General features: G+C 45.8%; 1 protein-coding gene and 1 pseudogene across 1 annotated transcript; one reads left to right on the top strand and one right to left on the bottom strand.

Annotated features, from left to right (window-relative positions):
* Positions 1-215: 215 nt before the first annotated feature.
* IER3 (immediate early response 3) lies at positions 216-1,513 on the bottom strand. The gene is made up of 2 exons (XM_046640356.1): positions 1,253-1,513; positions 216-1,165 (listed from the first exon to the last, which is right to left on the bottom strand). Exons 1-2 carry the CDS (start codon positions 1,460-1,462, stop codon positions 908-910), a joined length of 468 nt encoding a protein of 155 aa, XP_046496312.1. The 5' UTR covers positions 1,463-1,513; the 3' UTR covers positions 216-907.
* A 27,001-nt stretch (positions 1,514-28,514) lies between these two features.
* LOC124227058 (NADH dehydrogenase [ubiquinone] 1 beta subcomplex subunit 9-like) lies at positions 28,515-29,146 on the top strand (annotated as a pseudogene).
* Positions 29,147-71,492: the final 42,346 nt, after the last annotated feature.

Raw genomic sequence — 71,492 nt, 5'->3', positions numbered from 1 at the left:
GCCCCTCGCTAATTGGGAAAGTCACACACTGGGCAGCTAACGACTGCATCCGGTCACCGGATGCTGGGTTCCGAGGCTCCGGGAAGAGTGGCTTCGGGGCCTGGAGAGGAGCGCCTGCTGGGGACGTGGCCTCGGCTCCCCGCGCCGGTCCCTGGCTCCCGAAGGCGGGAGGAGTGGGGAGTCGCCGCTTGCAAAGACACACTCAAATGACTGCGGACAGTAAGTCGAGTTTATTTGTGTTCACAGAACATACCGGACGACCCCACCTCCGCCCCCTGACAGCTCACCGCCTCCCGACCCCGCAGCCACCCCTTGGGGGCAACTTCGAAGAGATCGAAGGCCAAGGACCGTATTCCCAACGGTCCGCCGAAGCCTCACACAGTAGACAAGCGGCGTTGAGATGCTGGAGGACGGAGAGGGTCAACGGCTAAACCTACGACCCACCACCGGCCTTGACCCCCAGCCCGGGCGCCCTCCTGGACCCAGGTCTTCTCCATTCCCTCTCGCTGTCTCCCTCATTTCTAGGCGCCCTGCCTCCACCAATCCCATAAAGCTCAATAAATACCAAGAGATCTGCATTTGCAGCAAGGGAGCACATCTCGCACCCGTGCATAAGTTAAAATAAATATTACACACAGCCCTCCATCACCTAGGGGGGACATACATAAATATATATAAATATTAATTAGGAACACTGAGAAATAAATTAACGACGCTCTCCTGCACCCGGCCCAGCCCCGGGGTGTCGCGCTTGTCTCCTCCCAGGCGCGGGCGGGCGTCTCCGCTGTAGTGTTCTGAGTCTGAGTTGCCTCGGAGTCCCACTTTGGGATACGCTCTTGCGCACCAGGTACACCTGGTGTTTCTTTAATTTTTTCAGGTTCTTTTTTGGGAGTATGGGGAGTCACGGTTAAAAGGCAGCCGGGTGTTGCTGGAGAAACGTGCTGAGTTCTAGAGCGTAGTCCGAGGGCTCCGAGGTCAGATTAAAGGGCTCGAGGACCGGGGCAGGGGTAGGCGCGGGGGACGCGGCGCTGGGGGCATCCTCCGGGGCCAGGGGTGCCGGCACAACCTCTTCAGCCATCAGGATCTGGCAGAAGATGATGGTGAGCAGAAGAAAGAGGAACTTTTTGGCTGGGTTCGGATCCTCGACTGGCAGTTGGCGCCGGACCTAAGGGGAGGCAACAAAGGGAACAGGTCAGCTCAGGGCCCCGGCGTCCAGCTGTTCCCCCCCGCTGTCCACTTCGGCGACACTCACCACTCGTGGGTAGAGGACCCTACGGCTGCGCTTTCGGTGCCCGCGGGAGACACTGGGGCGCGCTGCGGGGGCCACGGCGGGCTCCGGGAGAGGGTCGAAGGTGAAGATCTCGGGACCGGAGCCCCTCCTGGGTCCCGGGCTGGTGGAGGGGCCGGGTGTCGGGGCCCGCAGGACGGTCATGGTGGGGAGGGAGCTCCGAGAGTGACACATTTTGCGCCGAGCGAAGCAGCAGACCGAGTGCGGCCCGGCGGTCGCGCGGAGCTAGTTATATTGGCTGAGACGTGGGCGGGCCGGTCTAGACTCCACCCCCGGCCCGGAGCCGTGGAAATTCCGAGGATGAAGCAAAGGCAGGGGGTGGAGAGCTGGCCTGTGCAACCCCAAGTGTATATTGTGAGCGTGTGAGTCGTGAGTGGGGATGGGCGAGATGCCGGGCTGCAGGCACATGTTGGGACGTGAGGCAGCTGGAGAGGGTCCCACAAACAGTTTAGGAGATGGTTCAGCCACAGGCAGCATCTCTGGGGAGGCGGGAGGGCTTACATAAGATGTCTGACCGTCCTGCTACAATACGGACCCAGCAAACTCAAGGAACCACAGTTACACACGCACATTCACACACTTGTAGATACACATAGACAACACACGCCCCACCCCACGAGGGAGGTCATTACAGAAACAGCCAAGAAGAGAAAGAGAAATAAACACATTAGCACACACAGACGCAACCCTGACTGCCTTAGCGTGTGCATACACACACTCACACACACCCCACATTGTTGAGGTGGAAACATTTTTCCTTCTTCCTTCTAGGTTCTTTGGCTGGTCTAATAATTAAATTGACATAAGAGAGACTAACAGGAGAAAAACAAATTTGCCTACTTACGGGAGCCCACTGAGACAGGAGACTCACAGGCAGTCAGGCAATTGAGGCTTATATGCCGTCCTCAGCTAAGGAATGGGATAGGGGCCCGGGGCTTCCAAGGGGAGGAGGGCAGTTCACAGGGAGATAGAAGAGCAGGGGTTTGGCCATCAGATGCTGGCCCTGCCATGCAGGTAAGCCTTTCAGATAAAAAAGTTAATAATAGCTAATTATTAAAGTTAATAATAATAGCTAATAATAGCTCTCTTTCTAGGCCCGGTCCCCTATCTAAATTCCTTTAGGCAGTTAAGGGAGAGATAAAAGCTTTTCCTGAATCTGCTGGTCTTGACTGCCTTCAGCTCAAAATAATCCACATGCTGAAGTGGGACATTTTGGGGTGGCATGTTCTGCTCCCCTTCAACATACACGTAGCGCGTGTACGCACACACACCCACACACACAGGCCAAGGGTGCAGAGACTGCACAGGGAAAGCCCAGCAAAGCTACCCACTTAGAGGTGTGCAGAAATGTTCACACGAAGCTGGGGCAGGGGACCACAAAACACAAAGGCAAGAGGTTAGCAGCCACCCAGATTTGCCCCTTGTTGTATGGATCAAATGACAAAATGTGCGTGAAGGACATTTTAAACTGTGAGACATTATGCAGATGTTGTGGTAACGGTAACCCAGCTTAAGACAGAATGGACACATTTTCATAACTGCCTTGGAGATGGCTGCTCATAGATACAGGATTTAACATCTTTTGAGCATTTCCACAGGCCAGGCACCCTGTTAAATGTGCTGTTTAGGGGCCGGCCCAGTGGCGCAGCAGTTAAGTGCGCATGTTCCGCTTCGGCGGCCCAGGGTTCACCGGTTCAGATCCCGGGTGTGGACATGGCACCGCTTGGCAAAAGCCATGCTGTGGTAGGCATCCCACATATAAAGTAGAGGAAGATAGGCATGGATGTTAGCTCAGGGCCAGTCTTCCTCAGCAAAAAGAGGGGGGTTAGCAGCAGATGTTAGCTCAGAGCGAATCTTCCTCAAAAAAAAAAAAAAAAAAGGTACTGTTGAGAGTACTGAGGTTGGTTTCAGTGTGTGTTGCTGCCCAGTGGGGCAAGCCAGAGACAGTGGGCACCTCAGCCTTGTGGGCCTTAGCCTCTGGCATGGGGAGGGGACCCTGACCAGGAGAACTCCCTGGAGGGTCCTGAGAAAGTGGAAGAGAAAGTGCAAGGGGGACCCAAAAGAGCTAGTGTTCTAATCAATCAGACAAGGCTTCATGGAAGAGAGACATTTGAGATGACCTTGCACAGTGGGTGGCAGCCAAAGAGTCAGATGTGGAAGATGACTGTGAGAAAGAATGGAATCAGCAAAGGCCTTGAGCTGGAAAAGTACAGGATGTGTTGCAGGGGAATCACAAGAAAAACAATCCCAGAGTGAGTTTCCTGTAAAGGAGAAGTGGAAGTAATGATGGATGGGCAGAGTGGGGAGAGCTTTGCTGTCAGGCCAGGAGACTGGGTTTGACTCTAGACTATGAAGCGTGTGGGTCACAGCATGACATAAAAGGAAGGCAATTCAAGGTGGGAAGTGAGTGGGATGAGGAGTAGGCTCTGGATGGAGAGACCCTGAGGCAGGGACAGGAGGCTGTCGGAGAGGTTCAGGTGGAAAGAAACAAGGGTGTGAAAAGGGCCATGGCAGAGGGAACCAAGAGGAAGGGTGGCTATAAGAGACAGTCCTAACATAAGATCACCGGAATTTAGCAATAAGATGGGTATCTATGGAGTCAGGGAGATGGAGTGTGGGGGCGCCAACAGCAAGATGATGAAGGGGTCACAGCTGACTCCCAGGATTTGAAATACATCTGGCTCAGATCTTTACACCAGATCACATCGTGCCTGGTGCACATGGCGAGCACATGTATGACCTTTTCCATTAGAGGCTGTGTCACACATATCTTTGTGTCCTCCACAGGATCCCGCATGGTACCTTGCATGTACTAGTTGTTCAGTAATCTTGGCGTATGAAAGGTGAAAATGCAGAACTATAAATGCACATATAGTAGTCACACACTGGCTGGGTCACCTCAAGCTTTTGAGATGTGGATGCACTCCTTCAAACTCCACATACAAATTTACAACCTCTTGAGAAAAGCTAGGACAATTTTTACACAGACAGAGAACAAGGAATGCTTCAGGGCCTTTCTCAACGAAGGATGTGTGAGGATGCAAAGGGGACAGCCCCACAATGGGAGATACTTTATTGCTGTATATACAATTGCTTCCTGGGCGTATGTGTCACTTTATTTTACACCCACTACTCCTGTTTAAACATGCAAGGCCCCTTCAGCATTACACACTTCTTCCTGACAGGCATAACACACACCTCCTCTGCAAACAAAGACACATCCCTTTCCCATGCCTACCGTCATCTTTACATTTACACTCAAGCACGGGGAGCCCGCACACCCACCTACACCCTTATTCTAAGGCAAGTGGCACACTACACAACGATCAACATAAATACATGACTACTTATAAGTGTGGACAGGTCCACATGCTCACACAGACATAAAGTGGGGGTAAGGGGAGCTGGCGATGATAGAAGAAAATTGCCTGGTGGGAGAGAGGGGGAGGCACCCAAGGTCAGGAATGCATAACTTGTTTATGATGGAAAATTTCTCCAGGGCATTAGACGGGGGAGGGGAAATGAAGGGGGAGATGTCAGGATCTTTGTTTCCCTCTCCCTCCCACATCTGGAATCCAGACCTCCAGCTGGGCCTAGTTATCCTCACCGTCCTCCTGGCACAGAGAGACCTTTCTTTATGGCAAGACCAAAAGGGGGCAAAGAGAAGAAGCAGAGAACCCAGATGGCTGGCTGGCCATTTCTTCTCAACCAATCCCATGCCCATTCCTGCTACCTTCAAAGAGCCAGGGCTCTGCTCCATACCCTCCGGTGGCCCAGGAAGCTGGGGAAAGGTTGAAAGTGAATCATTAAGCCAAGAGGGGATGTGGGGGTGAGGGTTGGCGGAAGATTTAAGACCAGAAAGGGCCAGGGGCTGAGACTAGCAGCTGGACCGGTTCTCACTGCCCTCATCCTAGGCAAACAGGCCCTTAGCCTCTTCCATTTCCAGCCGTACTCATTTCCTCCCCATCTTCCCAAAATCACCATATGCCTTCCTTCCCCTCGTTTCTTAACCTCCCATAACCTTTCTTAGCCCCTTGTTTGTTTTCTTCATAACACTCACCACAGCAGGGAATCATTTTATGGATTTGTTTACTTTTTGTTGTTGTCCATCTCTCCCACGGGAATATAATCTCCTTGTGGACACAGGACCACATCCGCCCTCCCCTCGTGATAGCTCTGTGGGATCTCCAGGACTTGGCCTTTCACCTAGTAGGGGCTTAATCAATACTCTTAAACCCTTCTCCTCTGAGGTGTCTGTCTGGAAGGCTGTGTCCTCTCGGAGGCCCCCACACTTTGACTTCAGAGAGGAGTTTGGGGGATGTTCCCCTAAGGCTCAGGGTGACCTGCCATTAGATCAGGAATAACTGTGCAGGTGACACATGGCAAAGCCCTGGCCCTCACCCTTCATAAGTCCCTGACATAGGAGTGAGTCATGCCTGCTGCCCCACCTGGAGGACTGCTGCATTGCTGACCACGGGCGAGGCAGGGGCACAAAGGTGATGAGAAGGAGGCAGAATGGGAAGGGAAGAAGGAGACAGACATTTGGAAGTGGGGGCTTCTGAGAGAGGGAAGCAGGGGTAGAGGAACAGAGCCAGAGGACTCAGGGAATGAAATCTGAACACTCAGAGCTGCACCCGAGGGTTAGCAGATGTGGAATAACTATTTGTTGACTTGAGATGGGTTTGAGACAGAAAGGAAACATAGGGTAGCAAAAAGAGCATATTATAATCTAGTGGTGTTAGTGGAAACTGGATTTAAATTCCAGCTCAGCTACTTATTAACTATGTGATATTGGGCCAACTCCTTAACTTCTCTGAACATGTTTCCTCAATTGAAAAGTGGACACGTTGGCCATCAGGTTATCATGGGGACTAAGGAGATGACTACATTGCTCCTAAGCACGTAGTAGGTGCTTCTGCCGTGGGGGCCATTATTATGACAATGGAAAGAGGGCTACTTTGAAGCAGTTGTAGGTGGCAGTGAGCTAACCCAAGAGTAGGAGACCAGCATGAGCAGATAGCCTCCAAGTGCTAAGATCATCAAGAGATACGATTTCTCTTTCTCTTTTCATCCCCCCTTCCGTCCCTCTCCATCTCAGGCAGGTTTTGTGGCTTTTTCTTTTCTCCGGAGATGCAAAGTCTTCTGCATTCCTAGTTCTTGTTCAGCCAATGCGAGTGATTTTAAACACCCTTCCCCTGACCCCCGTGCACACACATTCTAGCTGGAACAAATCTCGCCGGAGGGGTGGAAATACGGTGGGGCGGTGTGTTCTTGTCAGCAAGTTAATAAATGACTCCCAAAGACTTTCATTTGGGCCTTAGGAGGGTCAAGATCAGGCCTTAGCAGTTTTCCCTGACGCAAAAGGATGGCAAGAGTGCCCAGAGTACCAAGGCAAGGTCACAAAAGAATGTGGTGTCTCCTGCCCTGGGCTGCAGCTCAACCCAGCCCAGCCCGGCCCAGCCCAGCTCAGTCCAACTCAGCCAAACTTCCCCGGAGGCTGCTGGGAGTGGGGACCTAGGAAAAGGACCCAGCATCCCTGCTCTGGTACGAACAGTGGCTTCCCAGGACCCCAGTGTTGTGGCTTCTTCCTCTGGCCTCGGTTTCCTTCCCACCAGATTAAAGCTCCACGAGAGCAGGACTTTATCCATCTTGCTCACTGCTCTATTTCCAGAGCCTAGAACCATGCCTCTCAACCCATACAGGCTGCCTGAAAAGGCTAGACATGTAGGGCTCTTTAAGTCATTAGTGTCACAGAGTTGTTCATGTGGGAAGCAGCCTGCATCTCTCTCTAGATTGCTCCAATGTCAGCAGTGGAGAATGTGTTCGAGGTTTAACTCGAAGCATAATCATGGGTTGGGGGAGAGGGGTAGGTGCAACAACAAATAAAGTATTTCCCCTTTTGTCCCACTTTTTCAGACACCTTGTATTTACCCAATGAGTTGATCTGCAAAGTCAAGGGCTTAGATTAGAAGGCTCTCTGATGTCTCTCCCTCCTCTGTAACCCATGATTCAGCAGCGTCTCCCATGTGTGGTCAAAAGTTAGACGTGCTTCCCTCCTACTTCCAAAGCGGCTGCCCTTGGCCCTTTTCTTTGAAGGTTGGGAGAGGCCCAGGCCCCACCCGAGAAAGGCCTCCGGGGCTGGGGCGGGTGCTCTGGGCTGGCCTGCCTCTGGCTCCCGCTGCCTAGTGGGGATCGCGTGTTAGGACGGGTTTGACTGGCTGCCAGGGGGTGAGCCTTGCGGCGTTTTTCTGGGAAGGGTAGATGCCCTGTGTGACTCAGAACCAAGTTAGGGAAAAAACAAGCTCTCTCAATTGCTGGCACTCTCCCACTTGGCCTGGCTTTGAGCATGAGCTCATGAAAGAGGAAGCTGGGCCGGCGGACAGTAGCCCTGCTTTCCCTCAGGTTTCCTCTCCATCGCCTCACAGATTCCCTACAGTGTCTAGGCCTCAGGCTGCCGTCATCCTAACTCTGGGTGGCCCTGGCACTTTTATGACACTCTCCCTTCCCAGACGATTGGTCAGTGGTTTCCCCAGGTTGGAAATCCCACCCAGCGCAGAAGGGGATTGCTCACAAGGGGAGGCTGAAAATACCATTGTGTCCCTTGGCTCTGGTGATCTTCTCCACCATGGACCCTGACCACTTGGGTTTGCTCCTAGAAGCATTGCATCTTGGAAACAGACCCAGTGGTGCCAACACTGGGAGCCTGAATTAAGAGGTTGCTTAGGAGCTTGAACTGCTTTTCCAGTTCAAGAAAGAAACAGGTGGTCACAACTAACTGGGCATCTGAGCTACCCTTAGGGCTGCTGTGTCCTAGTTGAGACCTACTTACCTAACACTTTTGGTATTCAGAACAGTCCACTACCAGAAAGGCACATTCTGTTTCAACAAAAATGATGACAAGGATGGGCCACGAAGAACCTTCCTAATTCTTCTCCCTCCAGTCCATCTTCTGTGTCTTCCCCAGAGCTTTCTGGTTAAAAGATGGACCTGACCAAGTCAGTGCCTATGTTAGTAACTTCAGTGCCTCCAGACTCTCTAGAGGGGCCTACACTGGCCTCCCATCCTGAATCCAGGCAACTTCACAGGCTCTCTCTCAACGCCCCCATTGCTTTCCCCGTGTCCTCACATAGGGCCTGTGTCTAATTCTGTGCTTTTTCTCACACATGCCAAACTCTTACCCATTGGACCCTTCACACATTCTGTTTCCTCTCCATCCTCCTGGGAAGACACCACCCCTGACTCCCCCATGCAGAATTAATCCATCTACTTTGTACAGCAACCTCTTGAAAGCATAAAACACAGTATATTATAGTATTTGCCTATTGATCTTTCTGACTGCCTGGAAATGCACAAGACATTGTGATGCAGCCATTTTGGTGTTTTGACAAGGCCAAAAAAGTTATTAAATTGTCAGTATTTAAAGAAAATCAGGGGGCCTGCCTGGTGGCCTAGCAGTTAATTTCCCACCCTCCGCTTTGGCGGCCCGGGGTTTGCTTGTTCGGATCCTGGGGGTGGACCTGTGCACTGCTTATCAAGCCACACTGTGGCAGGCATCCCACATATAAAATAGAGGAAGATGGGCATGAATGTTAGCTCAGGGCCAATCTTCCTAAGGAAAAAAATTAAAAAAGACAATGCTTCCTAAAGAAAATCACTAAGAAATGTATAAACCAGATATTCTCAACCCATCCCTGGGGGTTGTGCTCATCCTATCTCTAACTCCCACCCTTTCACATAGAATTTGTAGTGCTTGGTGAGATTACATTTTTTTTTAAAGCCAGGTGTGTTGAAGTATAGCTTATGTAGAGTAAAGTCCATCCTTTTTAGGAGTACAGCTTGATGAGTTTTGACAAACTCATATAGTTGTGTAAATACTGCCACCATTGTGATGTAGAATACTTTCATTGCCCCAGAAAGTTCCTCATGCCCCTTTGTAGTCAATGCCCTCTCTCCACCCCAGCCTCTTGCAACCACTGATCTGAGTTCTGTTCCTGTAGTTTTGCCTGTTCTAGAATGTCATATAAATAAAACTATAGTAGGCACTCATTTGTGTCTGGATTCCTTTGCTCAGTATAATATTTCTGTGATTCATCCACATTCTTGCATGAATCAGTAGTTCTTTCCTTTTGATTTCTGAATAGTATTCCATTGTATAAATATACTACAGGTAGCTTATTCATTCACCATGGATGGACATTTGTGTTTTGGGCTGTTATGAATAAAGCTCCTATGAACATTTATGTCCAACATTTTTTGTGGACATGTGTTCTTATTTCTCTTGAGTTAATATCTAAGAGTTGTATAAGTAGGTATATATTTTACTTTATAAGAAATTGTCCTGCTGTTTTCCAAAGTGATTTACCATTTTACACTCTGACGGGACTATTTTAAGGAGGTTGCATTAAAACGTCCATGTTGTAAATTCCTGCTCCAAGTCTGCCAAGTCAGAATGCTTTCCTCGTCAGAGAATGGGTTCTTACTCAGGTTACCTCAGGGGACAGGGATGGGCTGGAATGTAGCCATCTCTGTGGCCAGCAGTCTGTCCCCAAATAACTGGCGTGTCCTCAGGATGCCACAGCAGTTGAAGGGCCCAGCGGCAGCTCCAGGAGCACACCCTGCCTCCCCAGCCAGACCACCTGGTGGCTCAGCACCTCTGTCTGCTGCTCTCCCACTGTTTCCGCTGCATGGCTCTGCACACGTCCTCTGGCGGGGTGTAAAGTAACGCGAGCCCACACTACCTGGACACATACAGTGCCTTGTAGGCCCTGTTCTGAGTGCTATACAGGAATCAATTCATTAAGCCTTCATGAAACTCTACTATTATTATCTAGATCCTCATTTGACAGATGCGGAAGATGAGAGGTTTGATGAGGCAGCTCACATTCCTGAGATTGCAGAACCATAAAATAGTGGGAGTTAGATTGGAACCCTCGTGTACCTCATTCCAGTACTCCAGCAGTGTGGCGTAGTGGTCAGAGAGTGGATGCCAGAGCCAGTCCACTTGGGTTCAATCCCATGTTCCAATTCATCTCATTTTCACGGTAAGCCTCTGAGAAGAGGACCATTATAACATTCATTTTACAAGTGGGGAGACAACACAGAGGCTTTACACGGCAGGGGCTTAGCATCTGGGAAGTTTGGCTCCAGAGACAGAGCAACCGACCTCTCTGTTTTCCCGCCTCTCAACAATCCTCGTTAACGCTATTATTCTGCTCACTGCCCTAGCTCTTTGTCTCTTTAGGGTTTCACACTGCTCTGACGTTGGCATCCTTGCTTGCATTTGCATCACTTTCAAACTCTGAATGGGCTATGCACACACTTCCCAGGATAGAATAGCTTTCTTGGGCAGCCCTATTGGGCATGCTCACCTCTGGCCATGTCGTTGGCCTCTTGCCAGCCCTTGGGAACTGCCTTTAGCTCACACAAGGATCCTAATCCAGCAAGTGAAGTTGGAGCTAAGATCATCTACAGAGTGACCCAGACCTAAGAAATCTCCAGCTACTTTTCTCAAGAGGATGTGGTGTAGCCAGAAGAACTTAAGGTCTTGAGGTCATCTAAACAGATCATTTGTTTCCCCCCCAAAATTATGAGCTCTTTCAGATGAAAGACTAGTCATTGAACCCACTGTCAGGGCTTAGTATTGCGCATGACAAATATTAGGTACTCAGATTTTGGTTAAATGATGAATGAATGAATGAATCAAGAGACAGAGATTCTCTAAATTTAACTCTGTGCTGTCCTATATGATAGCATGTGGCCTTTTAAATTTTAATTAAACAAAATTTAAAATTCCATTCCTCATTGGCATCAGCCACATTTCAAGTACACGATAACCACATGTGGCTAACGGTTACCATTTTGGACAGTGCAGATATGGTACACTTCCATCATCTCAGAAAGTTCTATTGGACAGCACTGGGCTGGATGATGGATGGGGTGAGAGAAGGAGAGGCATTGGGAAATGTTTATTGTAGTCTGATGGCTTTAATTTGCTTTCAACACTAACAGTCACGATCAGTGCTCTTTCATTGGCTTATGTCACATACTGCCTGATCAGAGGTTTAGAAACCACTTCTTCAGAAATCTACTATTGGAAAAAGGAAACATTTCTGATTATATTCGTGACCAAAAAATTCTACGAAAAAGAAGACAGGAGGTTGAAGGGGAAACTAAAGCCACCGAGTTCCTCCTGTCATAAGCCACAGGAAACTGACCAATCCAGGGTGCTTTGCAACCATTATCTCATCCAGTCCTCACAGCAGCCCTGTAGGACACAGGAGGGCAGTGAAGATAAGTGCCTGAAGGTCATAGTCTTATGAATGGTGGAGGCTAGCTCCCACACTCAAAACCTCAGGAGACTGACTGTCAAACGTCTTCCAACTAAGAGCAGTGGAAGGCAGAAAGATGGATAAAATATGGGCCTCAAGAAGTTTATAACCTAGTGAAGGGAAAATAAGAGACAAACCATAGTAACTGTAAAACTATACCTGTACATATATATACACACACACGCACATATATATACATATAGGAATTTTGTGAGCCAATTGAGATAACACTGGTAGCTTGAAGTTGACCTTGATGGGATTATTTACATCTTGAGAATTAGAAGTGCTACAAATCAGGACTCCCCTGGGCCCAGGCAGATGTTAAACATAAACTGCGTCCATTCCTTTCTTTCCTTCACAAGACGTGAGCAGAACCATGAAGGATTGTGTGTCAGTCAGGATTAGATTCAGCTGTGAATCAAATCTAATACACATAATCACATAATAGCTAACATTTGTTTGGTACATTAGAGCTTAACAAGTACTTTTCCTCGTATCAAGACCCAACAAATCTCTGTGGTGGATGTTAGATGAATGGAATGTTGAGACAGAAAGCAAGCATTCTAGCAATCCAGAGCGGGGTGAGATCACTGTGGGATGGGTGATAGGGGAAAGTTTTGGTTGAGGCACAGAACTAGCAGGAATGCCAGGCAGTCACACAAACCCGAATACAACTCCTGGCTTCACTGCTAGAAACCTGGCAAACTCTCCATCGCTCATGGTTTTTAATGAGATAATTGTAAATTTGTTTTGCTTTCTGGATGATAAAATGCTGACTAAGAGTACTTAGTGGTCCTCCACCCAAATGATCAACGAATTAAAAAAAAACCTCCCATGCATTTTATAGTGATTCTAGAAACACAGAGTAACTTAGATACTCTAGATGTAAAATCGTTTGCGTTGCCTTTATAATAACCCTGTGATGAACATCCAATGGTATAGCTCAGACAGCTTACTTAACACTCAGGGTTATACAACCTCAGCTCTACCCATAATTCCTGCAGCACAGAATGCATACTAATCCAGCCCTGCATTCTGACTGGGCTTGCCTAGGTTCTTCCTACGTAACTGTAGCCACTTCCCCACCAGTAGTGATTTAGAAATGAAAGCTCTGTGCGCTTTGCCTCAACTTCCTTTAATTTTTCTAAAGCTTCTACCCTTCTTCCTTAGCATTTGGATTTCTTGCGTTTCAAGCCACAGAAACTAATTGTGGCTCATTTAAACACAAAAGTTGAGTATTGAGAGGAAATTGGATAGCTCACAAAATCAGAGGAAGGCTAGAAAGCCAGGCTCAGGAAACATAAGAGCCAGCGGGCATTCGGTAGTAGGAGTCAAGTCTTGTCCTTGCTACCTGCTGAAATGAATGAGCAACAGCTAGTTTTTTCCATTCCTCCCATTCATATTCATCATTCAAAGCCAGCAGAAAGAGTCTGGTTAGTCTGGTTTAGGTAGGGGCTAGGGGAAGAAAGGACACCTTAGCTAACAGCTCATTAGGACAGCATACAGGTAATTCCCCAAAGAAACCCATGGCTGCTGTCAGAGGAGGGAGAGTGGATGGTCAAACCTGAGAAAATATCCACTATACCCCATTTTCTCTTCCTAACCTCCATTTCCTACTTGTTCTAATTATCCCTAATAGAAATGACCAACGTATCTTCCGCGGTTGTGGAAAAAATATATAAAAATAAATCCACCCGTATTGGGATTTTCCCCAATTGTTGGGGAAGCTTGGCTTTACTCCTCAGCATGGAGTAAAAGAATTAAAGAAGACAACGTGTGCAAAATGCCTACTGCAGTGCCTGGCATGTAGCAAGGTTCGTTAAATGTCATTGCCGTTCCAGCCCTTCCCCGTGACGTGCTGGAGCCAGTTCATACCAGCTCAGTAGCTCACGAGAGCTAATCATATTTTCAAGAATTTTGTGAGCCAATTGACCTAACATTGGCACCTTGAAGTTGACCTTTATGGGATTATTTACAGCATGGAAACTGGAAATGCTGCAAATCAGGACTTCCCTGCCCAGGCAGTTGTTAAACGTAAACTACTGCCTCCACTCCATTCTTCCCTTCTCAAGATGTGAGCAGAACCATGGAGGATCGTGTGTCAGGATTAGATTCAGCAGTGAGTTACCCCCCACCCCCCAAAAAATAGAACAGCTGTTTACTAGTAAAAATTCTTTCTTTCTTCCTTCTTTCCTTCTTTCCTTCTATCCTTGTTTCTTTCTTTCTCTCTCTCTCTTTCTTTCTTTCTTTCTTTTTTGAGGAAGACTGGCCCTGAGCTAACATCCGTGCCCATCTTCCTCCACTTTTTTACATGTGGGACGCCTGCCACAGCATGGCTTGACAAGCGGTATGTAGGTCTGCACTGGCGAACCCCAGGCCGCTGAAGTGGAACATGTGAACTTAACCACTGCACCACCAGGCTGGCCCGAAGTTTGTTTTTTAGATCAAGGTGGAGAGTTCAGGGCGTGGCTAGTAGCTCTACTTTGTTGCCTCACCATCCTCAAAACATGGCTTTTACTTCATGATCTAAGATGGCTGCTCAAGCTTCACGTTCCAGCCAGCGGGAAAGACAAGGACAAAGAAACACACACCCCTCCTATTAAGGCCATTGACAGAAGTAACACACATTTCTATTTATATGAAGTAGGTTGAAGTGAAGTCACTTAGCCATATCTAGATGCAAAGGTGGCTTGGACATGTGTTATTTACCCCAGGCAGCTGTGTGCCCAGCTGGAAACTGAGAAGAAGGAGCAAGTGGATATCGGGAGACAGCTGTCAGTCCCTCCCACTAATGCGCAGGAGTTAGGAAAGTGGAGAGAGGGGAAAGTGGTGCTGGTGTGATGGCATGAATGTGGTTTGTGAAACTCTGAAGGAGTTGGCTGGAATATAAAATTAAAATACTGAAAAGCAAGGTTAAATAAAAAAGGTAGAAGCCAGATTGCAGTGAGGGTCCAGGAAAGCACACAAAAGAATCTTTCTCTAGTACCGTTAGAAACAGAAGACATTGCACTTTTGAGTAGGTGAGCTGGGTCCAGCCCAGAGGCCAAGTGGTTCAAGTTCCGTGTGCTCCCCTTCAGCGGCCTGGGTTCGCAGGTTCGGATCCTGGGCACGGATCCACTTACCAGCCACTCTGAGGAGGTGTCCCACATACAAAAAACTAGAGGAAGACTGGCACAGGTGTTAGCTCAGGGCAAATCTTCCTTAGCTTAAAAAAAAAAAATGAGTAAGTGAGCTCTATAATCAGAGGCATTTAAGAAATTTAAATGTGGCACTTACGTGCTTGACACGTTGGAGGGAGGAAAAACAGGAAGCAGCAGGGAGGTCAGAAAGAATTTCACAATACAGGTGTGAGGTGATTACGTGGGGGCAATGGGAATGAGGAGGAAGAAATAAATCTGAGAGGCGTTTGCTAGAAAATGTGTTTGCATTGATGGTTGGCCTGATAGGGAGTTTCAGGCTGGGGTGGTGGAGAGACAGGAGTCACAGAGACAGGGAGCAAGCCTGTCTGGTAGGTATTTTAGATTGGGTCACCTAGAAGCACAGTCTGGCACAGGACTTTTGTGATCTTTGTCCAAGGGATTGATTCAGGGAGAAGGGATTGATTCGGGGAGGAGAAGGAGAGTGAGGGAAACAGGATGGCAAAGGGGAAGAAGCTAAGCAAGGGTGTGAGCTGAACAGCTGTGCAAGCCCACAGGGAGGCTGTCCACACAAATTGCACCAGAGTTGGTTCTACCTTGAGGCAAGAGCACTGGTGTCTTGTAGCCCTTCATCAGGCAGTCACTGGCCAAGGTCAATCCAAAGTGTGTATAGGGAGGGATGGCTTGGCTCCCATTTGGTCCAGGGCAATTCTCTAGAAAAGAGGACAGCTGTGTGTGGTTATTGGACAACATGCCTGGCAACTGGGAGTTGAGTTGGCCAGCTGGTAAAGAGGAGCTGGATGAGGCCCAGGCAGCATCTATTATAGTGCGTCCATTTTGAGTGTGTTGGATTTGAAGTGGCGAGGAAATAAGGTATTGACACATGACTAGTGGGAAAGTGGAGATACAAGATAGGAGTTCATGTGGAAGAAGAGCTGAGCTATGTAGACATTAGAGTGGGAGACTCTGGCCACACAGGTGACAGCTTCAACAAGAAGCTCTTTGAGGGCCGTGGATGGAAAGAGGGGAGCAAGCCTTTGGAGAGTAAGTTGGATACCCCTTAGTGGCAAGGTGGGTGGAAGAGGAGCAACTAATGAATAAAGCAATGCAGAGACCAGTAGAGAAGCGTGTTTGTGTGGTAATTGACCTTACATTTTGACTGGAAGTCAAGGGAAGAAAAAGTTGAAGGGGAATAAGTATGGAGAAAAGGTTGAAGTTTATTTTTCATCAGTTGGGAGGTGGTTGATGGCCTTTCAGGGAGCAATGTCACGATAGGACAGGGTTAGAAACCACATGGCGAGGGTCAGTAATGCTTTCCACATTTAATGCCATGCCATTCTGACTAATTCTCAAGTCCTTTCGGGCACTTCTGCTTCAATTTATATGCTGCTCATTCTTGCTTGTCCTGAAGTTACTCTATATTCTGGTTATCTAATGTTGCCTAAGAAATTACCCCAAGACTTAGGGGAATGAGACCCCCTTTGTTATGTTCCTGGGTTCTGTGGGTCAGGAATTTGGACAGAGCAAAGTGGGGATGGCTTGTCTCTCCTCCACGATGTCTGGGGTCACACCTGGAAGGCTCGAAAGCTAGGAACTGGAATTGTTTGCATGATCCTTCACTCCCATGTCTGGCAGTGGATGCTGGCTATTGGCTGGGGGCCTCAGTTCCTCTCCTTGGGGTCTATATTGGACCCTCTTGCATGATGGCTGGGTAACTGAGAGAGAACCAGGCATGAACTATATTCTTTTTATGACCTCACCTTTTGATGATCTACACTGCTTTCCTCATACCCCATTGGTCACAGCAGTCACAGCCCCACTCAGATTCAAGGGGAGGGAACATAACTCCACCCTGGAGTCTGTCACGTGACAAGAAGAGCATGGGGTGGGGTGGGGGGCTGCTATCTTTGGAAATACAATCTTCCATAATCTGACAAAGCTCTCCATTTGCTTCTTGTGAGTGGCCCCGTTTATTCAACTATCCTCAATAATAACAGCCACTGGAGGAACTTCCTGAGGGTAGGAGTCTGGCCTGTTACTCGTATCTTTAGATCCTAAGCATTTGCACAGTAAAAGGCCCCCAATAGATACCTGTGGAAGGAAGAACTCTTTTTAAAGCTTATCATCTCTTTTTCACATGCACTGCATTGTTTGATCCAAAACCAGCCATCAGGACCACTTGCAGCTGAAGAAATTGAGGCTTAGAGGGCTCCGTGGGCTACCCCAGGTGACTCAGCGAGCAGGAGCTCAGCTGTGACATGAACCCAGGTCTTCTGCGTTGATGCTACTTTTATTAAGAACTTGATGCCTCCAAACAGCAAATAAAATTCCTAGGGGCTTCAGGGCCCCTGCCTCCTTCATCCTCATAGCAGCACAGGGCCAACTACGGGGCCATGGACAGAGATCCCTCAGCTGCTTACTGACCAGTCCTGCATTTGATACACCAATTTAACATGATGATTTAATATGATTTTGCATCTCTTTTCTCTTGGGAGCAGTCAAGGGCTAGGACACGGACCCTCATGCCACATGCAGCTTCAGGCTGGGTAGAAGGCCAGGATGAAGTTGTTTCTCCTCTCTCTGTGCTGGCAATGAGCAGGCAGCACCCACGTCAGAAGCGTGAGGTGAGTGGGAGATGCCAAGGAGAGCACAGGTGGGGCAATCAGACGGTGATCTGAGCTAACTGAATAGGAAGGCCACATAAGGAAAGCCTAGAAGGGAAGGATCTGAGGCAGTTCCTGTAGGTCCAGCTCAGAGGGGAGAGGGGAGTGGGGAGCCAATTTCCACCGCCTCCCCAACTCACATCCCAGCCCCGAAAATGCTTCGCCGCCTCAGGGGGAAATTCTGGGGAAGAAATGCAGTGTAGGTGGCAGGGGTGCTTATCGAGATCAGGAGTAGGTGGGAGCAGATCTTAGAACTTACATTAGGCCTCAATCTTCCAAATCCTGCCTGTGCCCTGTCACCGCCCCCACAAACCGATCTTTGACTTTATCTCTGTAGAAATGTCCACGGGCCAGCCGTTTCTTTCACAGAGATTGCAGATCAGGAAGGACCTTTGGAAACCACAGTTTCCGCTTCCGCCATAGGGGCAGAAGGGATGGGGCAGCCTAACCCCTTGAGCCTGGGAAGTAACAAAGAGGACCGAAGCTAGGTCTGTATGGTAGGACTACCGCCCTTCCCAGGTCCCCGCTTTCCCTCACCAATCCTGTGGGGACATCTTTGGGGTCTTTTGTTTCTGGTTTCTCGCCATCCTGCTCCCCTCTGCTAAAACGTATATTCCCCCTGCTCAGGCCCTCTGAAAGCAGCTCACTCTGACTTCTCCTATCACCTCCAACTCCTCCGCCTCACCTTCATGAACCTTGGTGGACCAGCTTCAACTGTATCATTTGTGACTCACTCTTGCTACTTTGTTCCGGCCTCACCAATGTGCTTAGTGCTCTCCCCCACGTAGGAATTACTCACTGTTTATGTCACAGATCCCTCTGGAATGTGCCCCCTCCTCTGTGACACCCATTCTCCCCACATCCTTTATTATTTTGTTTAACAAGCCCCCCCCCCCCCCCCCCCGCTCTGATGATTAAAGTAGTATGTGTTTGTTGTGGAAAATCTGTAAAATGCAAAATACATGCGAAAGAAAATTAAAAGTACCCATGATTCCACAACCCAAATATAGCTAACGTTACCATTCTGGTGGATTTCCTTCTAGTAGTCTCACCAGAACGCCTTCCTGCTTTGGGCCTTCATGTGGATTCTTATTCCTTCTACCTGAAAGTCTCTTCTCTTCCTCCTCTCTTTGTCTCTTGCCTCCCTCATTCTGTGAGTAAATCAACTCATCGTTATTACCGTAGAGGTCATTCTCCCAGAGAAACCTTTCATCTACCCCGAGTTAGGTCTCATTCTTACACACTCACAGGCCTAGCATTTTCCCTTGTAGCACTTACCACATCTAGAAATAAACTGTCATTTTCGTCTTTGTGTGTTTAATGTCTGTCTCAGCTACTTGACTTGGCATAAGGTCAGTGAGTGGCTTTCTTGTTTATTCTGATGACCCTAGCACCCACCACAGTGCCCTGTATACAGAAGACACTTAAGACTTTGCATCAAGACGCCTTCCTAGAATAACCACGTGTCTATCCTCTCAGCGCTTTAATCAACTTAACAAACACAATGAATCAATGACCATATGCCTGCCGTGGTTCCAGATACAGGATACCTGGTTCTTGCCCTCAAGGACTCCTCAGTCTTTTGAGGGAGATAGACTAGTAAATGGAGTATTCCAATATGTCCTTAAGCATATGGTGATCAGGAATGTTAAGTAAGGCATAGAGGAAGAGACCCTAGACTAACCCTGGGGGAAGTGACACCATTGTTTTAATTCGTCCTTGCTAATGCATTTACTTTGTAGAATCGTAGAATAACAGAATTGAATGGGACCAAGAGATCAACAGGCCCCCTCTCTTCCTGTAAGATGAGGAAACTAGAGTAGTGAAGGGCAGTAAGGTGACTAGGCCAAAGTCATTGGGTTGTTTATTGGTGGCAGATCTGGGATTAGAACCCGGATCTTGAGACTCCCAGCCCAGTGTCCTTTCCACTGTACCTTAAGGGCCTTTGGAGTCCCCTAAACCCCCGACTCCTCCTCCTGTTCTGTTAATCCTCAAGTCCTGTTGATTTTCCCTTGTAAAGGTCTCTCCAGTCTATCTTCTTTTCCTCACCGCCAGGTCACCACGCTCCAAGCCTCCATCATCTCCAGTCTAAATGCCGTCACTCACCTCCTACCTTGTCTCTATGCTTCTAGTCTTGCCCTGCTCAGACCCTTCTCCACTTTGCAGCCAGAGTGAGCCTTCACAGACCTAAGAGTGAGCGTGTCTATCCCTGGCTTAAAGCCCCCCGTGGCTTCCCACCAAGCTTCTAGGAATATGTTCAAAATTCTGTTTTTTATTTTATTTTATTTATGTTTTTTTTTCCTTTTTCTCTCCAAAGCCTCCCAGTACATAGCTGTATATTCTTCGTTGTGGGTCCTTCTAGTTGTGGCATGTGGGATGCTGCCTCAGCGTGGCTGGATGTGCAGCGCCATGTCCACACCCAGGATTCGAACCAACGAAACACTGGGCCACCTGCAGCGGAGCGCACGAACTTAACCACTCGGCCACAGGGCCAGCCCCTCAAAATTCTTTATATGATACATTGACATCTTTGGGCTATCATAATAAAATACCATGGACTGGGTGGCTTAAATAACGGAAATTTATTTCTTACACTTCTGGAGGCTGGAAGTCCAAGGTCAAGGTGCCAGCAAGGTAGGTTTAATTCTGAGGCCTCTTCTCTTGGCTTGTAGGTGGCCGCCAACCCCCCTGCCCCCCTGGTGCTCATATGGCTTTTTCTCTGTGCTCACACAGTGAGAGAGAGCTCTCTTGTGTCTTCTATCAGGACACAAATCCCATTGAATTAGGGCCCCACCCTTAGGACCTCATTTAATCTTAATTACCTCCTAAAGACCCTACCTCCAAATATAGTCACACTGGAGTTTAGGGTTTCAACATTAAAAGGGGACGCACTTAAGGGAACACATTTCAGACCATAGCGTGTGGTCTACCAGGTCTTTCTCCATCTAGTCCACCTTACCAGCCTCTTCCAAGCCACACTCTCCTTCCTGCCTCCATGCTTCTACATCTTGAATTTCTCTTGGTTTCTTCAACTTGTCCAGATCTCTTGGAACTCTGATTTCTCCATCACCTTCTCTTCTTCCTCTGCCTGCCTCACTCCTATTTAGTCTTTGTGCGTGTGTGTGTGTGTGTGTGAGGAAGATTAACCCTGAGCTAACATCCATTGCCAATCTTCCTCTTTTTTTTTTTGCTTGAGGAAGATTAGCTCTAATCTAACCTCTGTGCCAATCTTCCTCTATTTTGTATGTGGGACTCCTCCACAGCACGGCTGATGAGTGGAGTAGGTCCACGCCTGGGACTGAACCTGCGAACCTAGGCAACCAAAGTGGAGTGCATAGAACTTTACTCAGCCACAGGGCCAGCCCCTATTTAGTCTTTGTAAGGGAAAATATCTCTAGCCTTGGAGCAAGTGGATATTGTTTCGCCCCCTTTTGCCTAGAGTCCACCACAACATCACAGGACACGTCTTGGACCTCTTTGAGAACCATCTGCTCTTTTGAGAACTGAGAAGCAAAGACCACCAATCACAAAGTAGAGCATACAACCCCCTTCAGGAGCCAGAGACCAGAACTCAATTCCTGCTTTATTGGTGAGCTTCTTCCTTTTGGACCCGTATCTAGGCCTTTCAATTCCTGCTTAGGGAGACCCACTGAACTCACTTCTTGAGGGACATGGCTCTCCCTCGCCTGTTAAGCAATAAACCCAGCTTCCCCACCGCTGTCAGCTTTGATGTCTCTGTTTTTTTGGTTTGTTACTTTCAAGTCTCAGTTTAAAGGTCAGTGTCCAAGGGAGGCCTCCCCTGATACCCTACCCTGTGTTTAGTTCTCGGGCTCTACATTCCCACGGCAGCAGCCTGCACTCCCCCTTTTGTAAGAGTCATCACTTCATTCCTGTATGTTTTATGTCTGACCTTCTGAGCTCCGTAGGGCAGGACTCGTCTCTGTCTTGTGGATTGTGGTATCCCCAGGCAAGTACAGTGTCTGGTACCTAGGAAGCCATCAGTAAGTATTAACTTTTATTAGTAGATGCTCCATAAATAACCACTGGTCTGAGTTGTCCTCAGGTGGTTTCTCAGATAGTATACGCACTTTGTGTCTAAATTGGTTGAAATTTCTTTAAGACGAGGATCTTCTGTGTTCCTTTCTTTAAACTCTCACACTATGCCCATTGTGGGCTTCTTCATCCAAGCAACATTTCATAAATGATTATTAATTGGTCTCCCCACAACCACTTTCCAAACGGGCATCATATTTGAAGAAATGATCAAATTTAAAAGAATATGTTGTGTAGCAGGACAATTTATTATGACTTTATCGTAACAACAATCTATTGAGAATTAAATAGGAATGAAGGCATCCTTCTCCTCTCCCTCCTCTGCGGAGCCAGGACTTTGTTTCCTTGAAGTTGTGGGTTTCCTGACCCTTGAGGGGTTTGGCTTTTTTTGTGTGTTTAGAAGGAAAGAGAAGAATGAGGCCAGATGGGGCTCTAAAGGGGCTGCATGTCTGGTCTGAGAGGGGAAGGTGGAGGGGCAGTGGCCTACCTCTTAGCTGATGCCTGGACCTCTGGGGAGTGAGGGAAAAGAGAGGGGACGCCATTTCTCCAGGGCACGCGGAGACCTGGGCCTGTTCCAAAGCGGCCTCTCAGGTGGGACTGGCTGCCAGAGTCCACGAGAACCGGGCTGGGGTGCTCTGGATGCAGCATTTTCAGAGCCTCAGCAAATGCCCCCCAGCGCCCAGGCATGGCCAGATCAAGACGGTAAAGAAGCATTGAAAATATTACGGTGCCCCCAAAGTAATTAAAAGTAAAGGAACTCTATGAAACCAAAACCAGCTTTAAGGATGTACTACGGATTTGTGATTTTTCTTCAGAGCATGACTACTTTGATGCTCTCCTTCTTTCTCTCCATCTTCTTCTCCTCTCCCACCTCCTCCTCTACCTTCTCCTCAAATACCAATTATTTCCAAAGTTGCTTTTTTTCTCTCTCCTAGCTTTGCTGATGCCATGCTCACGTGATTAGGAACTGCCCGGGTCAGCTGAGTGGCCTGACCTCTGATGGACTCCACAGCCTTGAGCAAGAGCAAGGCAGTGCTGACCACTGTGGTCAGAGGAGCAGACTCTCCTCTGTTTCCTCAAAGCTGCATGAACCTACAGTTCCTTATATGACCCAAGGGGGGACGTCTGGAAACTGCCAGACACTAGAACTCCAGTTAGGGATGGTCAGGGCTGAAGCCAGATCTGATATGAGTGAGTCCATAAGAAATAGGACATTGCTTGTGCCCCAAGAGCTGCGGATCAATTCATTCATACCTGTTCCATATTCATAGACATACATACTTACATACACATAAATGCTTTTAGGTAGATAGAAAAGGAACTGGTAACAATTATGGCTTCTGGGAAGTAGGTCTACCTTTTTTTTTTTTTTTTTTTTTACTGTTTTGAGTTTTAAAAAAAACCATTGAGGGGCTGGCCCCGTGGCCGAGTGGTTAAGTTCGCGCGCTCCGCTGCAGGCGGCCCAGTGTTTCGTTGGTTCGAATCCTGGGCGCGGACATGGCACTGCTCATCAAACCACGCTGAGGCAGTGTCCCGCATGCCACAACTAGAAGGACCCACAACGAAGAACATACAACTATGTACTGGGGGGCTTTGGGGAGAAAAAGGAAAAAATAAAATCTTTGAAAAAAAACCAAAAAACCATTGAACAGATGTTGTTTTGGCAATAAAAATGTACTTTGACAATTAAAATGACAGCATCAATAAATCATCAGATTGCTGATATCTTCATATTGCAAACTACAGGACAGCTGGAGACTCTGCTTTCCAGGAGGGGTGAGCTTGTGATCCAGACCTGGGCTCTGAAAGGGGGGCCAGTGATGACTTCCAGCTGTGGTGTGTCCAGTCGGCAGCTGGAGAGGAGGCCAAATAGAGACTAGCCTGTGATGTGTGCCAGGATGAATCAGGGCTGGAGCTGGAACATTCCTTCACTCTGTCAATGAACACCCACCTCATACCTGAATCCAGGCACTGAAGATATAGTTGTGAACAAAGCAGACTAGGTTCCTTGGCCTCCAGACTAGGAGTCTAAAGGAGGAGATGTGTGGGTCATGTGAGCCTAGCAGGAGAACAAGGAGGGGGAGTGTGAAGTGTAGAGGGCCCAGGAGAACCCAGAGCTCCGGGATGGGGTCAAGGGGAGGGAGTCGGGGTGCCTTTTTCAGGGCATCTAATTTTTTGACTCCTATTCTTGAACTCTCCTCTGTCTGTTTCAGGGGCTAGAGGGTTTCTTTTTAATTGAAAAGTATGTTTTTAATTAAAAAATACAGTAAAATTGACTTTTTTTCACTGTACAGTTCTATGAATTTTGACACATGTAAAAATTCATGTAATTGCCACCACAATCAAGATAACAGTTCTACTGTCCCAACAGAACTCCCTCATGCTATCCTTTTGTGGTCACATCCTCCTACCCACCTCCCACCAACCCCTGCTATTCTGATCTATGCTCTGTCACTATAGTTTTGTCTTTTCAAAAATGTCACATAAATGCAATCATATAACATGTAACCTTTTGAGACCTGATTTTTTTCACCCAGGATAATGCCTTTAAAATTCATCCAGGTTGTTGCATCTATTGATAATTTGTTTCTTTTTGTTTCTGGCTAGTATTCCATAGTGTGGATAAACCAAGTTATGCATTTACCCATTTTAACCCAGTTTTTGGTAATTACAAATGAAGCTCTCATGAACATTTAGCATATAGGTTTATGTATGAATGTGACTTAATTTCTCTCAGATAAATACCTAGGGGATTGTTTAGTTATATGGTAAGTGTACTAACTTTATAAGAAATTGCCAAACCGTGTTCTAGAGTGTGACTTTGCATTCATTCTACGGGTAACGTACGAGAGTTCCTGTTTCTCTGCATTCTCACCAACACTTGCCAAAATTTTTTATTTTAGCTCTTCTAATAGATCTGTAGTAGTAATTCATTATGGTTTTAATTTGCATTTTCCTAATGGTCAATAATGATGTGCTTATTTGCCTTCCTTATATCCTCTTTGGTGAAGTATCTATTCAAGGTTTTTGCCCATTTTCAAATTGGGTTGTCTGTTTTCTTGCTATTGAATTTTGAGAGTTCTTTATATATTCTGGATACACATCCTTTGTTGGATATGTGATTGGCAAATATTTTCTTCCACTTTGTACCTTGTCTTTTCATTCTCTTAACAGGATCTTTGGCACAGTAAATATTTTTTATTGTGATGAAGAATATTTCTTTTGTATTATTCATTTTTATTGAGATAGAGCTGATATACGGAAAAGTGTACAAATCTTAAGTGTGAAGCTCGATGAATTTTTACGTTTGTATTCACTCATTTAACCAACATCAGCCCAGAAGGTCCCCTTGAGCCCCTATCTGGTCAATATGCTGCACCCCCTTCCCTATCCGCTCTGCAATAACTGCTGGTCTGACTTCCATCACCAAAGATTTGTTTTGCCTGGAAGAGTTCTAATGACTGTGCTCTAAGTTTTGTAACCTACTCGGTTTTGTCTTGGAAATTGGAAGTCTCCAAAAACCCCACCTTGGAGAGAGATTCCAATGCCCCTCACCAGATGTGATGCAAAGGTTGGTGAACAAAGCTGGATTTCTTATCACTTTGCTTCCGGTGTGCCAGCAAACCATGCTTCATATCAGGGTCCAAAAACTTGGTAGAAATGGCAGAAGAGGTCTAGGCAACCTTAAAATCCAGTGATGTGGGAGAGGCACCATCCCAGGAATCAAAAGGCCTGGGTTCAGCTCCCTCTCTGACATTTACTGCATGACCTTGAACAAACTCTATAAACTTTTTGAGTCTCAGCCACCTCGTCTGTAAAGTGTGAACAGTAATATCCGCTGTGGTTATCAGGCCTGTTCACCACTATTTGAGTTTCTCTCTCTCCTTCCAGGTACCTAGGAAGATTGTACTTTGCCACCCTATTTAACTCTTGCCAGTTAACCCAGGCATGGGTGACTTACTTTGGCCAATTAAAATGTGTCCCTGCTACATGGAAGTTTTAAAAACTAGTATGTGCTTTTCCACATTCTCTCCTCCTTCTACTATAGCAACTGGTAGTGTTCTAGATAGTGGCTGCTCTGTCAACCTGGGTCCTGGAGTGAGGACAACGATGGCCCAGAGCAGAGCCTCAGCCGATCCGCCATTGATACATAGCAGGAGCAATAGATAAATCTCAGTTGCATAGAGCCATTGAGATTTTGGGGTTGTTAGTTACAGAAGCAGAACCTAGCTGCTTGGATGATATGTCATATTATAGATATTACCAAGACTGTATGAGATAAAATGTATGGAACTTCTAGGTACATAATAAAGGTGATTTCCTTCCTTTCAAAATCTCCTTCTTTCTTTCTAAGGAGTCATAAATCCAGGAAAACTCTTACCAGCACAGAAATCTTGATAAGAGGCAAGAGAACAGACAGATAACCACTCAACCACAAAAGAAAGAGGAAGAGAAAAGGATACAAAGCAACAAAAGATACAGAAATATGACAGAGCAAGGAAGAGAAACAAAGTGATAAGGAAGGAGAGACAAAGTATAAAAACGGGGAGGAAAGAGGTACAGAGAATGCTGACAGAGATGATTCTAAGAAAAATTCCTGGGGCCAGCCTGGTGGTGCAGCTGTTAAGTTTGCACGCTCAGCTTCGGCAGCCCGGGGTTCGCCGGTTCAGATCCCAGGTGCAGACATGGCACCGCTTGGCAAGCCAAGCTGTGGTAGGCGTCCCACATATAAAGTGGAGGAAGATGGGCATGGATGTTAGCTCCGGGCCAGTCTTCCTCAGCAAAAAGAGGAGGATTGGCAGCAGATGTTAGCTCAGGGCTAATCTTCCCCCCACAAAAAAAAAAAAAAAAAAAAAAGGAAAAAAAGAAAAATGCCTGCTTGAGATCAACGGAAGCTGTATCTGTCTGAGATGTTCACCCCAGCCCCAGGCAAGCAACATCATCTGTTATGACAGCTGAACAAACAAGCTTGGGCTTTATTCATCCCTGGTCATCCATTCATCAGTCTTTCCACCCAATGTTTACTGAGCACTTACTGTGCGCCTGGCAAGACCCAGTGCTGGTCTCTGCCTTCAGGGATCCCCCAGTCTGGTGTGAAACGGTTACATGGAGAGTTAGGATACAATTTGGCCTGTGCAATGCTGGAGGTGCCCACAAGGAATATAGGAGGAGAAGGGGAACCAAGCCCTGCTTGGGAGATTGAGAAAGGGCTTTCTGGAAGACATGAGTCTAAGAGTCTTGAAGGATAATTAGGAGTTAGCAAAGGCAGGGTGGGTGAGCTCATGCTGGGCAGAGGGGCAACGGGAGCCAGGTGGTGGAGATGAGAAGTTGCAGGAAGTTTGAGGTTGCTGGAGCCTCACAGAGAGACGGTGAGCATCGAGCATCAGGAGATGAGGCTGGAGAAGGACTCAAGGGCCTGTCACAAAGGCTTGATGCCTTTCAATAGATGGCCTAGGGCAGATTTGGTCAGTTAAGCAGAGAAGTGACACGATCAGATTTTAGCTGAATTGTTCTGCCTGCTGTGTGGACAGTGGATTGGGGCAGAATCTCTTTTTGTGAGATCTCTTGGGATTGGGCTGCATGTCCAGCCCAGGGCCTGCAAGTGCACAACTTGGTTTTGGAATAATCATTCCAGCCAAGGCTAATGAGAGCTACCCTGAGCTGGGCACTGTTCTATTTGATCTGTGTGGAGTAACTACTTCACCCTCCTGACAACCCTGTGAGGAGGGTATTCTTGTCATCCGCATTTGACAGAGAGGTGGTTGAGCACAGAGAGGTGAAGTTATGCGTCCCAGCCGCAGAGCTAGTAAACAGCACACCACATTCCAGTACAAGCTACATCGCTCCTGGATCAGCCTGTAACTGGTCTCCATCAGGCCTCCTCCTTGGGGTCTGCTTTCTCAGAAGGGCTCTCTCAGAGGCGGAACTTCACACTGGCATCCTGCTTCAAGTTTATGAAATCTTTCACATGGATGACTTCACTCCAGCCTTGCAACAATAGCTTCCGTGAGGAAGATATTATTACTCATAGCTAAGAAAACCAACTGTAGGAAATCAAATGATTTGTCAAAGGTCAGAAGTTAGGTGGCAGAGCTCCGTCTCAGACTTGCGTCTTCTGACCCGGAGTCCAGTGTCAGGTCCCACGTTCACTTGTCAGTCGACGCTGCAGCCAGCCTCATGCTCAACACGTTGTGTGGTTCAAAAGCCAGGGCACTTTCCACTCCTGCTCAGCTGCCTCCTGTCTAGGAAAAGGCTTTTCTGAATTGAGAGAAAGAGTCACAGAGAACTGTGTCGTTGGCATCGATTTCCTGTGCTTGGGCAATGGCTTCCGCCATCTGGACCAGGTGACGTCAGCCATCTGGATTTCCGCCAGCGTTCTCCCGCCCAGGAAACAGACTTCCGGCTGGGCGCCCAGCCATCTCTGGCCTCCTGGGAGCAGACCTCTCAATTTGCAAAGTGAGAGATTGAAAATCAGATCTCAGGGAAGGTCTCGCTCTAGGGAAGGAGGTAAAACTGAGGAAGAGGAGGTCAGCGGACAATAGCTAGGGATGAGCGGGGAGCCCCTGTGTCTGCGGTCTGGGGTCCTTTCTGGGGCAAGAGGGGAGGATCCAGCGATCACACTGGGAGGTTTAACATTTTGTGACTAACAGACTTAAGTAAATTGAGAGGGGAGAGGGGAAAAGGTAAGCAAAGCTGAGGAAATCTGGAAAAAATTACACATAAAGATACAAACATAGAAGGTCAACATAGGCCAAGAATAGAATGTTGATCCCAACCCTCGTGCTGTTCTCTGTGGACGCTAAGTCTTGAACAAATCGGAAACAGGAATATGAGCAGCCCTCGTTTCTTCACTCTTTTAAGCTATAAAAATACACTACTTGCAAAAAAATCTAAGCCACAGATAAATGAATCAAAGTGGAAAGTTAAAGTGCCCCTCTCCCCTCCTCATCCCATCTCCAACCCTACTCCCCAGGCCTGGTTCATAAATGCTACCTCTCATTTTAATCATTCCTTCGGCCAATATGCATCTCATTTAATTCTCACAATGACCCTGTGGGGTAAGAACTACTATTATGCCTTTATTTATTTATTTTTAATTGCGGTAAAATATACATACCATAAGATTTACCATTTTGGGCAGCCCCTCTGGCTGTTGAAGGTGAGTAGGCCATCATGGCATTCTGGTCTACCTGACCCACCAGCAGAAGGTGTTACAGCTTTCTAAGAGTGTGCCGTGCCACTTCAAGTCTTGGTGCATCCACAGGGACAAATACTGGTCCTTTGCTTATGTGATGAGAACCTGGTTTGAAGAACATAAGAATGAAAGGGATTTGGTAAAGGCTACCCAACTGCTGAAGGAGCCAGAGGAAGAGTTCTGGCGATCAGCATCCATGGCCGTGTGTCTTCCGTGACTCTCCGGAGGGCACCTCTTCAGAGGGAGATGAGTGTTCCAAGGCTCTGCACGGTGCTTAGATGACTGGCATCCTTCTGAGAGGACCATGTATCCTGATTTCTTTGCTGAGAGAGCAGTGGAAGTAACTGTGGAGTGAGAGACAGCTCTGGGGGGACAACTGCCTGGTGGTCCTCATACTGAAGCTTTGCCCCTGCCTGAAATGAAGGTGATTTGCCCCACTGTGGTGGCATATTGTGACCAGGCCTCAGGAGGGGCCCATGTAGAGAAAGAGAGAGGAAGACCCTTCACCATTCATGCTTGCAAGGAAGTAAGTTACAGAAATACGTATACTTGTATTAAAAATAACTAGGAAAAATTTTACCATTTTAACCATTTTTAACTGTACAATTCAGTGGCATTAAGAACACTCACAGGGGCTGGCCCCGTGGCTAAGTGGTTAAGTTCGCACACCCCACTGTAGGTGGCCCAGTGTTTCGTTGGTTCGAATCCTGGGCGCGGACATGGCACTGCTCATCAAACCACGCTGAGGCAGCATCCCATATGCCAAAACTAGAAGGACCCACAGTGAAGAATATACAACTATGTACGGGGGGGCTTTGGGGAGAAAAAGGAAAAAAATAAAACCTTTAAAAAAAAAAAGAACACTCACATTGGGGGCCGACCCCGTGCCCTAGTGGTTAAGGTCGTGTGCTCTGCTTTGGCTGCCCAGGGGTTCGCCGGTTTGGATCCTGGGCATGGACATGGCACCACTCATCCAGCCATGCTGAGGCGGCTTCCCACATGCCACAACTAGAAGGACCCACAACTAAAAATATACAACTATGTACCAGAGGGCTTTGGGGGGAAAAAAGGAAAAATAAAATCTTTAAAAAGAAAAAAAAAAAAGAAGAAATTCACATTGTTGTGCAACCATCACCACCATCCGTCTCCAGAGCTTTTTTTATCTTCCCCAACTGAAATTCTGTAGCCAGTGAACAGTATCTTTCCATTCCCTCTTCCCTTCGGCCCCTGGCAAGCACCATTCTACTTTCTGCCTTTATGAATTTAACTACGCTGAGTATCCCATGTAGGTGGAATCATACAATATTTGTCATTTTGTGACTAGCTTTTATTTCACTTAGCATAGTGTCTTTGAGGTTCATTCATATTGTAGCATGTGTCAGAATTTTCTTCCTTTTTAAGGCTGAATAGTATTCCATTGTATGTATATACCATGTTGTTTATCCATTCATCCACTGATGGACACTTAGGTTGCTTCTCCCTTTTGTCTATTGTGAATAATGCTGCTATGAAGGTGGATGTGCATGTATCTGTTCAAGTTATGCCTTTATTTTAAATAATAGCAGTATTGAGATATAATTCACATACCATACAATTCTCCCTTTTAAAGTGTAAAATTGAATGGTTTTTAGTATACTCATGGAATTGTGCAACCAACAGCACAATCAATTTTAGAGCATTTTTATCACCTTGGAAGGAAACCCCATACCCATTAACAGTCACTCCCAATTTCCCCTCAGATCCCTCCCCTGTTCAGTCTTAGGCAACCAATATCTATAGATTGGTCTATTCCAGATGTTTCATATAAATGAAATCACACAATACGTGGCATTTTGTGTCTGGCTTCATGGCATAGTGTTTTCAAGATCCATCTACATTGTAGCATGCATCAATACTTCATCACTTTTTATTGCCAAATACTATTCCATTGTGTGGATATATATACCACATTTTATTTATCCATTCATCAATTGGTGGATATTTGCCTTGTTTCTATGTTTTGGCTATTATGAATAAGGCTGGTGTGAACATTCATGTAGGACAATGTGTGTGGGTATGTTTTCATTTCTCTTGTGCGTATAAGGAGGAGTGGAATTTCCAGGTCATATGATAACTGTTCAACCTTTTGAGGAACTGCCAGGCTGTTTTCGAAAGTGACTGCCCCATTTGACATTTCTGCAGCAGTGTATAAGAGTTCCAGTTTCTCCAAGCTTTCTTTTTGATTCTAACCATTTTAGTGGGTATGAAGTGGTGTCTCATTGTGGTTTAGATTTATATTTCCCTGATGGCTAATGATGTTGAATATCTTCTTATGTGCTTATTGGCCATTTGAATATCTTTGGAGAAATGTTTATTCAGATCCTTTGCCCGTTTTTAAATTGGGTTATTTGTCTTTTGATTGCTGAGTTGTAAGAGTTCTCTATATATTCTAGATACTACAAGCCCCTTGACAGATATGTGATTTACAAATATTTTATCCCATTCTGTGGGTCAGCTTTTCATTTTCTGGTTGGTGTTCTTTGAAACACAACAGTTTTAAATTTTGATGAAGTCCAATTTATCTATTTTTTGTTGTTGTTACTTGTGTATTTGGTGACGTATCCAAGAAATCATTACCTATTCCTTGGTCACAAAGATTTATGCCTGTGTTTTCTTTCAAGAGTTTAATAGTTTTAGCTCTTACCTTTAGGTCGTTGATCCATTTTGAGTTAATTTTTGTATATGGTGTGAGGTAGGGATCCAACTCCATTCTTTTGCATGTGGATATCCACTTGTCCCAGCATTCATAGGCCTTTTTACAGATGAATAGATTGTAAGCTCCATGAGAAAAAGGACTGTGCCTGGTTTTGCTCACCATTGTTTCTTTAGGATTTACTTAGCCCCATGCCCGACACATTCAGGATGCTTAATAAATATAGGCAGAGTGAATGAATATATAAGTGACTGAGACTCAGAGAGGTTAAATAACTTGTGTAAGTCAGACAGCTGGAAGGAGGACACACATGGTTCAAACCCAAGGCTTTTCATTCATCTTTCTTTTTTTTTTTCTTCTTCTTCTCCCCAAAGACCCCCAGTACGTAGTTGTATATTCTAGCTGTGGGTCCTTCTGGTTGTGGCATGTGGAATGCTGCCTCAATATGACCTGATGAGTGGTGCCATGTCCACACCCAGGATCTGAACCCGTGAAACCCTGGGCTGCCAAAGCAGAGCTGCAAGCTTAACCACTCGGCCACGGGGCCAGCCCTCATTCATTTCCAATTAAGAGTTTTTATGCTCTGAAATGTTCTCAGGTTACCAAAAGAAAGCAGATTTCCTCGAAGTTTCATTTGCTGCCTCTCTTTGTATCATCCCAATGATTCCATCTTTTGGGAACAAACTTCTCAAACTTCTCGAGTCTAGTGAGCCTCATGTTCCTTCTGCTTCTGACTCCCCACCCCTGTGTACTCTCCCCTAGCCTCAGAGACAAAGACTCTGCCTCCTCCTGTTGTGGTTTTATAGTTGGAAAGTTCTCTAGATATCTGACCACAGCATCCTGCTGTACAATTTTACCATAAATCCCCATTAGTGTTTGGTGTAACCATTCATTATGGGACCTGGTTTGATACGGGAGGCATTTGGGTGCACAGAGAGCTTTTTGCGCTTCGCACTGTGTGAAGCACAGCCCTGATGAAGCCCGAAGCCCCTGCTCTAATCCTGACGTAATGTCCCTCTTTGTGCACTGTGGTTTTTGATTCTGGGTATAGCTTGCCATCTCAGAGGAGAATGAAGCCAGGTGGCATAAACCCCAGTTATAGAACATTTTGATGGACTCACCTCTTTTGGAACGAGGACAAGGAAAAGTCCTGAAGAGAAAAAAGAGCAGTGTTCCTCAAAGCTTCTGAAATTAAAGCCAAGACTGTGGTGAGAATTGGGTTGAATTCCCAGCCCCCACCCTGACTGTTGAGTTTGGGCTCCCCCTGTTGGACCCGTTGGAAAATAATGATCTGGACTACAGTAAAATTTAAGATAAGGGTAGGGGGCAAGAGAAAGAACATTTATTGAGAGCTTGTTATATATTAGGTATTTTATTTAGGCATCTCATTTCATCCTTAAAGTGATCCCGCAGGTAGGTTTTATCACTCCTTTGCAGAGTTAGAAGCTGAAACTTACCCAAAGTCATGTGAGGATTTGAACCTAGTGCTTTCCTGACTCCCTAAAGACCATACTCTTTCCAGTACTCTGAGCCAAGGGAGCCAGAGGGCAGAAAAGGCACATGAGGGCCCCTCCCTCCCTTCACTTCCACTGGGTCTATTGGTCATTTTGTCAAGACATCTTAGGGGTGAGGGGTGGGGGGGCAAGGATGCTCCCCGGAACCAGTTGGTGTGCTGGAGCCAGCTCAGACCAGCTGGTGAGAGTAATTGTCAAATATTCAGCAATTTTACAAGCTGGTTGTTAAACCATTGACAATTGGAAATTGGTCATGGTAGGAGGGAGTATTTGTACCATGGAAATTGGTAACCTCAACAAATCAGGGATTGTGACCCACCAGCCCCACAACCCGCCACTCTAGCCCCCGACGCGGGTTTACCAGCATACCGCTGCAAATGAACTCTTGCTGAGGTTTTAAACGCCCCTAACAGAGCATTAACTTTGAGGCCCAGAATGAGAGCCGAGGATGACACCGTCTGCCCGCAGTGGTCACAAGCTTTCAACTACAGATTGAGGAAGGATAGACATATCTGGTGGAAAATGAGGAAGTGAGTGCACGTGGGAGAGAGGAAAGAGGCTGTGGAACATTAGCTATTCACACACGAACAAAGCGCCAACATTTTTAATCACGGGGATTTTTGGGGGAGGGATTATGGCTTGTCATTAGAGTCCTTTTCTTTCAGAGCAATGGAAGAAGAGATCCAAATCATGTGGAGACTAGAAAAGTGCCCTGGATTGGGGGTCGGGGGCACTGCACCACACAGAAGAGGGAGGAACTCTTCTATGGAAGAAAGGGTAGCTTTGAGCCTTGAGGTCTTGGGGTGGGAGGCAGTTTGTGGACCATATTCCTGATCCTGAGTTGGCAGTTGGGGTCCTTTTGCTTGCCAGGTGGTGACCTTCCTCTGGCAGGGCCCCTAGATTACCCAGGGCTATAGGGGTCTGTGACTAGCAGAACAACTCTAAGCTCTGGGGACTAGCTCTCCAGAGCCCACCCCTGGGGGCTTTGGGTCGTCTCCATCTGAGGTCTGGAGTCAGGGGCCTTCCTCAGCCAGTTTAGATGCTGTAAAGAACCAGCCACCTCCCATTATAAAATAAGACGTATATCCTTTGTGGGAGGGAGCATCTTCATGAGAAAAGGAAGGGACTTCCCAGCCCTGCCATGTCCCTGAGGTTTCTCTGTCCCTTTATGCTCAGGAACAACCACAGCTGAAGTCATCAGCACTGCAGTGACTTGGAACAATTAAATAAGACTTCCCTAAAGGCCTAGAGCTAAGAAAAGGGAAAACAAAGAATCCAGCAGCAGGTAACCAGATAATCTGATTCACAAGACAAAGCTGATTGATCTTCAGCCCACAGGCAATTGCAGAGGTCAAGCCTCCCTTGCACCTGGCTTGCTGCCTCCATCTTATAGAAACTCGCTGAGTCTGAGGGGAGAAGATTAGAGATACACGGCAATATTGTCACCCTCCCCCCCCCCCCTTCTCCAGGCTCCCTTTCTGAGTTCCAGGTCCCTGCCTGAGCAACCAGCACACCTATGCCTGCCTGATGCCAGAATGTCCATCTTCCATCTCTTTCGGAGACCACACTTACTGTAGGTGTGTGACATTCTTCTACAGGGCACAGCAGGAAAGCCACCATCTCCAGGTCAACCCCATAGAATGAGGGGTGGAGTGGGGGTGTTGTCATTTGTCTCAGGTGATGTTGACTCTCTTGCGGTTCAACCCAGGGCTAGAGATTGTGATCGAAGGGACACCTGGCTCCGATAGGTGTACACAGGGCAAGAGCTATGAGATGGTAGTGACATTTAGTATTAATTAGCCCTTTTTGCAGGGCAGGCTTCCACTCACTGGTACAGCTCCCAGGCTAGGCGGGCCTGAGCAGACCTCACCGGTGAGGCAGACACCAAAAGGTGTGTGCAATGGGAGGGAGGCTTGAACTCAGAGGCTGCCGGTTTCTGTCAAGCAGAGGTTAGCACCCTGTGGCACAGAATCTGATAATCAGCTAATTATTGGCTGGTACTGCCTTCTGTAACCTGTGAGAGAGCCTGTTCCCACTGCTTGTTCACATCCATTTGTTCAACAAATATTTGCTAAGTCTCTCTAAGGTGCCAGGTGCTACGCAGGACACTGAAATTAGCAGAGAACAGGACAGCCATCTTGTCCCCATGGAGATCACAAGATAATGGGACGAAGGACACTGAACAAGTAACTAAAGAGTGATGGGTGTTAGAAAGGAAAAGTGCAGGGTGTATTGCGAGGTACCTAATTCAGTCTGGGATGACAAGGAATGCCTTTTGAAGAAGATATCACACCTGCGAATTAGCAGGAGTGAAAGTAGAAATTCCAAGAGGGCGGGGACCATGCCTGACTTGTGTACCAGCGTCTGGCATGGAGTAGGCATGGATGTGTTTGGTTGAAAGCATGAAGGACTCTAGCTGAATAAAGGGATTGTGTGTGCGTGTGTGTGTGTGTGTGCACACGCGTGGGTGGGTGGGTGTGGTACAGATAACCCTCCTTTAGCTCAGCTTGGTAAATAGCTTTTGTAAAACTGCTGATGCTCTGTCTAATGAATGATAGGTAACAGAGTACTGTTAATGAGACGTACACCATTAGAGGCAGCTTACTGATGGAACAAGTCCTGACAGAGACTCCTTCCTATTTGGTTTGAAGCATGAATTTAGCGCTCACTAGCTATGAGAATTGAGTGAGTTGCCCACTTTTCCCAGGCCTTTTTTCGTAAGTTCTATCCAACTCCCAGCGTGGTGAGGATAAAAGATGACAAATAGACGGCAGCAATAAGATATATTGGAGTATATGAGGAAGCCATTTGGTGTAAACCTAATTTGACCTGACTCTGCTTTTCCAAAAGGGCCTGACATGGCTGTTGAGCGTGCATTGTATATCTGCTTTAAGCATTTGCTGTGTCCCAAAGACGAGAACAAATGGCCTTAAGATAAAGGTGCAACTTCCACTGCATTAGCATTTCCTTAAGGATAAGCATCTTTTCTAGGAAAACTAGGCTAGGAATTGATTCCTGCACTCACCTGTGACCACCCAGCACAGAGACAACAGACCTGCTACCTGCTGTGTCCACCGAGACAGCTGACCTCCTACTTGCTGTGTCCATCAATCACTGTGCAGACAGAACAATCTCATGACTATTGTACAAGGGACATTTCTTTTTTTTCAAAGGTTGGCACCTGAGCCAGCAACCGTTGCCAATCTTCTTTTTTTTTTTCTTCTTCTTCTTCTCTCCAAAGCCCCCCAGTACATAGTTGTATATTCTAGCTGTGAGTGCCTCTGGTTGTGCTATGTGGGATGCCACCTCAGCGTGGCCTGATGAGTGGTGCCATGTCTCCACCCAGGATCCGAACCGGTGAAACCCTGGGCTGCCAAAGGGAGCGTGCGAAGTTAACCACTTGGCCATGGGGCCAGCCCCTGGGACATTTCAATTATATGTGAAACATGCTCTTTGAGGGTATATAACCACTTGTACACCCCACTTCTTTGGTGCCCTTCCAGCCTTGGGGAAGGAAGGCCCCAGGGCTATACGGTCCTCACATTTGGCTCAGAATAAACTCACCCCAATTTTCATTTATAGATTGGTTATGGATTATTTGCTTTGAAAAAGACATATACATTGTCTTTAACATTCCATTAAGTTGGAATGTTGCACTGTAACATGAATACTATAACTATTACTATGGTATAACTATTATACATAACATATAATATATATAGTATGATATTATATATATAGTATAATATGTAATATATATTGTAAAGTATACTATAATGCTGTAAATATTAATTAAATAATCATAATACTTGGTAGTTACTGTTATTATTCAGGTACACCAAGCTTCTAGCCAAAAGGAATTTGATAGTTACAAGAAAAGACGTCAACATCATAAATCTGGATATCGTTAACCAAGAGCCAAACAATAAATGAATCAGGAGGGAGAGAGGGTGTACACGCAGTGCCAGATGATGCCTATGCGAGAGAGGATGCGCCCTTGGAAGATGAACCAGAAGCCCTCCCTGTTGGAGGGGCTTCTCTGCTGGGCACACTAGCTGCTTTTACCAACCTCCCTCCCCCGAGACGATCTTGTTCCAGGGAGTGCAGAATTTTCCAACCTCCAGAACACTTTTGTAGTGTTTAGCATGAGAGATGCTGAAATGAAAGGGAGATTGATGTGTGTTTACTCACTGGCCATGCTTGCAAGAAGGAAAGCTGATCCTTTTGACCTTTACAAAAGCCATCACAGATCTTTGTATGTCTCCAAATTAGAGGATCCATAAATACTCACCCAGATTTTCTGGGCCTTTCTCAATTATATTTATGTCGAGAGGCTGCTGCTTCCTGTTTACGTTCTCTTACCGCCAGCTAACCGCTGCTCCTACTTTCACTGAAGTTTTGTATCTTACTCTGCGAGAAATGTTTGAGCTGCCTGAAAACACATCCTGAAATGGTTTCTCAATTCTCTTTTCAAATATCTGCATTTCTCGTGGATTAATAAAACCGAGCTGCCATAGAGATCAAAATGCTTGTCTTGAATTTACCCCAATTTATAATTCCTAAAACCATGACTTTCTCAGAACTCTTCACCTTTTCATTACTTCTTTTACTGGTGCTAGGGATTGGCTTTCTTTTTGGGCAATGTTCACACAGAAACAAAGTTTTTAAAAAAGTTTTTTCTGGTGGGTTGCTGCCTACTGGACCACCCACTGAGAAACACAAAGCTGCTTCGGAAGCTGGGTGGTCGGCTCTCCGCTCGGCCCCGCTGGGCAGCGCTGGTCTTGCCTATGACTGGCAAAACTGTGTGTTCCCACATGTCAGGGGTCTCCACGGACAATTGAAGCAACCAGATGCCACATGTTTACTGTACTCAACATCCGTATCAAGGAGGCACAAGTAAGGAAGCCATGCACCCATTGTTGCTTCATTGGTTCACTGAAATAATTCTAGATAGGATTAGCTGTAGCTACAGAGTTAAGCCCCATCGTTAATTATGTGGGGTTTTCTTGGCTAAATTAATAGGAACAGAATTCAAATATTGCTTCTTCTCTGGGGACAGGCATAACCCACATAACGTAGTATTCATCTTTGCCTCCTGTGTTAATTCCTCTCCCCTTTCTGTCGTTATCACTATGTTGTTACTGAATCTTCAAGGTATGACTGGTGTCAGGAAATGATAGAAAAATCAACTGCATTGTGATTTCTTGCGTGTAAGTGCACCCAACTTTCAGTCTCACTCATTTAGCATAAAATTGGAAGAGGCCCAACAGCCTTTGTTCAGAGATGTGGTTCATGCGTTACTTGCTGGACTTCCTGGAAAAGGATCCAAAATAGTGGCTGGCCAGCCCTGTGAAAGGAGCAATGGCTGGTCATGGTTCACATCAAACACCAAGCCCTGACTGCAGAAGCTTGGCATCTTCTGGATATATTTTGCAAAGATGACAAATTTCCTTAGATAGGCCTCTGCTTAAACATTAGGTGGAAGAAGAATTGTTGATTGTGTTATAGAGGTCTTTAACCCTCCGGTGACTTCAGACCTTCTGCATTAGACTGAGACTGCCCTCCAGGATCTTTGCTACACATTGTATAAAACTTCAGTTATTACATATAACTGCCAAGTGTTTGAAAAAGGAAATAGGTAAGAGACGTGTTCCTGAGAATGTTACTGGCACTTTGGGTTCTTATTGTCCCCAGGGTAGAACTCAAGAGACAACAAACGGGAGTAGGAAAGTGAAAGCTTATTAGCTTGTGCACAGGAGAGGCACAAGGGGGCCAGTGGGGAAAAGAAAGGGGCAGCTGACCAGCTCATCAGGGAGTGTGATTGTGGGGCTTTTATTAGGCAAAGGCTGGCAGGGGTGCCTTGTCATGGCATGTAGAGGTGGGGTTGTGCTTGCGCTGGTGCTGTCACATAACATGCTACTACATGCGATGCATGTATCATTAGCATGCTAGCTCTCTGCCCCGGGTGTGATTTTTACTATGCTAATAGGGCTGGGGTCACCTTCAGTGGACTCCTGGGTGCTAGGGTGCATGTGTAAGCCCAGGAAAGTCCCAAGGCTGTGGAATGTGGATCTTGGTGGCCTCTATTTGATTTTCCTAGCTTGCCAATTGGTTAGGGGCCTTGTCTTGTTAGGCCAGGGGCCTTTCAGATGGCCCTGTCTCCTTAGGCTGGTTCATGTCTTGAGAAGAGGGAGTGTAGTTGCCCTTGAGAGGAGGTTGACGGCATCATCTATTAGGTGGTTGAGGGTATTATATAGGATGACGTATGAAGAGGACTTAGCCCAGCACCTGGCAGATAGTAAGAACTCGATAAATATTAAATTATTATTATCATCTGCCCAGTGGTTTCAACCCCCTTGCCTTCATGTGCCAGCAACACTTCCTGATTTTCCCATGTCTTGCATTTTCTTGGGTCCTTTTATTTATCTTAAGTTCTTCTTCTGTCCTCTGAAATCATGTGTCCTCTCCATGTCATATCTAAGGTTAAAAATATATTTATATTATGTTTATAGGTTATAAGATATATTTATACTAATACTCTTGATTCAAATAGAGACTCTCATTGTTTTACATAACTTCATATATCTTATATCTGTTCTTTCTCCCAACTAAATATCTCAGTTCTCAAACACACCAACGTTTGCTTTATCTCTCAATATTATCACCATTAATTGATTAATCATTAACCAATATCTCTCTAGAAAAGCAGTCAAATTGCTGTGGGTTAAAGTTGTTTGAATAGTTCTTCTCTCTGTGATTATACCATTAATTCACTGTGCAAATAGATTCTTTTGTTTTATTTTGCTTTTGCTTTTTAGGGAATTCTTTCTAATTTTGTTTGCAATTATGTAAAATATTTGCATAGTTCCAAAGTCAGATCTACAAAACACAGTGTACCAGGGAACCCTAGTTTCCCTTTTTTTTTTTGAAGAAGAAGATTAGCCCTGAGCTAACATCTGCCACCAACCCTCACTTTTTTGCTGAGGAAGACTGGCTTCGTGCTAACATCCATGCCCGTCTTTCTCTATTTTATATGTGGCATGCTGCCACAGCATGGCTTGACAAGCAGTGCTTAGGTCCATACCTGGGATCCAGGCCGGTGAATCCTGAGCCACCGAAGCAGAATGGGCGAAGTTAACCATTGCGCCACCAGGCCAGCCCCACCTAGTTTCTATCGCTATCTCCTCTACTCTATTTCCTCCTTCCCCCAGAGGGAGCCATTTTAGAAAGTTTTTGGCTTATCCTTCCATTGTTAAAAAATACATATGTATTTATTTGTTCTTAGCTATATAGTAGCATGCTATGTAGTTTTCCCCAGTTTTCATTTTGAAAATTAAAATTTTTTAATTGAGACATTTGCACGCAGTTCCACCTTGCTTTTCCTACAGAATGCTTCATGCTGGTGATCACTCCATGGCAGCATGTAGAGATATTTTTTATGCCTTTTTTTATGCTCCATAGTATGGCATATTTAATTCAACCCGCCCCCTATTATTAGACATTTAGATTGTTTCTAGTCTTTTGCTATTACAAACAGGGCTTCAATAAATAGCCATATGCGAACACTTTTCTATATTTTCGTCAGTGATTTCTTGGGATAGATTCCAACAAGTGGTATCACTGTGTCAAAGAGGAAGTGCATATGTAAATTTGCTAGATGTTGCCAACCATTCTCCTCCATAGGGTTTGCCTCATTCTGCTTTCCCACCCACAGTGTGCCAGAATGCCTATTTCCCCATAGCTTTGCCAACAAAGTGTGTTGACAAACTTTTGGATTTTCGCCAATCTGATAGGTTTAAAAAGTACTACCTTAGTCTAGTTTTGATTTGCATTTTTCTTATTAGAAGCAGAGGGGACCATCTCTTTATATGATATGGAGACTTTGACATTTCTTTATCTGTTTGTTCACGTCTCTTGCAATTTTTAAATTGAGTTGTTGGCTCTTTTCCCTCTGCTTTAGAAGACTCTTTATATATTAGGGATATCAGCCATTTGTCTGGGACACGTTTGTCATTTTATTTTGCTTATGGTCATGTTTGTCCTTACAAAAACTTTTACTTTTCAATTTTTAGGTAGTCAAATTTATCGGTCTTTCCCCTTGATCACAGCTGGATTTTTAGCTATAATGATGAAAGTCATCTTCACTCCCAAGTTATAGAGCAAGTCATCCATGTTTTTCCCCTGGTACTTATATGACTTCTTTTTTTTACATTCTCTATGGAATTTATGCTTTTGTATGCTATGATAAATGGATCAAATTTTATCCTGTTTCATGTAGAGTCTCAAATTTGACATTACTAGCTCCTTTCCCCTGCTCCCTTCAGCTTACCTTTTCCTAGACATTTTATTCTTTTCTAAAACTTTGCCAAAAATGGACATGGACCAAAATAAACATCCGTTCAACTGCCTGCATGTGATTCCATTTTGCTGCCTGTTTTTTCTTTCCTGGACTCTGTGATTTCTGCACAGTGTTTTTCCAGCGGTTCAAGTGGGTTATGACCTTTGGAGCTTCAGGAAGAGTGGACTGAAGACCTGTCCAGAGAGTGATTCAAGCTGGAGCAGGTCCTGCGGATGCCCAGGAGGGCCCAGTTCAGCTTGGGGGTGGGGGTGGGGTGGGAGAGAGAGAATGGCTTCCTCGGGGGTGGGTGGGATGGGAGCTCACAGGTGTGGAGCGCTCAGGAGCTCAGTTTTCGTTGATGACCCATGTTTCCTGTTTCCGCCCACCTGCTGCCCTTGTTTTCCACGTAAGGGAGTGCCAAATTTTGTAGGGGCGGAAAAATTTTCCCTTCTAGGTTCTTTGGCAGGTCTGATAATTAAATTGACATAAAACAGATTAACAAGAGAAAAACAATTTTAATTATGTACTTACGGGAGCCCACCGAGACAGGAGACTCACAGGCAGTCAGGCAATTGAGGCTTATATGCCGTCCTGAGCTAAGGAATGGGATAGGGGCCTGGAGCTTCCAAGGGGAGGAGGGCAATTCATAGGAAGGTAGAAGAGCAGGGGTTTGGTCATCAGATGCTGGCCCTGCCATGCAGGTAAGCCTTTCAGATAAAAAAGTTGTCTCTGATAATCGCTCTCTTTCTGGGCCAGGCACCTTATCTACATTCTTTTAGGCAGTTAAGGGAGAGGTAAAAAGCTTTTTCTGAATCTGCTGGATCTTGATTGCCTTCAGCTCAAAGTAATCCACGTGCCAAAGTGGCACACTTTGGGGTGGCATGTTCTGTTCCCCTTCACTTTCTTTCTGTCTTTTTTTTGTTGAAGAAGATTGGCCCTGAGCTAACATCTGTTGCCAATCTTCCTCTTTTTCTTTGTCTTTTGCTCGAGGAAGATTGTCCCTGAGCTAACATCTGTGCCAATCTTCCTCTATTTTGTATGTGGGACAACACCACAGCATGGCTTGATGAGCGGTGTATACGTCTGTGCCCAGGATCCTAACCTGTGAACCCCGGGCCACCAAAGTAGAGTGCACAAGTGTAGCCACTAGGCCACCAGGTCGGCCCCTCCCCTTCACCTTCTAAGTGGAGATGACTGGTGGCAGAGCGAGGAGTGGAATACAGAGATTGGAACCTCTCTTCCTCTGTGCTCACAGAATACCCAGGGCAGATCCATATCATTGATACCAGTTCCTACTTGCTATTTTCTGGAACTAGGTGGAGGCGTAGCCATGGGCCCATTTAGAGCCAGTTTGAACCGACATCATCTCTTATCAAGAAAGTGATTAAGGATTGTCTTTCAGGAAATTCGAAAAGTCACGTAGCTGGAGCATGTGCAAAAGAGGAAATCCTAATCTGAAATGACTGAGGAACCAAAGATCCTCCTTTCCACAGAACTCAAGGAGTGGGACCCGATGGGAACTTGAAAGTTGGACTCCTATCAGAATTGAAGGGTCAGGAAGAGCCGGTGTTAAATTTCCTTCCCAATCTCATCAAAAAGCTTAGAACTCCATCATAAAAGTTGAGGACCTCGTAATAAATGTTTAGAACCCTGTCATCAATGTTTAAAATCTTACCATAAATGTCTGAAGCCCACCAATCAAAACCCATCCTGCCAGCGTTTCTTCATGCCAGCCTGTCCTCTCTAATCTCTTCCATTTTGCCCCAAATCCTGAATCAGGGAGACAGGTCTGAAGGCACACGTCCCCTGTCTCCTTGCAGATCGATCTCACAGAATAAAGCTGATTTCTCCCCCAAAAGCTGATGCTGTAATTAATTGGTTTTTTAATTTATGTGCATCAGGCAAGAGAACCCCAGTTTTGCGCGGTAACACAGGTACTGTGCCTAATGCTTTACAGGCAGTCAATCCTCTAATCCTGACCTGTTAGTTAGCTATGGTTGTTATTCCCAAAAGGGAAGAGGGGCTCAGAGATGAGATCACACCATTGGTAAATGGAAGGATTTGGGTCTATATGATACCAATTTCCAGGCTCAACACCCCTAAGTCTGTGGCCTCCAAAATAAATGGTTCACAGGGCTTGTAGTTCTGCTCACTGTTCCACCTGCAGACTAAGCTCACCCCCTTCACTGCCCAGATCCACTGAGCTCAGACGTGGGCAGCGTGGTTAGCCCTAGACTCTGCAGTCATCATGCTGGGCTGTAAGTCTCCGTGGCTAGGGAGACCCTGTCTCACTTATCTTTTATTCAGTTGCCAAACAGTGCTTGGAATGTGGTGGACACATTACATATCTGCTGGACGATTGAGTAGATGAAAAAGAAAGGGGAAAAGGAGTGTGCGTTGGAGCTGAAGGGACAGGAGTAGAGGAGGCACAGGGGAAGAAAGGCAGATTTGGGGGTGTTGACATAAAATAACCACTAATCATTCTGTAGATAAGAGAGATAAAGTGAGTTTTACTTGAACCAGAGTGATGATTATAATCCAGGAAGGCCTTTTCCACAAAGGAAGAAAGCATTCTGGAGAAGAATGGTTTTCAGTACAGTCTTCATATCTTTTTAGATCAAAGAACATGCATTAAACACACCCAGGATACATTTTCATCAAAGTTTCAAAGAGGTATTCAGTTGCAAATTAGCAGGTCAACATGACCCTGCGGTCAGGAAAGGGACTAATAAGGTTGTTACCAATAGAGCGTTACCAACAGGGTGTAGGAGGGGAAGTATGCGTTCTTATCTTGAGAGTGCATTCTTTACTTTAATGGTTAAAGCAGATGTACAGTGTGTTGGAGAGGCCATAAGTCAGGCCTCTTTAGTTCAAGCTGAATCAGTTTTGAACCCAAATAGTCACCCTATATACCTCAAAATGTGAAAATCTCTTGTCATGTGGGAGAAAACTCTTCACTGTATCCTTTAATTAGATGAAATTAAGACAGAGTCTGAACTGAGAGACTGATCAAAGAGGTGTTCCATTGCTGAGCACTGAAGGGGAGTAGAATTTGCCACCCCAAAATATGCCTCTTTGGTGTAAGGATTATTTTAGGTTGACAATTTTCAAGAAATGGCAAACAGGAGAAGCTCTGAAAACTGAGTACAAGTTGCCCTTTTGTATGAGACATTTACATTTACATGGGAAATCTCTGTTTGTAAGGGTGTCTTCCTCACTATACCAGGAAGAGAAGGATGACTCTGTATTTCTAGAAACTCTTATCAATGGAGGAGGCAACAGCTTAAATCTGCATAATAACTTTACCCTGGTTTACTGTGCTTTTCCTGGTAATCTCCCAAAACTGACTCCCCACCCCCAAAATTTTCCTTTGTCTTTAGCTGGAGGTGTTAGTTAAGATGGTGGCTTGGGCCATTTCGGGGAGTTACTCAGTTTTCCCGCATATCTCACTTGTATGCAGAAGGTATACATGTTATGAAACTTCCGTTTGTTTTTTTCCTGCTAATCTGTCTTTTAGCACAGGGTGGTCCTAGCCAAGGACCTAGAAGGGTAGAACCTAGAGATTATTTTTCCTCCTCCACAGGACAATGAAGAGAAAAGGTGTCTTCCTTGAGCAGAGAGGTGAGAAATGTCCAGAGTGGGGTACCCTGGGGCAGAGATCATTTTAGGAACTGTGGGGGACTGACATTGGCCACCCCAAGATATGTCTCTTTGGCATGAGGATTATTTGGGGCTGGTTATTTTTAATAAAAGGTGGCTCTGAGGAGTGGAACTTGCTTGCCCTTTGTTAGGAGACATTTACATTGTAAAGGAAATCTCCATCTGTAAAGGTGCCTCCCTCTCTGTACAAGGAAGAACAGGGCAGGGATGACCTTATCTCTAGAAACTCTTAATCAATGCCAAAGGCAAGGACTTAAATCTGCATTTGTTTACTGTACTTGTGTGGTAATCTCCCATGATCGACTCCCCCTCCATCCCCAACACCCTCCTTTGTCTTTAGCTAGATATGATATTTAAGGTGGGGGCTTCAGCCATTTTGGTGAGTTGCTCAGCTTGCCTGAGCCTCTCCCATGTATACATGTTATAAAGCTTTGTTTGATTTTCTCCTGCCATTCTGTCTCATGTGAACTTAATTCATTCTCTGGCCAGACGAACCCAGAGAGGGTAGAGGAAATGTCTTCCTCCCCTACAGAACAGACATCTCTGACATGGAATTCTATCTTGTCCCCTGTTCTGGGCTGTAATTCTTTCTTGACTATCCATGGTTCAAGCCTCCGCTGAAGCTGAGCTAACTCCTAGCTCAGTGTCAGCTTGTAAAGGAAGAGTGGGGCTGAAGAAGCTGGATGCCCACAGGGAGGTGGTGAGAGAAGGGAGAAGAGGTGAAATTGCCTAGGAAAACAGCAGCACATTGTGGGTCAGGGCCCTGGACTTCCTGCACTTGTAGAAAAGTGGGGGCCTGAGTTATTTGACTATGAAAAGAAAAAGTGATGGCCAAAGGCTGAGAAACTTGTGGGCTTCTCCTTCACCATGTAGAGCCACTGTTCTCTCCACAGTGATGACATATTCCTGTCTGTTTCTATTGAATGACTCTAAATCCCTTCTTCCTACAGCAGCCCTACTACCTCTTACTGTTACGGAGCCCTAAGGGACAGGTAATTGGCAAGTGGGTCCTCTTACCTGGAGCCGCTTGTGCAAATAAAACAAGAGTGGGTTCCGAAGAGCAGAGTAGAAACTTTATTCCTTGATCAATGAATGGAGGAGGTCAAGCTCAAGCTCTAAAACACCTTCTCGTCTTCGCTTGGGCCGGGGGCATTTGGAGCATGCATAGATCTTCCCTTCTTGCATGTGGTACCTTTTCCACATGGCACCCCATGGCCATCTTGGACCTTTCTGGTTTGGACGGTTCTGCCATTTGGCCATCTGGCACTATTCTGCCTTGGTTCCTATAAGCAAGCACAACTTAAAAACAAAGCGTTAGACATGAAAAATGTTTTAGGGACTTTCCTGGGTGCCCCTATCTCTTCAAATCTCCTCCCTTTTCATGAGTTCTCCATCTTCTTTGCCTTCTTCCTCTCTTCTTCTTTCTCTTCCAATCTCTTCTCACTCACATTCTTTAACATTTTTTTTTTCTATTTTTTCCTCTTTCTAGCCCACCGTCTTTGGTCTTTTCTTTTCCATTCCCCCATCTTCCTTATGTGGGGGCCTGGAATTGGCCATCCCAAGATATGTCTCTTTGGCATGAGGATTATTTGGGGCTGGTTACTTTGCAGATAGGAAAGCAACTGAAAAGTAGAATTTACTTTTCAGTAAAAGTAGAATTTAACAAAGCTTGCCCTTTGTTAGGAGACATTTACATTGTAAAGGAAATCTCCATCTGTAAAGTTATCTCCCTCTCTGTATCAGGAAGAACAGGGCAGGGATGACCTTATCTCTAGAAACTCTTAATCAATGCCAAAGGCAAGGACTTAAAACTGCATTTGTTTACTGTACTTGTGTGGTAATCTCCCATGATCGGCTCCCCCTCTACCCCCAAAATCCTCCTTTGTCTTTAGCTAGATATGATATTTAAGGTGGGGGCTTCAGCCATTTTGGCGAGTTGCTCAGCTTGCCTGAGCCTCTCTCATGTATACATGTTATAAAGCTTTGTTTGATTTTCTCCTGCTATTCTGTTTCATGTGAATTTAATTTGTTCTCTGGCCAGATGAACCCAGAGAGGGTAGAGGAAATGTCTTCCTCCCCTAAACTTATCTACTTTCAGATAGCTCCTTGCTTTCCCTATACTTTTCTTTGCAACAGTGTCTTACCTCTCCATTCAGCATACTAGAGGGTGCAAACTGATGGCCTACTGCCTGGGTATCTGTGGCAACATACAATCTGCTAATAGAATGTTTACCAAAAATATCGAATTCACTCCCAACATTTACAAATGGAAGATTGCACATAAAAATTCAGATTTCCAGCTTTTAAAAATTAAGACTATCTGGCATCGTGGGGTACACATTCATTGCTGGTAACAGTCGATGAAACTGGGGGGTGGCTGTCTCTCTCAGGTCATCAGAGTCCACACAGTGTCCCTTGGCCTCCCTGACACTGAGGGAAAATGTCAGTTGACATTTATCGTTTAGCTTGTGCAGTATTTTTTCCTCCCCCCCCACCCCAAAAGTGGGAAAACAAAGAGAAAACAGTAGCCTTGTTTTTCTCACCCCCAGTGTGCTATGTCATTTGCATTTCCTGCTTTGCCCCTGCAGACAGCTGAGCTTGTAACCTTTGCTATAGACCAGCTCAGGTCCCCCTCCCTCATTTCTCTCCCCTCACCTCTTTTCTCTCTGTAGTATATTCTCCTCCTACCTTTAGTTCGAATGAAGATTAGTACATACATGAAGTTTAATGCACTGTTAAGGTTCAATAACTTCAGGACCGCTACTGAAACTGTTTCAAGCTTCAATCTTCAGAAAAGATCTGTGAAAAATCATGGTGTTTTTGCATCAGTGTTTTGTGTGTGTGCATAGAAGAGGAGTGTAGTTACTTTATTGAGAATCTAGTATTACTTGTCTTGCTATTTGTGAAATTTGGCTGATAACTTATTCATATGGATGAGATCTGAGAAACTTACTGAGCTATGCCCAAGTCTTCTTTTAGGGTCATTATCAGTTAGGGGGATGGCATTCAGGTGGCCAGTAACAGAAACCTGAGAAATAGTGACATACACAAATTAGGGGTTTAATTTTTCTGCATTTAAAATAAATCTCCAAGTGAGAACAGGGCTCCCTCCAGCCTCCTGAGCCGTCATCTATAGGGCTGACTCTGCCTTGCATCATTTCTTAATTTATTTCCCTCCTTAACACTTACCACATTCTGACATACTATATAGCTATTTGTTTATGATCTGTCTCCCCTCTCTAGACTGTAATCTCACTGAGGGCAGAGATTTTTGTTTGTTTTCTTCATGCTGAATCTCTAGCACTGAAAACAGTGTTTTTTGAGTAAGTGAATAAATGCTCTCAAGATGACTGGTGGAGCTCAGACCATCATGTTTATGCTTCAAGCAGGAAGAAGTGGGAGGATAAAGGGCAAAGGGGGACCCAAGCCTGTGGAGTCCAGCTCCAGAAAAGAACTTTTCTGAAAGTCCCATTTAATTACTTTGGCTGACATCTCTTTGAACTGTGTCACACAGCCACTCCTACCTGCATGGGACACCGAGAAAAAAAAATATTTTTACAGCAGAGGAATATTTCTAACCAAAATAAAGTTTGGGTTCTGTTAGAAGGAGGAGTGGAGACCACTCCTATTGGGTCTCTGTGAGATGGCTCTCTGATGTACTCTCTTTGGATGCTTGGAGCTCCAGAAATCATACACAAAGCTCTTTACCATGGCCCTATGCCCCACGCTTTCTACTTATTTACTCTTGTGAGTAATATCAGCTTCCTTGAACTTCACCACACTGTGATTCCTTAATTCCATACTTACTGTTTATTTGCTGAGTTTCTAAGATGTAATTGGATATAATTTCAGGAACTGTGAGTAGTAAGACGACCCCCCACCTTTAATCTGCCAACTGTTCTATTTTTAGGCATCATGATTCTTACTGAAACATTCAGTGGCTTAAGCTCTACCCAACAGGCCTCCGACTTTGTGTGTGTGAGTGTGTGTGTGCATGCATGTGTGATTATGTGTGTGTTCATGTATGCACAGACCTATGTCCACACATCACAAAAACGGGGAAGCAGGAGGAAACTCTCCATGCTTCTTCCTCCTCTCTTCCAAGGCTAATGTATGGAACTGAAAATGCCTTGATGTGTAGAATGCAGGACTGTGCACCCCAACAGATAACCCGAAGCACAGGGAGAAGTGGGCACCTCGGGCTCTGTTTATGAACTCCAGCAAAGCTGGCAAGTGGGGCTGGATTCCCACCCAGGCTCAGCTCCCTTGGCCTCACACTCTGGCATAGGGCATGGGCTGCCTGCCCAGAGGAAGGGACCCTTTTTTTCTAATTTGCACAAAAGACGCCCTTTGTTGCCAAGCTTGTATGCCAATGGGCTGCCTGTGCCCAGAGGAAGTGCCTTTTCCTATTTAATTCACCCTGAGGAGGAGTCTTTTTTAAATGCACACAGTCTCCCTGTAGGCTGGCTGCAGCCATCTCTCCTGTATGGAGGTCAGTAGATTTCTCCCGACATGTCCTGAAGCCCGGAGATCACTGAGTCATCACCAAAGCCCTCCTCTTTCTTTTCCTTCTTTCCTCCATTCAATTGAAGGGATTCAGAACAAACCTCCTCAAAATGTGCTACTTTGGCATGTGGATTACTTTGAGCTGAAGTGAAACAAGGCCCCAAAAGACTAGGAAGAACTTTTTACCGCCCCCTTAACTGCCTGAAAGAATTTAGATAGAGGGCCTGGTCCAGGAAGAGAGCTATCACCAGAGACAACGACAAAGAGTATGGGCTAGGTGTGGGAAGCTGGGGTCGGGGGCTACTCAGCAGGGCCGGATTGTTCAAAGTCCTCTCTGTGTCCCCTTGTTTCCGCTTGGCATGACAAACATTTGTTTATCAAACATCTGCTCTTCCCAACTTCTTGTGAATTGTCTTCCTCCTCTTTGAAATTCCAGACCCCTACCCACTTCTGCAAGGCTCAGGATGGCATATAAGCCTCAACTGCCTGACTATCTGCCAGTCTTATTTTCTTATGAGGCTCCTGTATGTATGAAATTAAGTTTATTTTTCTCCTGTTAATCTGTGTTATGTCAATTTAATTGTTAGACCAGCCAAAGAACCTAGAAGGGTAGAGGAAAAATCTTTCCTCCCTTTCGCAATCAATGCCAGATTATTGAATGAAAGTAAACCAAAGACAGGCCCATTCTATTCTTCAATTCAGACCAATACCTTGTGGTCACTTAAGAAGCCATCTCCCCAGGCACACTGCTGTGAGTGACATGGAGCTGAGCTCACATGGGTTAGAGCCTATACTGTACTCCATTGAGGGGCACTGGGGAATATCCAAGCCTATTTCCTCACCTTCAAATCACCTCTGCAGGTGTCTGGCCTCAGCCTCCCTCCTTTTAATTCCACTTTAGAGAGTGCTGTCTTCAGATGCTGGCGCCAAACTGGGATGAGCTGTTTCTGGATCCCCATGGGCACTAACCACACCTGCCAACTCAGAGGACCTATGAGTATATGAAATAATTAGGTCTATCTTAAAATGCTCACTGAATAATCAAAGTACAGACTTGTTATATAGCAGAATGGTTTTTAAAAATGACAATATAGCACTTTTATCAAGTTAAATCTCATAAAGAAGCTCACTGTATAACAAGAAGATGAAGGTGGAACTTCTCTGAGTGAAGAAGTTGGAGGAGTTGGGCCCTGCTCACCATGTACCCATCTGAATACTAGTCAAAGCCCCTTGGGGCCCCTCTGTGGATCTCCAAGGGTCTGTTGAACATGGTTTGCAGATGTATAGGGTAGTGGAAATAACTCAGGCTTGGAGTTAGGAAATGGTGTGAAGTTTTGCTTTGTTACTAACTATCCGAGTGACCTGGGGCAAGTGAAACAACCCACTCTTGCCCCATCAGCCTCATGCCCATACCCACGGGAACAAGAGAACAGGCCATGCAGATGCCTGCACCTCAGATGAAGAATTACCCAGGTATCACCTCCTCCTCATCAACTCGGAATGTCCTTTCTCAGCAGCCTCCTCCATTTTGTCGTTTGGCCATGTACCGTATCTTGATGTATTCTGTGGCAGGCAGAGCTGACTGCCATTTCAAATTCCATTATTCTCTTCTCTCTCAACAATGGAACCTCAATCTTGTCTGGTTGTCAATGTGCTACTTAAAAACACTCACTTCCCCAGACTCTATTCCATCTATGGGTGGCCACATGGCTATTTGGCTAATGAGTCATCAGCAGAAGTCAGCTTGGTGGGGTTTTCAGGAATTCAATTGCTTTCCAGATTGAAAAAGAGAAGATTTAGTTGGAACATGCCTTTTACTCTTTCCTCTTCCCTTCTGCCTGAAATGTGGGTGTAATGCCCATAGACAGAGCAGCCACCTTGCACCCATGTGGCAGAAAGATACACATAAAGACATCTAGTAGGACATTGATCTTTGGTGACTTCTTTGAGCAGCTTCATCAGCCCTGGACTGCTTGCTCATTTTCTTGATATATGAGCAAAAGTCTTGTTTGGTTAAGCCATTATTTTGAGCTTTTGTCATACGTAGCCAAACACAACCTTAAACAAGCACACCATCTCTCTGTGTAGTTTTGTTTGGAGCCATGGTAAACAGCATCTGATGTGTTTCTGCCTTGCAGTGTTGCTTCCCCGAAGTGCTTCCCAGATGCAAAAATCCATAAATACATGCAAGAGATGCCCATATTACCCGCTCCCTCAGGCCTTGCCAAGGCCTCTGGGAAACCAGATCCAGCCCCTGCTTCTCTGTGTAGGGAGTTGGACATAGGATCCTTGAGGTCCAGTTTCCTCTTCCATCAACTGGGAAATCATAACTACCTAGCAGGCATAATGTGTTAAAAGCCACAACCTCATTAGCAATTATAATTTATTATCAGTATTCCTCACTCCTCTTCAGTTTTTTCAGGGTCTTCCCAAAGCAAATTGGAAACATTTACTGCCCAACACACCTTGGGAGTTCACCAGGCCCAGAGCATTCTTGTCCTCATGATGCTTCCCTTCCTTCATTTAAGATCGAGAACTAGAAAGAGGGTTCTCACTTAGTTACAACTGATATAGGTGGAGGTACTCACTCAGGCAACCTTAGGGACAACATTCTCCTAAACCAGAAGAAATGGGTCAACACAGCAGCAATCTCTTTCTTAGTGAGCATGTCTTCCTTGGGGAGCTGGATAGAGGGGAGGTCTTGGAGCCATCAACACCCATCCTGCCCATGATGGTGAGAAAGGGAAGTCCAAGAAGGTGTCGGGTGTGAGCTGGGCCAATGAAGGGCTGATGGGGCAGTGATGTTGCCTCTCCTACCCACCTCTTTGTAGTGATAGTATTTTAATAATCTTTCTCCCATGACCTTGCCTCTCTCTATCTCCCAGGGTATTTCTATAGTCTCAGCATTTGGCTTTACCTATGAGATAATTTCCTTACTATTATTTTTTATTTATTTTGCAATTCTTGGAGATATTCTTCTGCTGGCTTTTTGCCATTTGTCACTCTTTTCTCTCTATTCCTGTGTGTCATCATTATTTCTTGCTTGTTTTTGTCACATGCTCACTCCCTGAAATCTGATCTATACTTCAAGGTCTGTCTCAGATGCCTTTGTGAAGCCAACCTGGATGGAGATGTTTCTCTTCTCCGGAAGCCCACAGCACTTAGTTTCTATGCTTCTGTGATCATCAGCAAACTGGCATGTGCTGGCATTAGCCTTATTCCTTGCACCACCCTTTAGGTTCCTGAAGGCAGGAATTGTCTTGTACTCCGCCCTGCCCTTGGCACATTGTACATGCTTAATAAGTACTCATTGAATCCAACTGGAAATTCCAACCTGGGAAGAGAAGACAGATATGCACCAAGCACGATACCTTTAAACAAAGTGGAGATCATTTTCCTTGAATAAATGCCACCTCTGTAGGGCTTTCCCACGTGGGTATAGGGCTAGAAATAAAAGATGTGGCTAAAAACCACCTGCTCAGAGAACTCTTTTCTTCAGGAGACACACCAGCTATAAAAGAAATCTCTGTCTCTCATCACCTGGAACAAGGAAATTCTGAATAAGCCTTTCCTGAGGATCCACTGAGTCAGAGGTTCACACCTGGTTAGGTAAGTAGTGGGTGTGATTAGGGGAGAGGTGATGAATATTCTTTTGGCCTCAGCACCCAGCATCAGCTACTTATATGTCAGTGATGCAAGTTTCCATATGCAGAGTCCTTGCTGTTCAGAGTGCTGTCATACACACGCCCAAGCAGGACGGAGCAAGGTTAGCTGCCTAGAGAAAGAATCCTGACAGAGCATATTCAGAGGGTCCCTCAATTTTTGCATTGGAAAAAGAGCCTTCTTCAGGGTGGGGAAACGATGGGCAAGGAGAAGCAGAACTCCTCTGTTCTGACAGTGTCAGCATGGAGATGTCTAGCAACCAATTAGACAGGAGAATCAGAAGCTGAGGAGGGGGAGAGCGGGCTGGAGAGTAGGTTTCAGAGTCATTGGCGTGTGAATGGGAATTAAAGCCCTGACAGTGGGCAAGACCACCTGGGAGGGCATGAAGAAGCAGAAGATGGACTGAGGATGGAGTCCCAACACTTAGGGGGGAGTGGAGGACAAGACCCCTGAGAAGGCCGGGAAGGGATGGCTAGAGAGGCTAAGAAGAGGTAGGAGAGGAAGTCTTTGTGGATAATCAAGGAAGTCGAGACTTCTGAGAGAGAGAGAGAATAAGCCTCAACGAATGCAGCAGAGAGTTTCTGCTGCAAGATAAGAATCAAAACGTGCCCACTGGATTCGGAGATGGAAGGTGGATTTCCATGGTGCCAGAGAGGAATGAGAAGGAAGGAGAGTGTGGTAGACACGGAGGTGTGGCATCACCACCAGCCTCCAGCTCCTTCAGGGTTCTCCTTCTCTCTGGGCAGCCCCATGGGGTGACTGACCAGGGCTGGGGTATAAAGGCCTGGCTGTTTCAGCTCTGTTTGGTTTGCTCTGATGGCTGATACTTGCTCCAAGATCGCCACAGTATTATCTGAGGCTTTGCTGGGCCTGCAGCTCAGTTCACCTCCTCCCTCTGCCCTGTCCTGCTTCTTCGCCCTGACTTTCACAGGGTGTTGATTCCTAACTAACATCTTGCATCCCAAACTCCACCATGGGGCCTGCTTTCAGAGAACCCAATCTCCCACAGACAGTGGTGGGAACAAGTCTTTGGAAGACTTTATTGAGAAGGGAAAAAGGAGAGAGCAAAAACAAGATGAGGGTTTCTTTTTGTTTGTTTGTTTTAAGAGTAGGAAGGAGAGGAAGGCGCCAGTGGAAATGGGGTGTTTGAAGACACTGGCCAGAAAGAGGATGGTTAATAGAGTGAGGTCTGGGGGAGAAGAGGGAGCCTGGACTTATAAGGCCAGGAGGAGCCACTGGCCTGAATAGGAGGGACACGGTGCCCAGTCTCTGAGATTGAGGCTGAGGACATATTGATGGGTGATCTACATTGTTTCGGGGGGTGGTCAAGGAAAGGAGGAACACTGCCCAATGACTTCAATTCCAGCACTGGGAGATGACCAATTACTGGGAAGATGAAAGGAGGGATCCTTGAGGTTAAGATGGATAAGACGCTTTCCCCCACAGTGAGAGGATTTGGGGAAGCAGGGCAGGTTGTAGCACAGCTGTAAACCAAGGAGAAACCTTGGGCAAGACCCATTAAACTAGAGAGTGGGATCTGGGATAGAGGGGGAAAGACCCACTTTGTCCTATTAGAATCTGTTTGGTCTGATTCTGGAATACAGTACATTTTCTATTTCTTTAAACTCTGTGCCATCCACATATTTGCTAAACACACACTTTATATAACATACAAGACATGGTACAAATATTGAACAGGGCAAGACTGAGGTGAGAACTTTCAGGAACCTTGGGATACTGTCATTTAATCAGTTTCAATTTCTTCTGACTGTAGAAGTACCTATTCCATATTTCTCCATCTGTTCCAGTAGGACATAATTTGAGATGTCATGAAATGCTTTAGTCCAATGCAGACCTTTGATCTACTGAACTGCCCCTTTCTATCAGTCTATAACCCCAACAGGAGAACATGAAAAGAGGACACTCTGGCATGACCTGCCCTTGCTGAGTCCCCATGCGCCCCTGGTGGCCACATTTACTTCTCCTGAGGGCTCACAAAACACCTTTGTATATCTCATTTGAGGATTTTTGCCTAAGGTCATTGTCAAGGCCACTGATTTGTAGTTTTCAACATTAATCTTTTTTCCATCTTTGGAAGATAGAGCTACCTGCCCTCCAGCCTTCTAGCATCTGTCTCTGCCTCTCCACAGTTCCTCAAGGATTGTTGGCGGTGACTTGGTGATACTCTTAGTTAATTTTTTTGGTACTCTGGCATGTAATCCATTCAGACCAGGAGGTCTGAACACATTTAGAGCAGTTATGCTTTCTTGAACGTGCTTTTTCAGGTGCTGGGTTCATTTACCAAGAGTCGTTTCACCCATTTGCATTCAAATACTGTGCTTCTCCTTGAGAAGCTGGAAGCACTCAAAGGATTCCGCTCTCCCTCTATCATGGCCCCGAGCAAGGGACCCAACCCCTAACTCGTCCTTTTTCCTTTCAACATAACCAGTTTCACCTCCTACTAAGACCAAACTTCCTCACCTTTCCCTGTAGGGATCCAGACAGCAGCAAGTTCAATGCCACGGCACTCCTTATGGAGTGAGCGATGGATCCTAATGGGAAAATGGGGGAAAAGAAAAGGAGGAAACGGAATATCTCTAAAAAAGGATGCACTCATACCTTCTGCAATGGCAAAGTCCCTGCTCGAGCCCAACAGAGTAATTGTGAGCTTCTAATTTATTTGGCCACCAGATGGCATACCTGAGTGTGTTAAAAAGAAAAGCACTGCTGTTCTAAAAAACCCAATGAAACATGAGATAATTAGTGCTGACAATGCCCATGAGAAAGCACATTTCACGTGTTTGTTCTGAGTGACAGTTGGTATTTCAATATGGCTTTCTCACCATTAAGAGACAGACAAATCCCTTGCTTAACCTTAAAATTCCAAGATGGGCCTCCTGACCCTGTTTAGTCCTGGATTTTTCTTCCCTGCCGCCTGCAATTACAAATTGGAAGTCGGCTTGTCTTGACCTGCATCCGACATGTGCTTCCCCTTGCTATGAACTCCTCCCTATTGAGCCATTGAGTCTCCGAGTGGACGAAGAGGTCCATGAGGAATTATTGTAATATTCACATTAGTGGACTAAAACATGCATTCCATTTTGTGAAGAGAGGTGCTGCCTGTCCTGTGGGAGTCTGAGGAGGGATAGAATTGATCCTTGTGTATTAGCCTGTCCCTTTTGGTGACATCTGGATATGGTTTGATGCTTTTGGGATTTGGAGTCCGAGCCCCGAGGGCCTGGGAGCCGGCTCCAGGTCTTTGAGGCTGAGAGGGTGGGAGGAGGAGGCACGAGAGCGGTTACGGTAAGAGAGGAATGGAGACAAGTAAAAACATTCAGTGCTTGTTTTGTGCTTCTGTACATTTTTGACCCTGGGGAATTTTAAAGGACTTTTTCTGATATTTATCTTAGATGGATGGATTCATTCATTCAATAAATATCCCGGGCACCGTGTAGGAGTTGGGGATAAACAGTAAATGAAGCAGAGTTCCAGCCTCCCAGGACCTTTCTAATTTTGGTTTTTAGCCCCACAGGGACAAGATGGAAATCCCAGGAGAGGCACTTTGAGGCCCCAGGGAACACCCAGTGCCGCGATGTGTGGATGGGGACAAAGCAGAGTTCCTTTAAAACTTTGTTGATTGTGAGGAATAAATCGGATGACAAATCTTCATGATAACATCCTGGCTCAGTTCTTATACAAAGGAAAACATGGAGGGTTCCCTGAAGAAAGAGGAGAAAGCAGCCTAATGGAAACTATGTTGCAAAAATGTAAATTGCTCCCTGGTGATTGCCAGGATATTGGTGATCTAATGAAACAACTGGTGTACAAGGCAGAACAAACACACCCTTACGACAAGCGGGAGATTTCACCCACAGTGAGAGAGGCATTCCAGAAGGCAGTGCGAGAATGGGTTGCAGAGGATGGAGATTGGTGTCAAGAAGAACAATTGGGAGGCTGTTGAAACTCTAGCAAGTGGAGACGAGCATTTGAATTAAGACAGCCACCAGGGGGGGCAGGTGGGGACAGATGGGAGACAGATTTCAGGGTTGGAAGGCCCGATCCAAGGGTGAGGGAGAGGACGAATGTTCTGGAGAGAACACCAGTTCCAGTAGCCTGACCCTAAGGCCTGTGTTCTTTCCCCACATGTAGTCTTGTCATAGAAGGAGGACCCTGCTTTATTCGTCCAGCTCTTCCATTTTATCGCAAAAGGAGAAAATAAAACCAAGGAAACCAAAAGCCTCATCTATGGCTGAACTGCGAGTTGGTGGAGGAGCGCAAGTAGAAGCCAGGTCTCCCTGGAGCAGAGCAGTGCTTTCTAAACACATGTGCTGGGGCCACACCCCAGATCCAGCCAATCAGAATCCCTGGGCTGGGACAGCTGGCTCATCGCAGGACAGTGTACAAGCTTCTCTCCCAGCCATGATGTACCCTAGCACATGCTGCCTGGACCACACTTTCTTCTCTGTTTCATAACTACATTGCATAATTGCAATACATTACATATTCCCACTGATAACTGGAAAGGTGCTGAGTGTTTGGATGGAGAACCGTATGCAAACAAACACCAAAATCCTTCTTCATGGGTCCATTAGTAGTAATAAAGTAGAACTCATTTACAAACACCTCATTGAAACTGCAGGAGAGGGGGTCCTTCCTAGGCTGCTCTCCTGTAGGGGAAGGTTAATGGACAATTATTGTTGGGTAAGCAGTTACCAATCTAAGTTTTGTAAAACTGATAATCTCTTTATGAGTTCATTTTAGTAAAAATAAAGAATTTTTTTTTTTAGATTGGCGCCTGAGCTAACATCTGTTGACAATCCTTTTTTTTTTTTTAATCTTCTTCTCCCCAAAGCCCCCCAGGACATAGTTGTACATTCTAGTTGTAAGCCTTTCTGGTTGTGGCACGTGGGACGCCGCCTCAGCATGGCCTGATGAGCAGTGCCATGTCCTCACCCAGGATCCGAACCGGCGAAACCCTGGGTCGCTGAAGCGGAGCGTTGAAATTAACCACCCGGCCACGGAGCTAGCCCCCAGAATATTTTTTAAACATAAAAAAAAAAATTAAAAAAAAATTTTTTAACTGTGGTTAAACCCATATAATTTATCATCTTAACCATTTTTAATTGCACAGTTCAGTAGTGTTAAGTACATTCACACTGTTGTGCAGCCCATCTCCAGAACTCTTTTCATGTTGCAGAACTGAAACTCTGTCCCCGTTAATAACAACTGCCCATTCCCCCAGGCCCTGGCAATTACCATGCTACTTTCGGTCTCTACAAATTTGACTACCTGTGTGGAATAGGTGGTCAAGTGGAATCTTCCGGTATTTGTCTTTTCCTGGCTGGTTTATTTCACTTAGCATAATAATCCTCAAGGTTCATCCCTGCTGTAACACGTGTTAGAGAGCATCCTTTCTTTTTAAAGCTGAATAATATTCTTTTGTATGTATGTAACACATTTTGTTTATTCGTTCATCCCTCGATGGGCAATTGTGTTGCTCCCATCTTTCGGTTATTGTGAATAATGCTGCTACGAAGATGGGTATATAAATATCTCTTGGAGACGCTGCTTTTAATTATTTTGGGTATATACCCAGAAATGGAATTGCTGGATCATAAGGCAGTTCTATTTTTAATCTCTTGAGGAATGACCACACTGTTTTCCATAGTGGCTCTACCATTTTATATTCCCACCGACAGTACACGTGTTCTAATTTCTCCATATCCTCACCATCACTTGTTATCTTCTGTTTTGATAGTAGCCATCCTAATGGGTGTGAGGTGAAACATAGTTTAAAACATAGGTTTACTAGGGGCCAACCTGGTGTTGTAGTGGTTAAGTTTTCATGTTCTGCATCAGCGGCCTGGGGTTCGTGGGTTCAGATCCCAGGTATGGACCTACACACTGCTTATCAAGCCATGCTGTGGCTTGATACATACAAAATAGATCTGTCCCAATCTTCCTCACCAAAAAAAAAAAAAAAAGAAAAGAAAAGGAAAGAAAAGAAAAAGAAAGCATATGTTTACTAAAGATTTTGATCTCCCCTACCCATAACTTTGTATTAAGTCCTAAGTTCCTTTATCACAATGTTTTCATTTGTGGGGGCCTGGAATTGGCCACCCCAAGATATGTCTCTTTGGCATGAGGATTATTTGGGGCTGGTTACTTTTAATAAACTGCAGACAGGAAAGCAACTGAGGGGTGGAACTTGTTTGCCCTTTGTTAGGAGACATTTACATTGTAAAGGAAATCTCCATCTGTAAAGGTGCCTCCCTCTCTGTACCAGGAAGAAGAGGGGGATGACCTTATCTCTAGAAACTCTTAATCAATGCCAAAGGCAAGGACTTAAATCTGCATTTGTTTACTGTACTTGTGTGGTAATCTCCCATGATCGACTCCCCCTCCACCCCCAACATCCTCCTTTGTTGTTAGCTGAAGATGATATTTAAGGTGGGGACTTCAGCCATTTTGGCGAGTTGCTCCGCTTGCCTGACCTCTCCCATGTATGCATGTTATAAAGCTTTGTTTAATTTTCTGCTGCTATTCTGTCTCATGTGAATTTAATTTGTTCTCTGGCCAGACGAATCCAGAGAGGGTAGAGGAAATGTCTTCCTCCCCTACACATTCAAGAAGATTTTTAGGAAGATGACCCCCATGGATAGAGAAGGAATACTCAGTTGTCATTTTAACAGTCTTTACCAACCAGAAAGGTAAAAATTAAATTACATTTTCCTTCATTATTAGTGAAGTTGAATTTTTTACTATACTTGTTAATTAGTTATGGTTTCTCTGTTGTGAATTGTTTTCATCTGAATTTCTCACATGGTACAACATAAAATAGAGACAGCTATTGAGTACTTTCTTTCTTTTCTTTTCAAAGATTGGCACCTGAGCTAACAACTGTTGCCAATCTTCTTTTGTTTTTTTCTTTTTTTTTCCTGCTTTTTCTCCCCAAATCCCCCCAGTACATAGTTGTACATTATTAGTTGCAGGTTCTTCTAGTTGTGGCATGTGGGATGCCACCTCAGCGTAGTCTGATGAGTGGTGTCATGGCCACGCCCAGGATCTGAACCAGCAAAACCCTGGGCCGTGGAAGCAGGGCACGTGAGCTTAACCACTTGGCCATGGCAGTCTGGATTCAGAGCCTGTACCCTTAACTACAAAATGGTGGATATTTTCAAGATTTATTTGTTTGCTTTTTATTTTTTTTTCCATTAACTAAAAAAAATTAAACCTTTTTTTTGTGGTTAAATCTATCAGTCTACTCCTTTCTTTTGTCAGCCCATTTTTTCTTTCAGCCAGCTTAGAACATTCTTTCTTTTTCAGAGATTAGAAAAATATTTGTGGGGCTGGCCCCGTGGCCGAGTGGTTAAGTTTGTGCACTCTGCCGCAGGCGGCCCAGTGTTTCGTTGGTTCGGATCCTGGGCGTGGACATGGCACTGCTCATCAAACCACGCTGAGGCGGCGTCCCACATGCCACAACTAGAAGGACCCACAACGAAGAATATATAACTGTGTACCGGGGGGCGTTGGGGAGAAAAAGGAAAAATAAAATCTTAAAAAAAAAAAAGAAAAATATTTGTATTTTTTTTGTATATTAAGTGTTTTACATGTATATATATTTTTCCAAATAATCAATTATTTGTCCCAAATCTTTTATCAAATTATATTTTTTATTCCATGGTTTTGTAATGGCACTCTTCTGCTGGTTTTTATTTCATAATCACTTATTTTTTTAACATTAAGTCATCTTTTTCAGGATCCTGAAGTCTCTTTCGGGCTGTTCTATTCTTTTCCCTTCATCTGCATGAATCTGTCACTAGAGCGTTGATGTTCTGGCTGTCTTTCTCAGTGATTTTGTGTATTGTGGAGCTTTAGTCTCCAGGTTCATTTCCAGGTTTTCTCTCTCTGTCTCCCTTCTCTGGTTCCTCACTCCTCACTGTCCAATGATGGAGCGGTTGGCCTCCCTGGGGCCCTGTCCAGAGTGAAGTCTTATCTGGCAGCCAGGGCTCCTGCCCTGGCATGGCCCGGGGATGACTCAGCTCCAGCCCCGTGGCAGCAGGAGGCTGGGTGAAGCCTACGTGCAGCCCCGTTTTGGTATCCACAGGCCTCCCTGGGCCGCAGTCCCAGGCAAAGTCAGTAGCAACTTATTTCAGTCTTTTTTTTTTTGTTCTGGTACTATTGGTTTTCAGTCTATTTTTTTGAAGAAGGTGGAGAGAGGCCAATCGCAGCCCCTGGATTTTTGAGTAGTGAACACGGCTCTGGTCCCCCACCTCAAGCGGACAATTTAATTCTTTCTCATTACTAGACAGGGTGTGAATTCCCAGTTGCCTTTGACTGTATCCAGACCCAGAGCCCAACAGGCCACAGCTTCAGCCCTGATCATATTTTGCATTTATATTCCATTTCTAGGACTATTCATGGGGACATTCTCCCCTTGTTGAACACCGATTTTTGATTTTCTCTCCTATTTTATCTATCATTGCTCTGCATTGGAAGCCTCAGGGCTATCTATTCTGTTTCATTCATGTTTCTGTGTCTTTCTGTTTATTCATGGCAGCTTTCTACTCTTAGAAGTTTCTCCAATCATATTCTGATAGCTTTCTCCAGGCTGGATCAGGTAGGAAGCCTACAGCAGTTATCAGAGATGAGAATGGAGGAAGCGGTGCTGTCCCCCACCCAATGTGGGGACACGTGGGAGGAGCCCTAGGGTGGCAGCTCTAGGACAAGAGGAAGGTTTCTGCTTGGGAGTTCACACCAGCATTTCATCAGAAGTCTCAAGCCAGGCGAGATCCAGCACCAGGGAGTATATGAGAGCAGTCACCGAAGCTTAACATGGTCTCTGGACAGACAACCAGAAGTGTCACATGTCATGAGATCCCCCCAGAATTTAAATGATGGTGTCTAGGACAGCTCAGATGCAGATGGGGTGCAGCTGAGTTCTTAGGAGCTAGTGAGTAAATTGTCCAATATTCCAAATGCACCCTGCCTGGGTCAGCAGGGGATTCCCAGTTGCTTCCTGTGGGAGGCAGGGCACACGCATGGCCCCAGCTCCTTCCCCCTCTCCTGCTCCACTAGGATATTTCTCAGGGGCACAGACAAGGTGATCTAAACAGGGACCTGCATATAAAGCGGTGGGTGCCTCCTTTGCAATATAAACAGAACCAGGCCTCCTGCTCCAGTGCCCTCTTGGCTATGAGTTCAGGGGCAGTGAGAGGAAGTCTCTGCCTCTCCCAGAGGCCCTGGCTCCCTGTGCCATGGGCACCGCCTGTGATTGGCCCCGTGAGGCTGAGGAGCAGATGCTGGCTGGCTTCCCTAGCACCAGTCACATACACTAGGCTACCCGCTTGGCCAGACTGTCTCTTGGGGCGCCGGTGCAAGTTTGTCCCAGAAGCTAGTTCTTCCTGGAACTGGGCGTCATCTCAGGACAGAGAATGCCAGGAGGCTTGACTTGGCCCTGCAGCCCATGAGTCTTCCAGTCCTGCCTGTGATGGCAGATGGTTTTGCTTAGGCTGTTGGCCTGAGCTGGGCCTTGCAGTTCCATGGGGAATCTCTTGTAATCCCACCAGGGGGAGCCCTTTCCACATCTAGCCTGTGTGGGTCTCCATTCAGCCTTCCAGAGTGTGTGCGCTTGGTTTTTATATGATTATTGACTTAGTTTTTATATGATTATTTTTTTTCTCTAAAAATTCGGACCTGAGCTAACATCTGTTGCCAATCTCTTTTTTATTTCTTCTTTTTCTTCTCCCCAAAGCCCCCCAGTACACAGTTGTATATTCTAGTTGTAGGTCCTTCTGGTTGTGCTATATGGGACGCTGCTCAGCATGGCCTGATGAGCGGTGCCATGTCTACACCCAGGATCCGAACCAGCGAATCCTTGGGCTGCCGAAGCAGAGCATGCAAACTTAACCACTCGGCCACGGGGCTGGCCCCTTAGATGATTATTTTTTATATGATTTAGTTTTTATATAATTACAGTATTGAACCATGCCTCCATTTTCCTAATTTATGTATTCAACTTAACCAGTGCCATAATTCAGGCTCCATGGCACTTCAGATGTGGTTAGGACTGTAGTTTTGTGACGTTGCAGTAACACATTACAGTTTGGGTTAGAGAGAAACGAAAGCGGTGTGTCTTCATTCCCCAAATGCTGCTCTGTCAGCCTCACCTGGGGATCAAGGTCACGAGGTTGTCCTGAAGCTTTAGAGACCCAGGTAGTGGGGGGAGAGGGTGTGGGAGGTGGATTCAGTGTGTCAGTGTGTCGGGCATCTAGATTGACCACACTGCTCTCCAGCAGGCACCTTCACTGGGATAGAGACCCCTGGCTACCTGCAAATCCTTCCTGCTCTTACCAGGTGTTCTAGAGACCAGGGGTGAGGCTGCAGGTGGTGCACTGTTTAAAGAGAGCTCAGGGAGGGGCTGCAGGTGGTACGCTGTTCAGAGAGTGCCCAGGGACGACACTGCCTGGGCGAGGAGAGAGTGCGGTCACATCTGAGGAAGGGAGGTAGCTGACCTGGCTTCAGATGTACAAGAGACGAATTGGGAGCAGAGAGCAGGGTGGGGTTGGCAGAAAGGCTGAGCAGGGCAAGGCAGGGTCAAGGGCACCTCTCCAGCTTGAACTGCACAAACACCGCCATGCTCTGGCTCCCTGTAAAGCGCTGCAAGCTCCCTGCCTGGGTCAGAACACTGGGGGTGATGCCGTTAGAAGCTGTCGAGTAAACATGAAAGAATTTCAGGGTCGTGGGGCCTTGTTATTCTCTGTTGGAGGCTGAGGAAATGCCAAGCTCTTCTAGAAAAAGTACCATGTTCAACCTAGTGCTGCCCATGTTGTAAGCAAGAGATGGGAGGAAGGAGGGATCCAAATGGAGAGAGAGGGCGGAGGCAGGACCTGCTGATCCTCGTGTGGCTCCCAAGAATCAAACACTAGACCCTTGAGGGGAATGAAAGGATTCACAGCAGAAACCCAGCATTTAGGAGAAGTGGAGACTAGGGGCAACCTCCCCCCCAACTGAAAGGGGTTCCCTAGGACTGGAGGGGCAGAGGGGACGTAATGAGGCTGTGGACATTTGTGGGTCCTAGAGAAAGGGGTCTTGGGCTAAGCTCGGGGAGGGGGCAGAAACGGCAGGCAGGCTTGTGGGATTGGAGGGGGACCTCTGTCTTGGTTCCTTGAGCCCTGATGGCCTGGAGCCCGTGAGAAGGAAACACCATGTGGTGCTGCCAGCCTAGCCAGACCTCAGACGGCCTCACAGCCGTGCCCTGTGACTCAGCGAGAGGCAAGAGGAGCAGAGGTGCTCCCGACAGAGAGGCACCGAGTCCACCAGGAACACGCGGCAGCCTAAACCGGAAACTGCCCCAACATCCTTCCACAGGAGAATGGGAAGAAAAATCGCAGCAGGTTCATACAGTGGGATACTTCTCAGCGACGAGGATGAATCATCTTACAGCGAAATGTGACCGTGCAGGTGAATCTGCAGACACAAGGTCAAGTGAAAGAAGCACATATTGTATGATTCCATTTATACAAAGCTCAAGTCCAGGCAAAACTGTAGAAGTCAGGAGAGTCCTTCCTTTGGGAAGGATAGCGACTAAAAGGGGACATGATTGAGGCCCCTGGCGTCCTGGGAATGTTCTGTTCCTTAATCTAGGTGCTGGTTGCATGGATGGGCTCCACGTGTGAAAGTTCACTGCGTGGTACACTTATGATTCACGTGCTTTTCTGTATGTATGTTACGTTTATATAAAACATTAAAGTGTGAAATATGAGACGGCAGAATGGAGTGAGGAGGTGGGGGTGGTCTTCTGTCATCTCAGTGCCCACCATGGTCTGTGCCCTCCTCGTAGAATCTTCGTTCTTATCTCATCTTGTCAAAAGGAGGGGAGGAGGGGCAGAACTCAAATCATGAAGGATTTTCTGCTCTTTCATTCCTGACATCTTCCTCGAATCGATCTTTTTGATCACCTCGAATGGCTTCTTGAATCTCATGCGTTTTTCAGCTCCTGCAAAAACTGAAATGGATTAAGTGGGTGTGTGTTATTGAGAGCCCCAAATCTGCTGCCTCCTTCATAAAATACTAGCTGGACTCTATGAGCATCAGCACTTGCAAATCTAGCAGTAAGGCTTGTGCGTTGCTCACATAATCCAGGCAGACACAGTCGATGAAGTGTGAGGCCTTCTTGGCATCTTCTCCGGAGCCCAAGTTTCTGGGCTGTTACTGAGGCAGGCCTCAACTCACTCAGAATCACCTGGAGGAAGGGGACTACTCCTGTCCACTGTGAGAGATTAAGGATGGCCACAAATCCTTTGCTACTTGTCCCATTGAGAGGTGGGATCCCCTTGAATCTGGGTGGGTTCTGTGGCTTTTTGATCAACAAAGATTGGTGGAAGTGATGCTGCGCTAGTTTCCAGGCCTAGGCAACTTCCACTTCCTGTCTCTTAGAGGACTCTCTGGGAGCCCTTCACTGCAATGCAAAAAGTCCAAATTCCCTGAGTCTGCATGCTGGAGCAGCCATGGGTAGCACTCTGGTCAACCATCGGCAGAGCCCAGCTGTCCACCAAGGAGACAGAAATGTGAGGGAAGCTGTCTTGGAAACTCTGGACCAGCCCGTCTGCCAACTGATGGCGCCCAGTGACTTCAGTCAACATCAAGAAGAATAGAAGAATTGCCTAACTGGTGGACAAAATCGTGAGCTATGAAGCAATCGTTGTTGTTTTAAGCCACTTGGGGGCCAGCCCAGTGGCGCAGCAGTTAAGTGCGCATGTACCGCTTCTCGGCGGTCTGGGGTTCGCTGGTTGGGATCCCGGTGCGGGCATGGCAGCGCTTGGCAAAAGCTGTGCTGTGGTAGGCGTCCCACGTATAAAGTAGAGGAAGATGGGCATGGATGTTAGCTCAGGGCCAGGCTTCCTCAGCAAAAAGAGGAAGATTGGCAGTAGTTAGCTCAGGGCTTATCTTCCTCAAAAAATAAAATAAAATAAAATAAAAATAATAATAAGATAAAAAATAAAAAATAAGCCACTAGGTGTGGAGTAGTTGTTACAGCAGTAGGTAACTGGAACAGTGGAATCGTTACCTGGACCAGAACCTCCATCCTGTGAGGAGCAGCATCTTGGCTTTGTAAGAATCCATCTCCTCAACTCACTTTGCCAAATTGTGGCTACAGTATCTGCCAGCTCTTCATTCCATTAGAATTCATCTAAGCTGCCAGGCTTGTGGCAGGATAATTTATTACGTGGAATTCTTTTTTGTTTGTTTTTGTTGCTCTATGTATATTTTCCTCACTGAGAAAGTTGTAAAGCTTTTTGTTCTCAATTTTGAGCTTCTTTTTTGTGTGTGGAGAGGGTGGGTGGGTGTTGGCATTTGGATTATGTGCAAACACCTAGGCTGAGAGAGACAGAAGTGGGCTGGGGGTGTGTGCTGAGCTGGGGTTGAGATTCTCCGGGATCTGGAAATTGGGTGCTTTTCTCCCACCAGTGGTGGACACTCGGGCCCCTAATTTTGCCCAGGGCACGCCCAGGCTGGGGAAGCTCTAAAGAATGCCCAGAGAGGCTGGGCACCATTTCTTCCAGTGGAGGCACATAGGCCAGGGCCCCCCAGGGAGACTGCTGTCAGTGACGTGGACATGTGTGAGGGACAGTGCTGGGTTGACTCAAGGACTCTAGGGCTCGACAGCAGCCTCTGAAAGCAGAGGGAGCAAGAGAAACAATGGCGACTGCTGTGGACGGAATGTTTGTGTCACGCTAAAATTCCTATGTTGAATCCCTAATCCCCAGTGCGATAGCGTTTGGAGGTAGGGCGGTTGGGAGATAATTAGGTTTAGCTTATGAGGGTGGAAATACCATATAGAAATAGTGCCCCTATAAGAAGAGGAGGAGACCAGAGCGCCCTCTCTCGGCCATGTGAGGATACAGCGAGAAGGCGGCCACCTGCAAACCAGGAAGGGGGTTCCCACCAGACTCTGCATCTGCCAGCACCCTGATCTTGGATCTCCAGCCGGCACCCTGATCCTGGATCTCCAGCCCACAGAACTGTGAGAGAAACGTTTGCTGTTTAAGCCGCCCAGTCTGTGGCATTTTGCTGCAGCCCACGCCGGCCAAGACAGCTGCCAATGGTTACTGAGGACCCGGCCTTGCTCTCAGGTTTTCTGGCACTGCCTCAGCCCCTGATATTTTTTAATCTCACGGAGGGAGGAGGGAGCAACGCTAATGACTAGGGTTGAATTTCCTCCCAGTTGGGCAGGTTGGGGCACAGAGCAGATTCCATTTGATTGAGAAAAAATAAGGAATGTGACATTTCATGGACATTTCATAACCAAAAATAATAAACATAACATGATTCTCAAGTTATCTGGAACAATTTATGGCTTTCTTTTTTTTGCATTGTGGGTGCCTGTGTCCATTAAATACTAGCATTTTTCATGGCAGGATTTTCCTGAAATATCTCCAGGTTTGGAATTTATTTTTTAATTTTTTACAAAAAGAAGGACATGGAAACAGAGGCAGGGCTTACTCAGAAAAATAAAACCCAATTATTTTTTTTTCCTTTTTCTCCCCAAAGCCCCCCAGTACATAGTTGTATATATTTTTAGTTATGGGTCCTTCTAGTTGTGGCATGTAGGATGCCGCCTCAGTGTGGCCTGATGACCGGTGCCATGTCCTCGCGTAGGATCCGAACCTGCGAAACCCTGGGCTGCCGTAGCGGAGTGCGTGAACTTAACCACTCAGCCACGGGGCCAGACCCAAAACTCAACTATTTTTGATGCGTTTCCCTTATTTCTTGCTTACTGAATATCTGCTCTCTGTATTTCTTTGATGTTAAAAATCATATGGATTCTTAAAAATTCTAATCTTTTTCCCTATCAAATTTTTCCTGGATTTTTCCTTTTTTTTCCTCGCTCTGTTTCTGTTCAGAAATTGGTCTGTCTTCCCGGTTCACCAATTGTGCTTTCTGCTATTTCTAACTCATTACTAACCTATCTATTGAGTTTTTTTTTTTTTTTAAGATTGGCACCTGAGCTAACAACTGTTGCCAATCTTTTTTTTTTTTCTGCTTTATCTCCCCAAACCCCCCATACATAGTTGTATATCTTAGTTGTGGGTCCTTCTAGTTGTGGCATATGGGATGCCGCCTCAACATGACCTGACGAGCAGTGCCATGTCTGCGCCCAGGATCTGAACCCTGGGCCGCTGCAGCGGAGCACCCGAACTTAACCACTCGGCCACGGGGCTGGCCCCTATTGAGTTTTTAACATCAGATTTATTTTTTTATTCCTGAATTTGCATTTGATTGTTTTATAAAATTCAGTTTTGTGGTGAAAATTTTAACATAGTTTTTCCATCTTTTCCTCTATTTCTGTGAAACTATTAATCATAGTTCTTTTAAAGCCCCTGTCTAACCAAGCAATATTTGGATCACTTGTGTGTCTGTTTTTATTGCCCGTTTTTCTCTTGGTTTTCATTCTTATGGTCGTATCTCTTGCCATGCCTACTGATTTTGATTTAATATTAAACATTGTTTATAAAAACTGTGGCTTATCCAGATGATGACGTCTCCCACTACAGAGTGTTCACCTTTTCCTCTGCTAAGGAGAGTGGAAGCTCACCACATTGGTCCCATTGGTGACATGGCTGTGCGAAGGCTGAATTGCGGTTATTTATTTAGCTAGTTTTTACTGCTGTAGTCTACCTCTGTTTGTCCTTGTTCCGAGGGTATGGATCTACAAGGCTTTCATCTAAAACCATAGTCTATTCACTGGGAATCCTTCCCCTGGTGGGTCCCTAACTCTAATCTGTAGTATTCAAAGATCTGAAAGACCCTGGAAACAGTTTTTCAGAGATTTCTGCCCCCAGCCCTATGTACCTTCAAAATTTGGCAAATGTCTTGAGGGGATACTGGGATTTTGAGACCTGTTATAGCTCCAGTTTTGTCACCCTAACTCCATGGCACTCTGCCTGAGTCAAACTCAGGTTCTCAGCCTTTTTTGCCTGAGCCCAGAGTAGGCAAATGCCCCCAGGAAAAAAGCAGCTTCAGATCATTAGCTCGCATTTTGTACGTTCTCCCTTCTTTAGAATTTTAACTTCCTTTGTACGAATTGCATCCTCAGATCTCTGGTGATCATAAACGTTGTTTCATCTGGCTCTTCTAGTAGTTTTTTGTGGTGACGTTAGTTTTGCCACAAACTACTCTAGCCGGCCCAAATTGCAAGTTTTCTTGTTTGTTTTTTAATGATCTTTCGAAGCAGCATTATTTTTAAAAAATTCTTTCTTTTTTATTATTAATTAATTAATTAATTTATTTTTAAGGAAGATTAGTCCTGAGCTAACATCTGCTGCCAATCCTCCTCTTTTTGCTGAGGAAGACTGGCCCTAGCTAACATCCATGCGCATCTTCTTCTATTTTATGTGGGACGCCTGCCACAGCATGGCTTGACAAGTGGTGTGTAGGTCAGCACCCAGGATCCAAACCGGCAAACCCCAGGCCACCAAAGTGGAACATGCAAACTTAACCGCTATGCCACCAGGTGGCCCCCTAAAATTTTTTCTTTTTAAAAAATTGTTTACTTATTTTATTGAGATATAATCAACATATAACATTATATTAGTTTCAGGAAATGTTTTTAGTAGAGATTACATTTGTGTAGTTCAAAGTGAAAACGACATCCACAGGTACATAAGAAATATCCCTGCCACATCCTCATCCTCTTTGTTCTCCTTCACTGCCCAGATAAGTAACCATTTTTATTATAATAATGCCTTATTTATCCTTCCAATGTTTCTTTATGCAAGTATAAATTCTTTTTGTATGTGTGTGAGCAAGATTGGCCCTGAACTAACATCTGTTGCCAATCTTCCTCTTTTTGCTTGAGGAAGATTGTCCCTGAGCTAACTTCTGTGCCAATCTTCCTCTATTTTATGTGGGATGCTGCCACAGTGTGGCTTGACGAGCAGTGCTAGGTCTGTGCCTGGGATCTGAACCTGCGAACCCCGGGCCACTGAAGTGGAGTGCATGAACTTAAGCACTATGCCACTGGGCTGGCCCCAATATAAATACTTTTATTTCCTCCTTTCTTACACAAAAAAGTATATTATATACATTCTGCTCCTTCGTTTTTAAATTTTAACTGAATATTCTGCATATCCTTCCATATCAGAGAGCATAAACCTCTTCCTCATGCCTTTTCTTTGTTTTTTATAGCTGCATAGTATTCCATTGGTAAATATAGCAGGGTTACGTGTTCAACCAGTCTGCTATTGCTGGACACTTGGATAATATTACAATATAATAAGTTGTTGTTACAAATAACACCATAACAACTAACCTTATACCTAAGCAAGTTTGCGTTTCTGTGGACAAATCTGTAGGATGGATTCCCATAAGGGGGATTTCTGGGTCAAAGGGTAAATGCATTTTTAATATTGGTAGATACTACAGGTTCTGTTCCGTGGGCTTGTGCCATTTGCACTACTGCCAGCAACGTATAGGACACTCTGTTTCCTCTCAGCCTCACTCACACACTGTGATGTCAAACTTTTGAATTTTTGCCAACCAATGAAAGATTTATACAAGTTTAACATGGATGCACGTAGTCTGTTTCTCCTTTCTGCATTTCCCTAAGAACATCCTCATACTTTTCTTTCATGTCAGACACCTTAATTAGTTCCATCTTTTCATCCCTCAGATTGGCCATTTTCATGTTTCCTTCACTATCATCACAGTTATGAAAGATTTCAGCCAGGGTTGGTAGGTTAAGTAACTGTGTTCCACATTGGATATTGCAATAAAATCACCAGCTACAGTTGGCCTGAATTGTTTTAGATGGAATTGGTCTCAGGTTAAAAAAAAAGTTTTGTTAGTCTTTTTGTATCATTATTCTCTAAGTTTATATATCTTTTCCAAATATTTCTTTGTGTTTATGTAATAAAACAAACAAAAATTAAAAGAATTATTTTGTCCACAGAGAACCCAAGCCTTCCTGAATAGAACTGGAAATAGTTAAAGGAGAAGAAAAGGCCTCCATCACGGCATGTCTTTGACAGTCGTCCCCCTCCCCCCGCTGCCTGGCAGGCTCTCTGTTATACTGTTTAGGACACAAATGACCCCCTGTTCTGCTGGAGGACCTTTCAGCCACGGCAGGGGCCGTAGAGAGACTGCTTCCTCTCATGTTTTGCCCACTCCTCCAGCTGGCCGCAAGGCTTGTTCAACTCTCTCCTGTGGATGGTTTTGTAGACTATCTAGAAGTAGGAAATGGGGGAGACGGTCCATAAGTTCCAGGCCACCTGTTATACTGTCCATCTGGAACCTTCATGGGAAAGCCGCATGAAACAGAAAGCCGACAATAAAATGGCTTAAACAAAGTAGATATTTATTTCTCTCTGTTGTCCACGAGGTCTGAAATGGAAGGTCCAGGAAAGATGTGGGGGTTCCCTGAGCATCACGGACCTGGGTTCCCATCTTTCTGC

The sequence above is a fragment of the Equus quagga genome, chromosome 15, assembly GCF_021613505.1.
Source record: "Equus quagga isolate Etosha38 chromosome 15, UCLA_HA_Equagga_1.0, whole genome shotgun sequence".
In the NCBI taxonomy this organism is placed as follows: Eukaryota; Metazoa; Chordata; class Mammalia; order Perissodactyla; family Equidae; genus Equus; species Equus quagga.
Note: the sequence above shows the minus strand (reverse complement) of the source record. Positions and strands in the feature narration are given on the sequence as shown.

Coding starts and splice junctions, on each gene's coding strand:
- IER3 (XM_046640356.1), bottom strand. CDS start 1,462: ATGTGTCACTCTCGGAGCTCCCTCCCCACCATGACCGTCCTGCGGGCC. Junction 1,166..1,252: donor GGGTCCTCTACCCACGAGTG/GTGAGTGTCGCC, acceptor GCCTCCCCTTAG/GTCCGGCGCCAACTGCCAGT.